The sequence below is a fragment of the Punica granatum genome, chromosome 1 (assembly GCF_007655135.1).
Source record: "Punica granatum isolate Tunisia-2019 chromosome 1, ASM765513v2, whole genome shotgun sequence".
Lineage (NCBI taxonomy): Eukaryota > Viridiplantae > Streptophyta > Magnoliopsida > Myrtales > Lythraceae > Punica > Punica granatum.
Window position 1 is genome coordinate 12,699,614 of NC_045127.1, and position 60,948 is coordinate 12,760,561.

At 37.2% G+C, this 60,948-nt stretch overlaps 3 protein-coding genes, 1 long non-coding RNA gene and 1 other non-coding gene across 5 annotated transcripts; 3 read left to right on the plus strand and 2 right to left on the minus strand.

The window, feature by feature from the left end:
- Nucleotides 1-19,214: 19,214 nt before the first annotated feature.
- Nucleotides 19,215-21,425, minus strand: LOC116203443 (receptor-like protein 7). The gene has a single exon (XM_031535176.1). The coding sequence runs from the start codon at nt 21,423-21,425 to the stop codon at nt 19,215-19,217; it is 2,211 nt and encodes a 736-aa protein (XP_031391036.1).
- Nucleotides 21,426-43,826: 22,401 nt separating this feature from the next.
- Nucleotides 43,827-45,355, minus strand: LOC116192287. Its single transcript, XM_031520795.1, has 2 exons — nt 44,727-45,355; nt 43,827-44,624 (listed from the first exon to the last, which is right to left on the minus strand). Exons 1-2 carry the CDS (start codon nt 45,210-45,212, stop codon nt 44,349-44,351), a joined length of 762 nt encoding a protein of 253 aa, XP_031376655.1. The 5' UTR covers nt 45,213-45,355; the 3' UTR covers nt 43,827-44,348.
- Nucleotides 45,356-47,547: 2,192 nt separating this feature from the next.
- LOC116193397 lies at nt 47,548-47,627 on the plus strand. Its single transcript, XR_004154303.1, has one exon. It is a non-coding gene; the product is annotated as a small nucleolar RNA Z199 (small nucleolar RNA).
- A 2,488-nt stretch (nt 47,628-50,115) lies between these two features.
- LOC116188283 (1-Cys peroxiredoxin) lies at nt 50,116-52,591 on the plus strand. The gene is made up of 4 exons (XM_031517580.1): nt 50,116-50,392; nt 51,112-51,260; nt 51,578-51,724; nt 52,106-52,591. The coding sequence occupies exons 1-4, from the start codon at nt 50,275-50,277 to the stop codon at nt 52,352-52,354; spliced, it is 663 nt and encodes a 220-aa protein (XP_031373440.1). The 5' UTR covers nt 50,116-50,274; the 3' UTR covers nt 52,355-52,591.
- A 1,895-nt stretch (nt 52,592-54,486) lies between these two features.
- On the plus strand, nt 54,487-58,794 carry LOC116188363. Its single transcript, XR_004152243.1, has 3 exons — nt 54,487-58,070; nt 58,166-58,222; nt 58,341-58,794. It is a non-coding gene; the product is annotated as an uncharacterized LOC116188363 (long non-coding RNA).
- The last annotated feature ends 2,154 nt before the right edge of the window (nt 58,795-60,948 follow it).

A 60,948-nucleotide genomic window follows, 5' to 3' on the forward strand; every position in this document is an offset into this window, starting at 1 on the left:
TGCCCCCACACACTGAGCGCACGTGACCCGAGTGCGATATGGGGTCTCACCTTGAGTCACTGTCTCGACCCGTTTAGTATCCATGCGGAGGATGACTCGGGTAAGGACACATGAAACAAGGTTAGACAAACACCCGGGAGCTCGACCGATCCCACGGCTATCTAGAGGACCATTCTGTCCTCTTTAAATTCATCGGGTCGGTCGGACCCGATCTCGGGCTCTCACGAGGTTGCTTTAATTTCATTTTTCGATTGTTCAAACCACACGGTGAACATGAGCAGAATATTGGCCAAACGTGAGTCGATTAGGATTCAATTGTTGTAATTCGTATTTATTTATTCGAAAGTCCATTGTGAGGTATTTATTTGTACATTTTATTTATGTAACGATTTCGGTCGGCAAACGTGGAGTCAGAGAGACAAAACCGATCGAGTCGATTTACAAGTCTCCGAGACGAGCGGAACCACACGAGTGGTGAAACTGGTCCACACGGTGAACCGATCATCACGGTCCGGTTAGCTGATATGCGAGGACGGTGGACCGATTCCTGACTCGAGGATCCGCTTTTCTTTTAGCCTCTTAAACCAAATCGATCACTTCTATGAATTTACGGTGTAAAATGGGCAAGATGAGCGAAACTTAAATCCAACGGTAAATGAATAAAAACGACAAACCCTAGAAAGATAAGAGTACCGATAGGGCGTGCGGGATATAGGTCCGCACGTAACAAAATCCTCTAATTCGAAACTTCGGGTTCCCCAGGACCACAAGCCTTAGCAAACTAGGTGTATCCCTTACCCCTAGACCCGGACAACTTATTGACCTTCGACTCTCGGGTCGTAAATAGGTAATGACAACTCCTTATCACGTGTGTCCGTCACACGTTCTCCGAGAAGGTGGACACTCCCAAGTTATGCGATCGGTCGCACACATGCAGACCTCAACCAGACGAAATTTGGGTTCGCATAGTTGCTACGCCTTCAAAATTTTAAAAAAATGAAACTTGCTCGTGATGCCAAGTCATTATTTATATAGTAAGGAAATTTTAATATACTTTTATCACGAAATTTTATTCATAAAAAAATATATTCTTAATATTCTTTTATAGTGGAATATATAGATTACATCCCAATTAGGAAAAGTGGAGTATACAACGAAATTAGTGGAATATAGTCTAAGAAGGACATCTAAAATACGTAGTGAAATCGTAATATTACCAAACTATAATTATAGTCCAATGTTTTAATAGATGGGAAATTTTTTAAATAATTATTAAGGAAATAATTATATATATATATTTGGTCATCTAGTATTAAGAATCAGATTTGAATGTAGATTTTGTTTGCTCATGCAGACTTGAAGGTAGGTTTTTTCTTCGTTTTCAACGAGATTCATAACATATTCATTATTTTATGGATAATTTCATTGATTGGAGCTAGAATACTATTTATTTCAAATTGGCTTATGCCTTCCCAAATGAGACGACATCCCCGAGAGTCTCACGGTGTCAGAATCCCAGAATTAATAAGTAATCTCAAATCTTTGTTGTTCTTTGCATGAATGATATGTCCCGAATTTTTACAAATGACACGTGGCAAGCTGTAGCGTCGACTGGATCCGGAATCTCAGCTGGAGGTGGTAGTCGACGCGGAGACCAATGGTAAACTAGCCACAAAGGCAAGGAGGACAAATATTGAAATTCGACCTATCTTGTGGCCGATGACTCGACTACCTCTGAATTCGAAGGCCTTAACATTCAAACCGAAGGTCTTGATTTCTAATTGAAAGACCTAAACATTCCAAGGGGAGGCCAACATGTTCTAACTAAAGGAAGAATGATAATCTTCAGCTCACACTAAAGGTCGAAGGTTCCAAAGCCGAGGATCATCAGCTAACATCATGGGCCGATAATTCTATCATCAGAGTTTCGTTCCAACACAAGGAGCCAACTTCATAATCTCGGTTTTTACCCTCACGAAATCTTACACTCGAGGGGGTCGTGACCAAGTCTATGCTCGCGAACAAGATCAATGTACTTGGAGAGGCTAGTGCTTGGGGGGTTGTGACCCCCACCATAACCATCCACGTCAAGGAAAAGCTTGAGATGTCATTAGCTTCAGCGATGCCGAGTGTTTAGCCGGGTTGATCAAAACGCAAAGTGGTTCAAGACCAAACTTTCAAGTTTGAGCAGCTTTGTTAGAAATGTCATGTCTTGCTCCTGGAAGCTCAGATTGAGATGATTCCAAATGTTGTAGAATGCCAAGGAGTTCTACAACTTTTATTGTTTGGCCTTAATCCAGTTTTATGTGGAGAAATCTTAGCTGCAACAATGAAATGCTCGCAGTAAGTTTTTCTAGATTTCGCAGTCTCAATCTGAACCTCATATCTTCCTCTATGGAGCTTATATTGAGATGATTCAAAGTTCTAAGAGAAGATAAGAGGTAAATATACGGCTCTTATATTTTGATCTCAACCTAAATCAGCTTGGAAGATATTCGAAATAGAGTGAGAAATGGAATCAGAATAGCGGTTCCTAGCATTTCCTGCGCTTGAGGGGTCGCGGCCATGTCTAAGGCCGTGACTATGATAGAGGCTCCAAAATTCACACATTCATGAGACACATCAAGGTCTGGGGTGATCCAATAAGCGCTATTCGACGATTCTTACACTTGAGGAGTCACGGTTAAGTCTAAGGTCGTGTCCATAATAGAGATTCTCGATGATTTCAATGCTCGAGGGATTGCAAGTAAGTCCATTGCCGCAACCAAAGAGATAGCATTCTAGACTCCAAATCTATGAAATGGAGTCCAAGGCAACATCCAAAAGCATCACGGCAAAGGTAGTGACAAAATTGGCCGCGCGTCGAGCTTCTGGCTGGCTAAATTTGTACAATCACACCAAAATCGTCATATCTCGCCGAGGAAAGGTCGGATTGAGGTGATTCAAAGTTCTGAAGAAAGCTGAGTGAATGAGCTATGACTTTCATGTTTTTATCTTTACCCAGTTCTGCTCATAGGATGCTCAGCTGCAGCAAAAATTGGTTGGCGGCCAAATTTTACAGTTTTGCACGGTTCGAGTCCGAGCTTCATATCTCGCTCCACAAGACATGGATCGAGGTGATTTCAAGTGCTCTGGAAAGCCAAATAATAGCCCTACAAATTTTATACGTTCACCTTGACTCAGTTCAACCTCGAAGATGCTCAAAATTACACAACAAGCAGAACTGAAGCAGAGTTTACGGAGTAGTGGCCACTGAAAATATAAGGCCACGACTTTGGTTTGATAGTTCAAGCATCCGGTGACTACCCCGAGGTATATCCATCACTCCCAGTTGAGAGGTAATTTGTTCAAGGATCTCTTGCCCTTATTTATCTTGGTGATGGATGGCATATATATTATGACGGAGCCTTGGTTGAGAGGAAGCGAACACATCGAGCATCGACTACATTTGACTATGGCCATACTTCGAGTAAGTCAAGCTCATTGACTTCTTTGGGTCATAGTTTGCTGATTACTTTCTCCATCCACATACATCCTTGGTTTGTTATAATATATGGCTGAAAGTTGTTGTGTGGCGTGACCTAGAACACGGTCTATTTATCTTTCTCGATCACTTGTGATTCTTGTTGCATATTCTTCGGCTTGCATTAATTGGCCGATTAATTTTGCGATATATGTCCTGGACTTACGCACTTGGCTAGGCGATTTATCTAGCTATGTAGAAGGCCTAGGGATGAGAAGGGAAAAACATGATCCAATACATGGGAAAAGAAAGTCCTACTCATTGCAATAAGGCCAAACGCGGCTAACATTCAAGGTTAGCTATGCTTAGGACGCCTCATAATACAACAAAGGAAGAGGACCTCAACTTGGAGGTGTTTTTCATTTCACGCCGCCTCAGCAAATACTTCAACTCAAGCCAAAGCAAGGTGAGGCCACACCAAAACGACCTTATCTTTGATTTGAATGTACTTTAACACTATGGCGAGGATTTAGAAGAGCTCCACTTGATGCATGATGAAGCTAAGGCGAAGCGACGCTATGTCAATTCCGCCACCTCTACAGTAGTATGCACCGCAGCTGTCTTGTCCACCAAGTCTACTTTGAGAGTTCCGTCCTTTCGCTCCCAACCGCTCAAGCCTCGTTCCATTGCTTCATTGTGCTACGTTGATAACGAGGCTTATTCTCTAGAGATCATCTTTAGTGTGGCACATGTGTGGCCGATCACACAGCTAATCTAACAGTCAACATAGTGGGTTAATTCTTCATCATCAAGGCTAGGGTTGGTCCTAGTCAACCTTAAGAAATGCCAGCTGCAAACTTCTAGAGGTTAGCCCACGCCTTAGCGTGAGAGACAAGGGTGGCATCTATCCACCTCTTCTTCGATCTCAAGGCTGGACTCTCCTTGGCTAGAGGGAGAAGAATCTCCATTCTCACAGCGAGGTGGCCTTAATCAAGTTGCACTTTTCCTCATTCATACTCAAGCTCTCTCTCACTATAACCAGTTTCTACTTAAGGTTGACTACCACCACCTCCTAGCTGGTTACTTCTATTTCCCAGCTGGTCCATGGAGCTCTCTTTTCCTGCAGTTAATCTCCAACTCCAACAATCTGGTCTACCTTCACGCCAGCCTCATGGATAGACCTCCGAAAGAAAGCAGCCAGGGAAAGGGTCGTAGTCATGAAGGATGTTGCTTCCACACCTTCCTCACCAGCTGGTTCTCACATCAGCTGGCTCCCAGCTAGCTGGAACCTCAACTCTTAGTTAGCTATAATCTCAGCTGATATTTCATCAGCTATTGCCTCAAATGCTAGAAGCAGCTGGTTGAGGTCCCCAAGGATGTCACGGAGATCTACTAGCTGGCTTAAGTTTCTTCAATTCTAGCTTGTGGATGGGTAGCTCATTAAAGGGAAAGGTTATAATGACTATTTAAGCGGTGAGTCCTACATCCTACAACTCGGAGTTTATCCTTACATCATTTCACGAGCCGGTGCGAAAATCTCATAATTACATATCAAGCCGTGCTCGACTCTTTCTCGCGCTGCTATACATGCGGGGGGTATTGTTTACACCCGTTTTTTGTATCTAACGGACATTACGAGATCGTGACTGTTGGAGAAAAAGTGGTGATGTCAGAGGGCACAATGTCCCACATCGGTTGAAAAGAAAAAAAATGGGAAGTTTATAAAAGACAAAAGCCCAGTAACCTATTGGTTTAAGTTTTTGGATTGGATATGGGCTCAAGTCTGAATTAAGCTCATTTTATTTGAAAATTTATCCAACTGGTATCAGAGCCCATGGTTACAATCCTGGGCGTGTAAGGCCGCCTTAGTGCGGTGTAGTGCGCGGGTCTATATGACCCGTAGGCTCGAGTGTAAGCGTAACGTGCGCCTCGAGCAGGCACCCGTTATGTCCGATGTCGGGACTTCGAAGTGAAGGCGGGCGTGATTAAGTAGTGTGTATACACGACTGGTCTCGTCGATTGGTTTAGGTCACGTGGCTCATGTAAGACGACACTATACCACGTGAGGGTGGGACGTTGGAGAAAAAGTGGTGATGTGAGAGGACACAATGTTCCACATTAGTTGAAAAGAAAAAAATGGAGAAGTTTATAAAAGACAAAGACCCAGTAATCCATTGGCTTAAGATTTCGGGTTGCATACGGGCTCAAGTTTGAATTAGGCCCATTTTATTTGAAAATTTATCCAACTGTGATGGACGTGACATTTGGATGAGCTTAGTTGGTTGAATCTTGGGATTAATTAAGGCCTACGACTCGACATTCCCATTAGATACACAAAGATGCCCATGTAAAGAGGCGGCCCATGATCAAGCACTTGATGACCTGACCCGAGGATCTGCGGAATTACCCGATCCGGACAATCGTTGGCGGGTTGGTTATTCGAGAGGAGATTATATGGTAACTTCTAGCTCTATTGATCTACTTGGATTAGCTAAGAGCTTCAACTGAACAACTCTCACAAGGAATGGATCCCGATCCTTTCCAAGACGAGATCGAAGCACGAACCTGGACATACATAAGGGAAAGATGACGATTCTACATGGCTGCTGGGATTATTTCCTTGGCAAACCAGATCAGACATGGGAATAGCCGGACACATAAAGGTAGGGAGCTCACCTAAGGAAATTGTAATGATTTCTTTCCTATGCGAGTTGATGCGTGCGTGCAAGGCAAGAGAAGCACAGCTAGTGCCCTTGCTTAGCGTCCAGAAGTGTTTCACTGAAAGAGGATTGCATTTCGTGGAGATTGCTTGGAGATTTGACAAGTAGATTGTCTTAGCTTGGCAATTTCCATATCTTAGCTAAATAGAATATTTATGTTTCTTAGTTTAGCTTGCTGCTTGGACAACACGAATTTTATTGCTTTCTTTCGTTTATTTCCATATCTTTTCTCCATTTTGATTAGTCCGCCCTATAAGAGTAGACGAAGCCATTCATTGTAAGGTTCGTCGCAACAAACACAGCACAATGCTTATCTAATTTGACTTTATATTCATCTATCCTTTACTTTATCGCACGTGCACTTCAATATCAATGTATCACACCATTTCTAATTTTGATTTTCGTCACCAACCCCGCGGAACTATTGGTTCCATTTGTCTCCTAGTTCCCCAAACCCTCAGCTCCATTCTTCTTCACCTATTCCTTGTAACATCTCGTTCCATTCTTTTTTCTCACCTTTCCTCACCGAAATCCCCGATTCCATTCTATCCCTTCTACCCAATCCAACACTTCCGGGTTAAGAATGGTTTTATCAAGTCAAGGCTTCTTGGCCTAAGGCTCTTCTTTTCGGCTATCTTGGGACCCACCAAACACGGACCTTCCGGGGACCGGGGTCCTATTTTTCCACAATCGACTTTAGGACTGTGACTTCATCTTTTGGCTGCCTCCGGCCGAGATCCACCTACAAGGAGGCGTTCCCTGAGTTACGGCTTCCTAGCCAAAGCTCATCCTTTTCGATTACTCCGAACCGAGACACCCCGATATTCTTGTATAAACTGTTCTTATGTCGATGAGAAGTCAGTCATTCAGGTAGCATCTACGGTTCGATTGGATCTTCTGCCACTTGAATATGGAGCCGTACTTGGAGAGCTTCAAACATAGTGGAGAAATCTACCAGTGAAATCCCACGAAAGCTAAAGTATCCTTTTATCTCAGTTTAGTCGAATAGCTGAGGATGGTACATGTTTTAGTTTTAACTCTCCAAGCTGCTGTTATGTTACAGGAAGTTATGGTGATTCATCAGTCAAATTCCAAGTATATGGATATCCCGAGACTTAGCCCCGTTTAACAATACGAAGCTACAAAGGTTAAGGTCTTGTCTTCTCGATCACTATTATAACTTTACATTGAATGCAAGTAGAGAGGTTGGAAATAATTCAAGTCCTTATAAATATAGAAAACCAACACTGAGAGATATTTATTTTTAGTGGACCGATCTAATTTAACTGGATTAGTCGAGTTTCAATTAGACTTCAATAGACGGGGTTAAAAAAAAAAAGAAAAAAGACCAGAGGATCTGCGGGGGAAGCACGCATTGGATGAAGAAATTAAAGCTTGGCCAAGATATACATGTTAAAAATAATTTACTTATTAAAACCACATGCTATAGATATTCAACGTCGCATTAAGCTCATATTATTTGGTTTCTGTCTCTCTGCTGACCGATCATCAAAGATTATGAACAGTTAACAGTAACAGAATTGACTGTGAAATCAAAAGGCGTATCCCAAGCGTAGGTGAAATTGAAGGTACTAAGTCCATAAACAGGACTCCCGTTGTTAATAAGACATTCGTTCCCTGATTGTGCCAAAATTGAGGGATCAACGCTCTTGACCGTTTGGAAACCCGCACACCCTAACCTCAAGTCCGAAACACTGCAAGGACAGGGGTTCCTGATTGTGGCCTTCCATTCTGGCTTCCCTTCGATCACACTATGAGTCGGGGATTGGCTGATCGTTATCTGGTCAGCTATGCACTGAGAATCGCCTGAAAGTCCCCCACTTATATTTAGATAATCTATAATTTATGGTAGATATAGTAAAGCAAATTTTTAAGGCCTTATGCATATAGCAACTACATAATTTGCATAAATATTATATGTGTATCGATTGCTTGATTGCTAATAATTCGACAAATAAGTTATTCTATTGGAAAATGGCTAATCATTTCTAGTTCTATTTTCCGGGAAAACGATTCATAGAAGAAGATCTTATAACTTTTGAAACTTGAATACTAAAGGTATTTCCATGACAAAAGTGTAGGCAGTTTTTATTATCTTTATTCGGGATATATAATAAAACAAAACTATGTTATCAGTATCTTTTACTAATTTATCAATAAGTACAGTAATTGAAGTATATATTTATATATTTGACATCGATAATATATTAATTAAGAAATTATTTTGTTCTATAATTTTATTTAATTATACGTATATAATTTACTCTAATAATTAGCCCGTACATTGGCAGTGCTACTTATCATAATCTCCGCCAAATATCTATACAATCGCTTCAAATTACAAATCCATAAATAATATATAATTATCTATACTGTGTATCTTATTAATTTTTTTAATGAAATGAATATACATGTATCACAGTTTTGAATTTTTATCTATGTTGTTGTGCAACACCAAAATCAGTTATTATGATTTCCATCCAAAAATTAATATAAAATTATGCATAGCTGTAATGGTTTAATTACAGATGCATGTTTGATGTGCAGAGAGAAAAACAATGTAGGTAATTCCTATTCACAAGAGTCCATCGGTAAAAAATCTAATCATGCTTTTTTCATAATTATGCTTTTCTATACAATAATTTTATGATATTAGATAGTACAAATAGTTTTTACCTTGTTATTACAGTTATCGGAATTTGACTATATAAAAAAAAATTGCTTCAATTAATTTTGAAAATCTTTCAAGAGTTTTTGAATAAAAATTAAATTAAAAATAAATATAACACAAGATCATAGCGGCAAAAGACTGAGACATGCGCTTAAAACACATATAAACTCGATCAGTGAGGGCAAAGAGAGAAAATAAAAGATATATTCAAACCTTTGCTGACGAGGCAAGCGAGGACCAGAATCGCGCACATTAAATATTTGATGAAAGCTTCCATTCTACAGATTTATAACCGTCGTATATGCAATGATGTTCTCTAATGAGAGCTCTCCTCCAAGAATGACTACAACACTACATGCAACACCCACACACGGATGTATATATACACACACACACGAGAGGTTATAATCTTTTCATGGTAAAAACAATGACAGTTTTAGTAAATTAGTGAAATTCCATTTTGTGTATTAGCCAAAATAAAGTAAGTGCACAATTCCATAATGATCTACTAATATAGTGGGACAGTATCTCGGATCTTATAGATACTTGCTCCAATCTCATTATCAACTTAGGATAACATTGAAAAATCCTGGTATAAAAAGGATTTTTTTTTTGCTAAGTCAGGTAAAAAGAGATATTTTCTACTTCTTTGGGATAAAGTACCTAATTGAGAAGACCAATCCGTTTAGTACATTTTCTCTTTTAGGTCATGACGTTTGATTTATATTTGATTAAGCTCTCATAACGTTTAATTTTGATTTGAATAAGGATATTGTATTTTGTAAAATTAATTTTTCATTTCAAAAATTTTAAAAACTCATTCTAAAATTAGAAGCTAAACAACTGTCTTGGAGGGAAGGTCGGTGAGGTCTCACAGGCACCCACCCGCCTGCAGCCTAAGCCATTAGCAACCTCGTACAAGGGTGGTGGGTGCCAGCGACGCTCCCACCTCCTAAAATCGAGATCCGAGAGGGTGCCACCTCTCCTGTTTTACTCGGGTTTGTGCTCCCGTCGTCCTCTTTGCCTTCCTCAGTTTTCTTGTTTTTTATTTTGATTTTTAAAATTTCAGAAATAATTTTTAAAATTAAAAACTATATCAATGAGATGAGAAATGCCTTGCTTAAATATTTTAAACAAAGTTAAAAGTCTTAAACAAAGTTGTTAGAATCACGATTCTACCTAGAATCGGTCAAAAGTCGAGGAATCGTGAATCGTAAGATTCTACCATTAAATAAAAAAACAGCATATATATACACCAAATCCCATGTCATAAATAGTAGAAGTAAACATTAAATGATAAATCTTGTTGCTTCCACTTTCATTCGTCAAAATTAGATGGTGCTTAGTTTTCACAAGAGATTTCCACTATAACAACCTCCAATGAAAATTGATATAGTACCGCTGTCATGGATCCTATAGACGAAGTTGATTTTTCTCCATAACTTCTTCTTGGCCTGTCCCTTCTTGGAATCATCTTTCTTTGCACATAAAAAAGTAGAAAAAAAATTCCAACTTAACTCATCCCAAACCAGATGGCAATCAATGTTCCAGAAACTATGGCCCGTTTGATTTCGCAATCTGATTTAAAAATTTTAACTCTAACTTTAACTCTACTCACTACAAACAAAAGTCAACAACACAATTATTACTTCTCTATTTTTCTTTAATTTTTTTAATCATTCAATTCAATTTTTAATAATAAATTCTCTCAACTATTCATTATTTTTTTCACAATTCAACAATACAATCATTACTTTTTTTCAACTATTCATTACTTTTTCACACTTTTTCTCATTATTCAACATCACAATCATTACAAATCAATTAAAATCAAAACTCAATTCAACTCAACTCTAAAACTAAACACACTCCAAGTCCCTATCACTTACAGTAAGGAGACAAGTTTCAAAACTTTTCATAAAATAAGAGAACCGATGAGCAATACTGTTGCACAACGAGAGAGATGAGGAGGGAGAGAGAGGGGCATACGACTTTGGATTGAAACCTACGATTCTACGATTTGAATTGCGATTCAGCCACGATTCTACCTTCCCGATTCATGCCATGAAATCGGAATCGCTAGCCACCCCTTGAATCGTAGAATTGTAAGATTTTACGATTCGAATCACGATTCTAATAACCATAGTCTTAAATATTCAAATAAAAATAAACGTTATAATTCAAAAGAGAGTGCCAAATGTTATAGCATTTCTGAGTCCCTATTCCTGCTTTGATTGTGATGGTGAGATTCATAAATCAGAATATGATTATGTAAAATAATTCTAGAATGATACACTAAAACTAATTGACCCCCTTCGGTAAAAGCCCAATAATGAATGTCATAGTAGTTGACACATTCAAATACCATTGAATCTTATTAATAAAGAATGTAAATTATTTGAATGATTTCACTATATTTTCTCCATTTTCTCTGATTTGCAGAAAATAATATAAATATTCTCCGCCAAAGTCCCCCCTCCACCTCAGCCTCAGGCATTCAACTTTTGATTTTTTTTCCCTGATTACAAGAGAGACCCGTGGACTCTGTGCAATGAAAACTTTCCCTTTGTTTTGTTTTCTCTGTTTTTTTTTGTTTAATATAAACTTTAAACTTATCTCTTAGTTAACTGAAATTTGAATAATGATAGGGTTTGAAAGGGAATAAGTATATGGGTTGTGGGTAAAATAGTCATTTTACCACACATGAACATCGAGCTCGGCTAGCCTGGAACATCAAGTTAAGCTAGACATCAGGTTAAACCTGAAGGACTCAACAAAGTTGGAGCTGCTTGGCAGAGTCAGAGCTAGAATGGGTTCGAACTAGAGGCAAACATCAAAGTTTCAGGGAAGCGCTCAGACGTCTGAGTTTCATTAGCACAAAGGACTTCTATTAACAATAAGAGGTAAGCATTCCCATTTCATGAATTTCTATCAACTAGTCAGTCACTACTGCTATTCTAACTTAAGCATCCAAGGATCGAATTGGACATTCGTTCCTAATTCGACTTTCCTTATATGTTTCAGGTCGGAGTTGGATCATGTCAAGGAATTGGAGGAACGACTGAGAACCGCTCTTCATTAGTCGTATTCAAGTCAGTAACCCGCCGGTCATACAAATTGGTGCTCTCGCTGAGAGGGAGGCAACGAGATAGGCAATGAGTGTGGTATGTCGATCAGTTTCCCCCTATAGCTTCTCCACCAGAGATGTTCCCATCAATCAGGTAGTCCAAATCTCATGAACATATCCCCAAAATGATTGCTCAACTTCAAGTGATGGTTCAAAAATTTATAGAACATGAAGATGGAAATAGATTGTGTCTCAAAGGAAATAATCTGATATATTAGAGTATACAATCTGATAGATCATATATATGCAAATCTATCAGATTATATACTCTAATAAGAAAGCATGTTGTTTTGGACGAGTATCTGTCACCCTTTACTCCTGTGATCATCCAGGAGCCAGTACCATCAAATTTCAACTTGAATAAGCTATATTAATACGATGGGAAGTTTGAGTCGAGGACGCATGTTAGTAGCTTCTGTGATCTGCTTCGAAGTGGAAATGTTACAGGTGAGCATATACGTAAGTTCTTCCCGACATCTCTGACCGGAGCTACATCTAACTAGTTCCATTTTTTGCTACCAAGATCTATTACTTGTTTCAGACAATTGCATCGGAAATTTCCGGAAGGGTCCGAAGAAAGCATGCAAATAAAAAGAAGGCATGGCAATCCTCTTCTTTATGCAGCCGAACAAAAAGGAACCTCTTCAAAACTGGTTAACTTAATTCATTGAGGCAGTGGCTAAGGTGTAGAATCTAAATTCGAGTAAGGCGATCGCAGCTTTCTTTCATGGAATTAAAAATTACTTTTGAGGTATAGGCTTGGAAACCTGAAGGCCTAATACCATTGGAGAACTCAAGCACATTATGGCGGAAGAACTTGGAAGAAGACAATTGATAAGAAATAAGCATATGGCAGGGTAAGATTGTCAATTTACCCCACATACTTGAACACCAGGTTAAGCTAGTCTAAACATCAAGTCAAGCTAGCTTGGATATCAGGTTAAACCTAAAAGGACTAAACAGAGTCAAAACTAGAAGATTCAGCAAAGTCAAAGTTAAACATAGAAGCTTATCCATAAATGAAAATGCAATGCAATGCAAAACAGAGTCGAATTGGGCATGTAATTTGGAAGATTGCACGTACTCTCTCTATGTCCGGAAGTTTTGGAGCTTTCACATTTTGTCCAGTTTTGCAATAGCACTTTCTTGTTCTATAAGCTAGCCTAGTTCCGGTTGCGTGATCAAGCTGGTCTAAGAGAATCTGACCCTCACATCTTCCTCGCATCATGAAATTGATTATTCGAATTTTCTGATTGCAGACATGCGACTCAATTGCTCATATGCGCTACACTGCTAGTATCGTGGCGGTCTGTATTTATTTGGAGTATACTATAGACTAAGGCAATTGACTTACAAGTTTAGTCTTTATTTCCACCTTCCATTTAAATATTGTTCTCTGATATTTAATTAAGTGAAAAATGCTGGCTAGCTTAGCTAGACGCATATTTACAGTACTCAACAACACTTGATTAATTCAAATATTAAGTAGACTAGTCGTAATTATTCCACGCGAGATTGTTTTGAGATAAGGAATGATTACCACTAAGGCTGGCAGGTATTGGTAGGTGTCCATATTCCTCCTTTACCAGATGTTGGAGTAAATGCCACCGCAGAATCACGGAAAGATTGATGATTAGCACACTTAAAGTTAGAGCAATGCCTTTCCCTAGCATTTTGACTAACTCAGTAGCTCAGAAAAGCATATCAACTAGCTAGCTAGTTCGATTTCCTTCCTGCACTTTTAACAGATTTCTGGTCGTTTTCAAGGGACTGTAATAAATCACACCACGGCTAGATAACCTCTCATCAGTTGACGGAACTAACTGAGTTGTGATCATAGATTTGATTCTATCATCGATACGTACAACGGAATCTACATCAGCCCCTATGGTTGGCCTCGATGTTTTCCTTAAATAATTATTGAAAAAGTGGGTACTTTCTCAAAACGAGCTTTTCTAAATGTCTTTGGCATGTGTCCCACGAGATTACTGCTCAAGCAAAAGAATTCTGCGCATCGATGTGTAAGGTTTTATTGGTGGTACTAAATCATATTTGGTTCCTTCTCTGCAGATCACGGGGAACCCCCTCACGCCCCGCCCCACCACACACACACACACACACACGTCCATCTTCATCATAAGTCACCCAAAGTGTCCAATTTTTTCTTTTAATTCCTTCACTTTTTATTGACTGGAAAAGGTTAGGATGGTGGATTTCCCTTTCGTCTTCATTTAACTCTCCAATTAGCTGTTAAATGAAGTTTTGTGATATGAAAATCAACTGCCAAACCGTCACATTTTTCTAGTTCTCTTGTTCGATTTCGAAAGAAGAAAAGGATGAACCACCAATAGGTGAAAAGAGACTCACCACTCTAGCCAGTCTCTATTTTTGAGTCTTCAAAGTGGGTCATACAATTTGAATTTTAAAAAATAAAAAATAAAAAAGGAGAAAAAGCTGCCACGTGGGGCCCAGGGGCTGCCACGCAGCAGCCGCCCGGTGGTCTCTCATATTCAAATGAGAGACGCGCTCCAGTGGCAGAGACGCTGCCGCGAGTCTCTTTCTCATGCCACGTGGGCATGAGAGACACAACAGAGTCGGTCGCTGGAGGTAGTCTAACTTGCAAAGTTAGAGGAATCATACAGAATGAAATTGAGGGAAACGAAGTAGGGAGAGTCGGGATATAGGTAGGACTCCTCGGAATTGAAGCCGAAACTTGCATTTGCTTAGATAATCAACACGGTTTGGTATGTCCGATCTGAAATTGTTGTCTTTGTTGTGTCTGTTGATCTTCTCTCTATTTGTTATTTGGGTTATCTTGCATGTGGGTGATTTGTATATTGGTTTTTCTTTTGACTTGTTATTTGGGTTTCTTGCATGTGGTTGATATAGAGTTGTTATTTGAGCTATATGTTTGTACCTGATTCTTTAACTCTGTGTGTGTGTTAGTACTTCTTAATAGCTCGTCAGAATGAAATTTTTAGAGCATCGTAGTTGAAGAATTAAAGGGATTAGAGCTCTTGATGTATAGTGAGCTAATACTTAGGTGATAGAATTGGTTGCGATGGCAATGGCAGTGGGGGATTTTCTTTTGCCTTGAATTATTAAGCAATTCTTTTAAATTGGCTGCTTCCCTTGACATGATTAGTGGCTTTAACTATTTATCTATAATTGGGAGCCCACGGGTTTTGATGGGTTTTCATTAAGGATGATGTGGCACCATTTGTCATATTATATATATACATATATTTGGACAATAAGAGCTTGATATAACTCAGTGATTTGTCATGTTTATGGTATATAGGGACCGAAGAAACTGAACCCTTGCATTCAGAAGACTCAACTCGCTGAGTTATCTCTTATGGGTCTGTGAGTACTTTATATATATATATATATATAATAAATTAGGAAGAATAGTGTGGCAGATTGCTAGCGAGAATTTGGTTGTTGATATATTATTTAAAAGGATGTTGTCATATATTTGAGAGTATCAGTATTATTGTTTGATTATAGTCATGAAACTGTTGCACCCGACAGATTACAAATTGGGCCTGATCGATTGCTGGACCCGGTGGAATATAAATAGGGGCCTGATCAGCCACTGGACTCAGGAATATAAATAGGGACCTGATCAGCCGCTAGACTTGGTGAAATATAAATGGGAAATTGATCGGTCACTGGACCTAGGGGAATATAAGTGGGGAATTAATCAACCGCTGGACCCCGGCTTAATATAAATGGTGGTCAACTCTTATTGCTAGAGGTTAATAGACGGCTCTCGCTTGTGAGATATGGGTTATGAGAAGAAGAGGGAAGAAGTGGATGATTTACTTGAAATATGCAGGGTCACGATACCATTACAACTCTATCGCGAGGAATGCGACTTTATAGCTATATTATTATTACAACTCTGGCATTGGACATGAGTTATTGTAGAATATGGATATATGTGATTATATATGTATACGATTGATTGCATGTGAATTTATAGTAGTACATTAGTTGATTTTGCTTTAGAATATAGTACTCACTGAAATACAATTCACCCCTACACATATATATATTTTTTCTCAAATGACTTAGAGGCTAGACTAGCAGAGGAGAAACTTTCGGACATCGGGGATCAACGTGAAAATTTTTGGCTGCTAGATCTACTCCAAGTTTAGGAAGTAAGCATATGTAGAATGATGTTAATATGTTACGACCCCGAAAATTTTATTTAGTTGTCCTATGGGTGATGCATGATGATCATGTCAGATGAACTTTTGAGATGGTTGGTTTTTTTTTTTTTTTTGCTTTTTTGAGATGTATGGCAGGTCATTGATTGGTATGGAATATTAGAAATTTTAGGGGAAATTTTGTCGGAATTTCGGGTCGTGGCAAAAAATGACTAAGCTTAATAAAAGGTTGACACATGGAAAGCTCATCATGAAACTTATCTAAAATTATATACTATTTTTATTTCACCAGGAATCAATTACCAAATTCTATTGAAATGTAAAAATTATGGAAAAATATACGGGTATAATTTTGTGAAAATTTATGGATGTTATAAAAGAGTGTTTGAATAGCGGCACCCAAGAAATGCTATGAAAGAATTTTCAGGTTATTGCACTGAAATGATCTTAAGAATACGGCCAATGTTGGTTGACTAGCTGGTACACGGTAAATGTCGGTAATTCGGGAGTAAATGGAGCGCCTTGTAACTCCTTAATCAGTTGTTGATGACAGGATCAGGGTATGAAGTTCTAACTGATTGTTTGTTTGCTCTTGATCGCAGCATATTCAGCACATTAAAAAGATGACAAAACAAAGGCTTCTCGAGCATCTGTCAGCAACACTGCCGCAGACTCAGACTATGCCGTAGAAGTGAGTATAAGGTTTTTTTCTTTTTTTTAAGGCTGTTTCTTCTACCTGTGCAGGTTATGATTTAGTTCATAGTCATTTTAGATGCCTGTATATTCACTTTGTTCTAAAATTATCATCCATTTTAGTTCACTTCTAAATTTGTTTCATAGTGTGTTTCTCTAAACTGTTTGCTTATTTGCTGCCATATATTGGTTGAGTTGCTTATGAAAAGAAAGATGATATTTTGATTGTGGGACAAAATGCTCTATGAATCAAGCTTATGCCTTAAAGAATGATATGTACTCCAGTTTTTCACCGGAATATAAAAGAAACTGTTTGGGAAGCCTTTGTACCATCTCATGTGACTTAACCTGGATTTTCCTTTATCATTCATGAGGTGGACATCATTGTGTGTCCACCTCATGCTCTTTCTGAAATTGAGATAAAGAGATTTTTTCATTCTACTCGTTGTAGACGTTAGACTGAGTGGTAATGATCTTGATATGAAAAATTATTACCATATGAAAAGTATTTGGGGTTCCCTTTCATGCCTGCCATGAAGATGGGTTTTCTAGTATTTCCACTCTCTCTTTAGTATTACTTGAACCAAAATTAAAAATTAGATTTTTTTACAAGAGATTTAGTTTTCCAAATAAATAGATTGCGGCAGTAGAGCCTGTCTCGTAACGTTTCCTCCCTCATCTTTTATTTGCAGATAGCAAAAAAACCATAGTCTGTAAATCTCTTCGAAATGTAAGAACATATGCATTTGGAAACCTCTCGAGTTAAATGGTGGTGTAGGCGAATGCAGGAACAGAGGCAGGGCAGGAGGTTATGGAGACGCTGAAGGAATCCATAGCTCATGACCATTGTAGGATTCCATAGGACAATGTGGCTCCACCCTTGTTCAATGAAAAAAAAAACAGATTGATCAGTAAGAGGTTCCATTTAATTTCGGGAGAAGAATTCTCAGCTCAAAATTTTGGGATATAAAGAGTGCATAATGAGAGTCTGACTGGCACACCAAACTTGTAATCTTTGGTTTCCATTTGATTAGCTATTCGATTTGTTAGTGCTACAATCTCTGGTCTCAATTCTTTTACAGTGGTGAGAGAGCACAGTTTTGGATATAAGTAATGAACATTAGACATGTAAATAGTCTTTGTCGTGTTGATACATAAGAATCTTCATTCTTGTAGATTTGTTTCCTCAATTTTCGATAAGTGCCACTCTACCCCAAACAGACGCTTCAAGTTGCATTGATCTCATTTAGATGCTTCATTTTATTATGAAGAAATAAAATGCACGATTACTGTCATTCACTTGAAACCGGAAAAAGAAAAAATGAAGATGCTTATGGATTGAAGAAGGTGAGCTTTCCACTTGATCTTTTGATAAATTGCCATAACCCTCGGTTGATGGAAGCCTCCACGTGCATTGTTTTTTGCTGCTCTTCAATCTTATTAGCCTCAAGTGCTCCTCCTGATTAATTTGTGTTTGTTTATGGAAAGGAGAAAAAAATATTTAGAGTAAATACTAAACGCACTTTTTCATTCTTATATAAACATGTTAATGTGAAAAATCGGTCATGAGCAAGTACCTCGCATGATTTCTCTGAGCAGCATTTTTCTTCGGCCTATTTGTCTTTTTGCGTCTCTTCCTCTCGACCATTCTCACCAGCCATTGCTCAACCTTTCTCACCAACCATCTTGGTCTCCGGGTTTCCCACATAATGAACCATGCTGATATCCCGAGTGTAAGCCCGCATCCATAGCCCATTGGCACTGCCCTCCATTCAATCCAATGTCCGGATTCAGCCTCCTCTTCTCGTTCTCCTGGAGAAGTCGAAGGAGGTAACTGTTGATTGTCAGTCCCACATGCTTTTGGCAAGGGATACCCACACAATTTAGGATTCCCGTCAAAGGGGTGGTTAAATGTGTCAAATTGCCTGCTTTGAGGAATCAGTCCCTGGAGCTGGTTATCTGAGAGATTCAACCAGGAGAGCACTATAAGATCTACCAATCCTCTAGGGATCTCCCCGTTGAGCTTGTTCGAGGAGAGGTCCAGCCACTCAAGATTCGTCAGGTTCCCCAGAGAAGAAGGGATTCTGCCGATCAAATTGTTGTGAGAAAGGTTGAGTCCCTTGAGTGCTTTTAGATCTCCGATTAACTCTGGGATCTCCCCTCCGAAGAAGTTCCTTGAGAAGTCAATGGTCGTAAACATGGTCAGAATTCTCTCAAACTCAATAGCAAACCCTTTCATGACCACCGTAACGGAATCTTGATAGCTTACCCGAGTATCATTTACCCACATGTATTGTAAACTGCTTCTTGATTCATCCTTCATGGCTATGAAGTTGGCAATGTACTAAGCTGGAAGATGACCATAAAAGCTGTTGTCAGAGAGGTCCAAAATATGCAACTTTGGGAAGGGATGATTATTCTTCCTGGAGTTGTTAATCAGACCACGAAGCTTGTTGGATCTCAGGTCGAGCAGTTGCAAATTCGGAAGAGTGTCCAACCAATAAGGGAAGCGACCCTCCAACTCATTTTCACTGAGATCCAAAACTTCCAAATTCTTGCAATTCGCCAAAGATCGTGGCAGAGTACCTTCAAGTCTATTTTGACTCAATCGAATCGTCCTCAAGTTGTTCCCCGAGAAAAATATCTCTGGTATCTGACCAACAAGCTTATTTGCTCGGAGGTCCAACACTGATGCGCTTAAATTTATGAAACAGTGAGGAATGGAACCGGTTAACCTATTATTGGAGAGGTTCACCACTTCTAGAAGAGTGGCGTTGCAGAGCTGATGAGGAATGTCTCCACTAAACTTATTGTTTGCAACGGAATAGAACCAAACATAGGGCAATGGAATCTGTAGTGGGCCGTCAAAATTGTTATTGGCTAAGTCAACCATCTCAACATTCGAATTTCGGAAGAATACTATCGGCAATTGTCCAGAAAATTGGTTGTTGGAGAGGCATAAGGATTCAATCTGCTGAGGGAGGGGAATTTCATTAAGGACCCCATGAAACATGTTTGATCGCAAATCTATATACCGTAAGCTTGTACAGTTTGCTAAAGATCGTGGCAGTGGACCTTGTAACAGATTGTGGGTCAAATCCAAATTGGAGATATTACTTAAATTTCCCAAGCATCCCGGGATGGCGCCGTTGAGTCTGTTATTTGAAAGAGACATTTGTCTTATTGAACTCATTTGGCAGATTGATGATGGAATCTCTCTGGTGAAATTATTAGATGACAGATCCAAGCGTATCAGCGTGTTGCTCCGAACTCTCCCAAACCATTCAGGAATTGGACCACTAATCATGTTTCCGGAAAGGTCCAACAATTCCAGCTCAGGTGAAGATCTCAAGAAATATGGGAATGTACTGCTCAAGTTGACGCCAAGAAGTGTGAACTCTTTGAGCCGCGGGAAGGAGCAGTTCCCACTGTTCGGAATCATTACGTTAAGGTTCCTCAAAAGCAAAAGGTGCTCAAGATTCTTTAGCTTCGCAAACATTTCAAAGTCTACGATGGTACGACTGAGGTTGAAACCACTGAGAGACAAGAAAGATAGGCGGTCAAGGTTTCCAAGTGTTAGTGGCATCGACCCAGTAAATTCGCTGTCTAAGAGGTCCAAATATTCCAAGGATGTGAGATTCCCCACTGAATCAGGAATTGGTCCATGGAACTTTGTATGTGATAGACTCAAGCGGACGAGTGGGCTACTACTCCAATTTGTTTGGGGAAGAGCACCCGTGAGATTAAAATTAGAAGAAAGAGAGAGAATGCGGAGGTTTGGGAGATGGAAGATGTTCATTGGGAATGTCCCTTGTAGAGAGCATTCACCAAGTCTCAAAGAAGTCAGAGTGGAAGAGAGATTCGTGAGGGAAGTAGGAGAAATTCTAGACATGTCTACACCACAAAGAACAAGTTCTCTCAGCTGACTGAGATTACTAATAAACTTTCTGAAACTACGATCCTCTTCTACTGTTAGGCCGAAGTTACCAGTTAGATCGAGTGAAATTAGGCTAGAAAGGTGATGAGATATCATCTCCAGAGGAATGATTCCCGAGAAGGAAGAACCAGAGAGATTGAGATGTGCCAATCCGGTAAGTATACCAAACCTTGATGAAATTTGTGAGCCAATGAAATTGTTACCGGCGAGATTGAGCCGTCGAAGATTGGGGAGCAAGAAGAGAGTGTTGTTGGAATGGAGGGTTCCCTGAAGCCAACTGCAACTGAGGTCGAGGCCGATCACGTAATCTTTTGACGTGTGGCATGTGACCCCATCCCATGAGCAGCAATTGGTGCCATTCTTCCATGAGGCTGTCTTCGGATATGAAGTGTTGTTGCAGTAATTTGCAGAGGCATCCCTTGAGATTGTAAATGATTGACTGAACTGGAGCAGGGCATCGCACTCACTGACATGGCTCGGGCGTTGGGACGAATAAGGGGATGATGTATTGCTGGTGGGAACAGCAACAGCAATAGCAACAACTATTATTATTGACTGGCGTGAGATCAGGAAAGAGAGGAAGCTGAGGAAGAGGACGTCCCAAACATCTCTCGTCATATTGTCTCGTTAGTAAGACTGAATGATAATGAAATGTTGTCTTGGGATGCAACGAATTCCATCATTTCATCCCTTAAATAGAAATAGTCTCTCGTTTCCTTTGACACGCTGCTCCTTTACCATTATTTGGATCCAAAGGAAAAGAAAATGGAGGGGAGAGGAAATTTGTATAGAAACTAGATGAAAACCCGCACGTTACGCGGACGATTACTAGGGAATTTAATGATAGAAATCTTGAAATATTAAAACTTATTTGTATTGTTAATTAAAACTTGAGCAAATATTTTATTGAAACAATCATTATCGAAAAAATTAAACTGGGGGAGTACCGTCAGCGCGGCCCCGTCTAGCGGGGGGAGTGCCGAGGTGGGTGTCAACGTCTGGACTTGCTCTAAGGTGTTGTGTCAGCTCTGCCATGTCATGAATTTTCCCTTAAAATTGAACGACATGTGCCCCATATATGAGCACGCCAGATATGTGACTGATTGAGCAAATATGTTTTATGTAGCTTAGAGATGCGATTGATAAACTTAGCTTAATTTATGGGGATCAACTTATCAGATTAGGGAACTTTAAAAAGATATATCACGACATAAAACTGGGGTTCTTTCGGGTTTTTCGCTTTACGTTATTTAAGCCTATATATATCGTTATTAACAGCCTATCTGAGCTTTTTATAAGGGACACCATTATTAATTCTTATGAACGATTTTATAGTATACTTCGTTCTAGATAAATACATATGAAGGAATGGAAGAAACAAATGAGCACATCCAGTTAAAAATTTTATATTGACTCATTAGAGATTTAATAAATCATACTGTCATATATATTCAGATTGATAAGTAAACTGTATTATGAAGTAATTTGTAGTTAAAAGTTCTTAAATTTTTATTTCGTCCTACATAAAGTAAAAAGATTCCAATTAACTTTTGCTTAATCTAAAAATCAACCTAATTTTGTTACTAAAAAAATTCCTGATTCATACCGGAAAGAAGTATCAATAAATAAAACATTGGATCATAAAATGCCGTGTAATGCACGGGACAAAAATCTAGTCAATGCTATCGTGCATGGTTTAGTGAGACCAAGTCGGGTTCATCGATTGATAAACGTCTTTTCTCGGGCACTTATCCTTTAGTCATTAAATGGTCATCTAGAGGTTGATAAAGATATCCCGCAGGCCATGCCCATGGAGATCGCACTCATCTAGTTCGCCACAGTCATGGAGGACTTTTAATAGTCAGTCAATGCTTTTGGTCTAATTAGTTCCATCCTTTCAGTTATCGAAGAAAATTCTGCATAATAAAAAGCAGAGAGAGAAGCTAATTTTCCAAGACAATGATATTTTTAATTAATCTCTTCACCATACAGAATTTTCTGCACATGCCAACTGGACATCTCTGTCTCATTTACCCTCATGAACCGTCCAACAATCCCTGCATACTGTCTCATTCTTAGAAATGGAATACAAATTTAAGTCGAGTCCCTCCTTGGCCCTCTTCTTGGTCTTGCAATTTTTCTACAACGTTCTAGTAACAAGCACCTTCTCGCTTTTCCATTCAAAGTATACAATTCATTGGTTGCAACTTGAGATTCCTGTGGAGAGTCTTGTGTCTATATCTGATAAGTACTGGCGATTTCTAACGTGAAAGTGATCTACCCAAAAAACGGGGTGCCCCCGGACAATACATGTAAGGGAAATGGACTTGTCCACGAATCATCAACTAGAAAGCCGATCGGAAATTTCTGAGCTGTATGATTGAAGTTTAATTTCCATTTCAAGTGGTCCGATGACTGAAAGCCATCATGATATGGTGTATGTTGAGTTGATAGTATATGTACCGGAAGTAAAAGTAAAAGTTCGGGACGAAAAAAAGAGAAGATGTATTACATGTTGTTTCGCCTGGAATTCGCGATCTACTCTCCAGCTACCACATGACATTTAGGTTGCCTGGCATGCGAGGGCGCAATCCCCAGGTGTGAGTGAGGGCAAAACCACTAGCCGTCCTCATCGAGTTAAAGCATTGCACCACGGCCCATAAGGTTCGTAGGAATAGCCGGCGACTGGATTTTCGTTGTTGATGTCGGTCGAGAGGTGATAAAGATGTACAGATGATGTCACGACTTCAAGGGTTAAGCTATTTAAGTTCTCCCAGATGTGCGCACGATTTATTACCCAATATTTGTATGAGACAGCTCGGAAGCCGATCTAAGTGAATATGAGTGGCCGTTAACAAATGACACGTGGAAAACGGTCACTAACGGTGATTTGAGTGGCGAGCCACATTATTATTAAAAAAAATTGACGCTTGGGCAACCGACGGTAGGGAGGAAGGCGGCGGCGGCCTCCATAATTGTCGCCCATGAAGCTTCATTGGAAAAGCCATCAAACCCTCCATGTGCTTCGATCAAAGGCTTTGAGTCTTGTTTGGATTGTAAGTTAAAAAACTTTAACTTTAACTCAACACACTACACAACAAAAATACACATTTCCCAAGTCAAAAATTTTAACTTTAACTTTAACTCAACACACTACACAACAAAAACACACGTTTCCCAAGTCAAATTTATAATCTCATCTCATTTGTCCTTTTCCACAATCAAAATCAAAATCAAAATCAAAATCAAGATTACTTTAACTCTTAAACCAAACGCACAAAGTTCTCGATTGAGACCTCTGTGCAATCGAAGCACAAAGAGGGCCGATGACTTCTCCGGCTGCCCATGCTTCAAATTTTTTAATATTTTTTGATAATGTGGCTCGTCACGTCAATCACCATTAGTGACCGTTTGCCACGCGTCATATGTTAACGGTCATGTCAGCAAAACTGATTGAAATTTGAATGAATGCTAAATGGAACGAAAAAATGAAAGTTCGCCTATTTCTTACTCAAAAAATATAGTTTGTGATAAAACGTTAAAAAAAATGAAAAGTTTGTGATTTTTTTGGACATTTTACCTTACAAAAATAGTGTTTTCGTATTTTGTGTGTGTGCACCCAAATATTTTAAAGTCAATAGGTCTCGATTAATCTAGTTTCAAACCGAGTCAGCCATTAAAGAGTAGCACTCTCCTGATCTTGGATGCTCTCCATTTAAGACTCGTTATTTCTTATTTAAGAGCTAGTGTATGAGACTCTCAATTGAATTTGGTTTGTCATCAAATTTAGTTTACCAATGATTCTTTTTTTGGTTGAAAACTATTAGCGGTGATTTTCCTCTGTCTTAGTCCAAAAATTGAAACAGGAAAAAGAAAATGAAAATAAGACCTTTTTTTTTTTGTTGGCTCGAAAGGTCATAACTTCAATCGAAACGTCAACAAAAAGTCGGAGGACGATATTACATCTTTCCTTCCCTTGCGAGAATCGATCTGGGGATGGAAGAGATGGGAATAGGGCCACTGACATTACAAAAAGGGGCCCAATGAGCAATGTTGTGGGAAATAAAGTTTTTGGCCCTGGGTATATACAAAGCTTGCCAAGAACAAAGGAGGAGTAGTGGTTGTCGAGGTAGTGGCTTTCGCGGTATTACGCAACAGAATCACGGCCGTCGAGGACAGAATTTTCAGAGATGATGAGAAAAAAAAACTCCAATGCAGCGACCGTGACAATCGTTATTTTTCCTGCTACAACCGCGATTTTCCCCACAATGAGAAAGGGCATGAGGTGTCATTGATGTGGAATCTAGCAGCAAGAACATTTGCCGGTTGGGAGGCTGTTCCAAATTAGCTTCCACAAGAGAAGCTTGTGTCTTTCGTGTACATTCAGCCTCCAAAGAGCAAGCCATTCTCTTTGATTAAGAGGAGACCTGGGAAACCCCGTGATTTTGATCCAGAAAATAGGTTGACGACGTGGAGAAAACTCCATTGGAAGAGCCAAGCCAGGTAATAGTATCATAAGCAAGGTGAGAGTTTGGTTGGATCAGGAGATAGCAGCAAACTGTGCTAGGGGAAAAGGAAGACCTTAAGAGAGGCAGGTTCCAGACTCTGAGTGCCTGGAATGAACAGGTCGCACACCCAAAGAGGTGGGTGTGAGCCGGAACGGGTGCAATCAGGTTTGAAGCCAGGAAGGGTAGGAATACAAGAATCATCGCAGATGTGCAGAGATCTGCCATTGGCCAAAAACTCAAAAACAAGAAAGATTTTCAGTGTACTTAACCATCATATATTTCTTGCGAGAGAGATGTGACAATTAACTTCTCATCGACTACAGCTATACTAAGTACATTCTTCACGCAACCATTTCGGTAATACTTGAAATACCTGATCAAGAGTACAGAGGGTGACGTGTATTATATGGGTATCAAAATTATATATTAGAGGATGACTAGCGCACGGCGTGTATAATTTGAAAATAAATTTTAAAAAATTCATCATTCCCTATATTTCAGAAAATCTCATCTATGTGATTTTATCGCTAATTTTTTTCTTTTTCTTTTTTTATCCATGGGCGTTCCTCACGTTATAACTCAATGCATCACAAGACTAATGCCCATAGCTAGATCTCCCAGACACAACACTCCCCGGCCCAACAGGATGTCATAAACTTCAAAAGAAGATAAATCCTACTTAACCCAAAAAGAAACCCAACAAAGCACGGCTCGCAGGCCAATAAAATAGGCTCGCAAGTCCAGCTGGCATAAGTTGCTTAACACGAAGTGAAGAACAGTGAGTTTTATAGCCAAACTAGTTGATAACCAAGCTTTCTGCGGGTGCAATTGCATTTTTTTTTTTTGCAACTAATCTAAATAATTTAACACATGATGCATGAAGAAAATATAGTTAAAACCGAATGAATTATGTTAATAATATCAACAAATTATCAAAAATCATTTACATCGACTAAGCAAAAATGATATCTTTACTTCAACACTAACTTGATGATACTTCGATGGAAGTGTAATTATCTTGAAATTATTAATCGTGGATAAGTTTTTCCTCAAAATAAGGCCCGAAACAAATCAATCTGAGACTTTCTTATACTTACATGCATCAATGAATCCTAATTTCACTATAAATAATAAATTAGTAATAATTTATTTTTTATTAACAAAATAATATACTTGGTCAAATACGCAAAGTCTACCTTTTTATCAAGGAAAATCATATCAAAATTGATAATTTCGTTACTTCTTCCGATCCCAGTTCTTTTAGTATATAATAAACTATTCTACCATCTCAAAATCTATTAAGGTATACATTAAAAAATAAATGATATAGAAAAAATTTCATGCAAATATAATAGTTCTAAGCAAATAATAAATGCACTAAACAAATTAAGATCCATTTAAAAGATAACATCCTAAACAAATTACTTTTATAAAAAATAGATGAATTTGACGATCATGGATTTCGAGAAAACCTAACAAAGTCTAGTGAGATATTGGTGAAGTGTTGCGAATCGATCAAATTGGTATACGATATTGGTGTTAGCATATCAAATAAACATGTACAATATATATATATATCGTGCAAAGGTCATACAGATTAATAAGAAAAATTCTTATCGAATATAAAAAATTCAATATAGTGAAATTTTTATCTTAGGAAATAATAGTCTAAATTCCACTATATGATATATACGACATATATAATCAGTAATAGCAATCTAAGTCTCAATATATGATATATACTGCAAATATATATATATTTCTAAAGTGACTATTGTATGTATATGTTCCAGTATATATATATGTTATTAGGGATATATTGATTTTCATTAAATAAGGAAACAGTATATATGCACACGTTGATATATATGCATATGTTATCTATTTTCTCTATTGTATAATATATTTAAGTTGAATGTAAGTGGCAGCAAATTGTTATATAATATATCTTATCTATTTTATATTTAAGTTTAACTTTATTATGTTGTAGATAATCTATATATTTCGTAATGTATGTATATAGTCTATTGTATATTTTGCTCCTTTGTATATATTCTATTGGGCTATATATATAATCTATATATTTTACTACATAATTAATGACAAAAGAAAGAATAAAAGATTCACATATAAGATTTTTGAACACGTTATTAGAACTCAGGTATAAACAAAACAAATAATTTTACTAATATTTTAGTATATATCTAAAAAATTGCCTTTTTGAATTAGTATGAAAAACTAATTCTAAACAAAGATGATGATGATGATGATATCAAATAGATTATCTTCTTGTATATAGTTATCTTAAAATTCTTAACAGTGTATAAACCTCCTTTACGAAGTAACGATCTGAACAAATCGATCTGAGACTTTCTTATGCTTACATGCATTAAAGAACTATGATTTCATTAGAAATAATCATAATTAAATAAATAATCAAGTTTTGTACTTCAAAATATTATAATTAGTCAAAAATACCAAAACATACCTCTTCATCAAGGAAAATTATGTCAAAACTAATGACTTCATTAGTTCTTGTGTTCTCGTCATCCCACAATCTTGTCAATCTCACTCTAATTTTTCATGTGTCTTTTTCAGGGACCCAATTCTTTTATCATGTGAAAAGATAATAAGTAAGTGAAAAGTAAAAAAAATTCAAGTATCTTACACGTGAACATGATTTTAGTATGAAAGAATGATTTCTTCAATTCGCAAAAGAAAATAGAAAAGTTTTTTATTAGGTGAGTGCAAGTTCAAAAAAAAGGATTTTTACCTTTGCTTCTCCCTTTGCTTGCCTCTTAGTTGCGCTGCTTCTCCCTTTGCAATGTTATAAACAAATAATATTATATAAACTGCAATTTGATTGTGGTTAAAATTATAAGAATATAATTGCCCATAATGAAAATGGAAACTCTATAAATATTATAAACCCTCGTTAATATTAGTTTCCAACTATATATTTTGCTACAATTTATATAAACAGTAATTTGATTGCTATAATATAAAAAATTTCCTGAATAGTAGCTAATGTAAATAGTCTACTGCATATTTGTTCTATTGTATATATTATGTTGGACTATATATGGAAATAATATATATATTACTGCATAATTAACGACAAATTTTTCTTAATATATAAGTGATGACATGGCAAAGCGAGAGAGCCCCCTTTCTTATTTTTGATGATGCGGCTGTAAGACCTGGTATTTTTACACACTCGTGCATATAGTGTGTGTATATATATATATAGTGTGTATATTGACGGCATTATAACACACACGGAAATATATATACTATATATAATTATAGTGCAGATTGTTAAGATGGGCTTGAGAAACATTTAGATCCCACATGGCCCAAATAACTTCCCTTGAGCCCATAATTTTCACCGCCTTCTTCATCTCTGCATTTTTATTTTATTTTTGGTCTAGAGGCTTCTCTGTTCGAGCGAAAAAAGAAGAAACAGAGAGAGAGAGAGAGAGAGAGAGAGAGAGAGAGAGAGGGAGGAGAGTGAACGAGCAATAGCCAGAGCCCGAGCTTGAGCTCGATGGAGAGATAGAGAAATGAAAGAGCCAAGGAGGGGAAAGTAGCAGGTCAGTGGTGGATAAACCGAACAGAGAGGGGAACAAGGCAGAGAAGATTGAGGGTAGATTGAGATTGGGAAATTGGAGAACACCGGGAGGAAGACCTTGACAGGGTGATCTTTATTGATGGGTTTTGGGTATGTATTGCTGATTAGTGCTGCTTTTGATTTGTAAGTAATATTTTAAAATCAGATTTTGATTTTGAAAAAGAGTGATATAAATGGTTTTATATGGGGTCCATCATTTGACTTTGTATGATTTTAAAAAAGAATTGTATAAATAGGGCTCACCCTTTGCCTTTGTATGAGTTATTTTGTTTTGTTGTGGGTAGAATTAAGTTAAAATGAGATTTTAAAATCTCACTTTGAATCCAAACGGAGCTCTGTTTCCCTTTTAATTACTTAGTCCTATTGTGTTTAAGCAAATTAGAAAGGAGTAGTACGTTTGGGTGCTGAGTTGATGAAGTTGCTTTTTGGATTCCTAACGGTAGTCAAATGGCTAATATAAGCTAAGCTTTGCCAAGTTTTTTAGCTTTCCTTTGCTGCTATAGAATTGGGTAATGTTAGTTATGTTATTAAGGTGGAGGTTGTTGATCCGTGGTTTAATAGCATGGAAATGATTTATTGGGCTTGGTGATAGATATAAATTTTTTTACTAACCTAGCTGCCATAGCAATTTAATCTATGTAACTACTTTTTTGAAATTGTGAAGTTGAAATGATGATACGAGGAATAAGATAAATTAGTTATTGATTGGTTCTTATTATTGCAGAGAGAATACTGATGGGAAGTAAAGAGTATGGAATTGGGAGGGGGGGTTTGGGGATGATTAGAAGAAGCTGATTGTATTAAGATCCTAAGCTTATGACTTATACTCTACTTTGTGTGAGTTTACAGGATTTCAGTATATTGAATTATAAGGCTTGTGGTGTTAAATTTATTTAGAAGAACTTGCTGCCTTAATATACCTTTTGATTGGCTGACCCTTTTATTGATTATATGATCGACCATTATAACAGCATGAGTGCCTAGGTTTGAATCTTTCTCTTCTCTTGAGAATTGCAAATGGTTAGGCATGAATATATATATATATATATATATATATATATGGATGGAATCAATATGATATATGATCTGTTTTCTTGTTATGCTTGCATTTGGTAGGACTGATGAGACCAAATCCTTGCATCCGAAGGCTTGATTCGATAGACCATATGTTGGGTGTTCTGTGACTACTCTATTCCATTGTGGAATGACGTATATAAGTAAATAAATATATGTATATATATATATATATATATAAATTTACTAAAGAATCTTAGAGATGATTTAATTAATTGGAATTGGAAGACTAGCATGATTTGGAGAGATATTGCTTGCTGTGTTATAATTTGTTTGCATGAAGGCATGTGATTTTTTTTTAAGAGGCATATGATGACTTTAAGAGCTTTATCTGGTAAATGAGTGTATGGAGTGTGTGAATTAGTTATAAGCAGATAAGGTAAGTGATGGACTTTGATGTTGTGGTATAAGCATATAATGGTTGATATAATCTGTTTGGAGTTATTGTGATATTAAAAGGTGTGTGTGGTTGTAATGAGATTGATATATTGTTGATGTTGCTTGTTTGTTTATAGCCATGGGAACGCTGGACCCAACATAATAGAAATAGAGGTATGATCGGCCGTTGATCCGGCGAAATATAAAACGGACGCCCAGACCGCTGATCTGGCGAGATATAAAAATGGACGCCTAGACTGCTGATCCAGCGGGATATAAAATGGACGTCTAAACTCCTACTACCGGAAGATAATAGGCAGCCCCCCCTTATTAGAGTTGATATTAGGAGTTGAGATTGATGAAATGCGCGGGGTCACGATACTGTCTTGACTCTGTCGTAAAGAAATGTGACCCTATGGCTATGTTATTTGATTATACTATATATTGTTTGTCTAGTTTGATTACAATAAATGTGATGATTGTTGAGGTTGCTAGAAATTGTTCTGCAAAAACCGTGTTGTTTGCTAGCTATTAGTATGGGACGTGTCTGTATGAATTTGTTATGTGGTGTTGATTTAAGGACTAGTTCTAATATTATTGTGTGGTTGTGGCTATAAAGATAATTGAATGTTTAAGAATGAATTTAGATATTTAGATATATTGTATAATGTTCTGTTAGTGAATTAAATAACGGATTTGGGAATGCTTGTATTATCTATATGAATTACTTGGTTGTTTAAAAATAGTTTTATTTGTTCAATATTAGTTCATTTTGCTATGGGATCTTGTGCTCACCGGGATGTAACTCACACTCTGCATATGTTTTCCGGATAAACTACTAGCTCCGCAAGAGAGCCACTTTGATATCGAGGATAAACTCGGAGGACTATGTAAGGAGCCTTGGTTATCTTATAGATGTTCTTTTCGTATAGAATGCGTCTGAATGGATTACGGCCAGGAATAAATCTTCTAGCTATTTGTAAATTGTCACGAGGAATATAGTAGAAATCCTTTTGGGAAGGAATTATTTTCTTAATGTATTTTAGAGTAGGTTGGCTTGATTAGTTGATGAATTGATTGAATATATATATATATATATATATATATATATATGGTTATGTCGAAGGATTGGCCTTTTCTTGACTTCGAATCATATGAATATATTAGTAGGTTATAGTTTATTATTTGTTTGGAAAAAAATGAAAATTTAGTGAAAATACAGTCGGATTTTCGGGCCGTGACGTGAGAATTATGCTCGTTTTTTGTTTATATATATATAATTTGGGATTCTAAAAAATTCAATAATTCAATTCATTTACAAGAATTCAATTGTTGTCTGATATTAAAATGACACAAAATTTGTTTTAAAAATGCAAGATTTGCATTCGAATTCAAATTGGGCCAAAATTAACAAGATTTAGAAAGAAATCAATTCATTTGAAACTCATAACTTTAATTTTTAAATTTTTTGCAAATAAATTACTCTCTTTCAAATGCATTTCAAATAAGATAATTCAATTCAGTTTAGTTTGATTTCTTAATTTTCCAAACAACATAATTCATTTATGATTGAACTGAATCAAACATTATTGAATTGAAATGAACTGATTGACATCATTCTTTCAGGAATTGATTCTCAACACAATTAGTTAAGGGGTCCAATGTTTGGTCTGCCATCTAAATGAGTCATGTATATTTAGCTTATATGGAGGAGGAACTTGTTCTTCTGTCTGAAGGTTCGCATCCCCAAAATGATAGTTACAGTGATTGATTGCCTGACAAAGCTACTGACCTAACAATTATTGACTTGCCTCTTTGGTGTTATCGGGTATCAAGACCTATATGCCTTGTCAACATCTTTGGTGATTCGAACAACGTTTGCTGCGACTTCTGCTGGCTTTTGGTCCAGAAAGCTGATGAATCCTTTCAGGTCTACAGTCCTCCACAACCTTCATTGGATTTTAGACGAGATCATTACTTGATTCGGCTTTGTCAGGACTTGATATATTACAACAAATCCGTTGCGCTGTACTAGTGGAATCACTACTGCAGAAGCTGAAAAAAATGAATACAAGAGCAGGCATTATATAGAGAACTGTAAAGTATTAAAGGGGGGTAAAAATGAAATCGTTGCAAGAGAGAGACTATTGTATATATATGTGCAAAGATGTTGCAGACTAAGAACTTTCAAGTTCTTGCAGAACAAAAAAAAAAATGATCTCTACTTGACATTTCTTGGCTTCAGTAATCATCACCAGATTAAGTGTTTAATTGGGGGTATGTAGTTGACAAGGGCTTCCATTGTCAAGGGGAAGACATTCCTTTAAAGAATTTATAAGGAATAAAAACTCATCAATGTCAATAGAGGCTTGACAAGACTGTACCTTTTAATGAAAGAAGAAGGATATGCGGAGAAGAGTCCAATCCGCTGGATCTATTTTCTCTAGTAAATTTCTCCAGCATTCCAGTATATGAAGCGGAGCCATGGAAAAATAAGCGGCGCGGTCAGGACTTGTTTACTCTAAGACAAGCCAGAGTTGAGAACTTCAATAATAATACTACAATTAATGGTTGGTCCAGAATACTCAAAAGTTATGTTAATAAGGCTGATATTAGAATCATACAGACCCCTATATAAATTCCAGTTCTCGCGGCTTATGCTTAATAGTTCTTCTGTTGACTGTTACTCGTGTTTCCAACAAACTTACCTGATCGATCCACCACTGCTCATTTACTGACTGAGGTATCGCATCCAAACTACAAAGCTCTTGGTTATTTAAAAGTTGAGCAGCTTCGAAGTAAAGGAACACATAGGTTTCTTCAACTACTTCAGATAACAGATCATTCTTGCTTAGGCGCTCACCCGTGATGAATCCATGAATACAAAGCTTGAAAGCATAACAAAGAAGAAAGAATACCAACCTATATTAAATAAGACAATTTACTGTCTGATGATGTGCCTGCCCAAGAATTCTCTGCAATCACAGACAGCAAGAACGAACTTGTAGATTATAAAAAGATGCATATATGAAACCATTTTCAACCAAGACTACTACGAAATTAAACTTGACAAGCAGTTCCATGTTAACGAACCCTTTGAGGGATACCATCTTGATACGTACATTATTCCAAAGAAAGACATGAATTGTTGTGCTTACCCACTTTGTTTATGAAGCAAAGGATTTTTATCATAATTTCAATTTACCAGTAATAAAATCGAAAAGCAGTATTTGGTAGCCTTCCTATTTATTCTTTTTGCTGAGACCTTCCAAAATTACATATGACATACCGTGATGTTGCTTCACCTCGCTCTATTTTTCGAGTTGACCGCCCTGCATGATAATTATGAAGATTATATATCACACGACAAGGGAAAAGAAAAAAAGTTATTGACAAGTACGAAAATCTTGATGAATATGCATACGGTTGCTTGAGATCACTCCAGCATTGCTGCATTAAGGTTGTGATCATGAAGAAAGGTGGCTTTCCCTGATATCTCAACTATCGCTAACATAGGCATGCTTAAGGTCCCATGGAAAAGAAGCTCCATCTTGGGGTATTCACTCAGAGACACTTGCCAAAGGGATGGGAATTTGACATTGAAATTTCCTCTGGAGAAGCTGGCGAGCTCTGATAATGAACTTAAAGTCAACTTCTGTAACTGCTCAAAAGTAATCTCATCATTTGCTTCCACATAACCTTCAGTTGCAACCACCTCCTCCATAACTCTGCAATTCTCTATGGTCGTATGAGTAAGTCGGATGAGGCTTTTTGCCATTGCGGATGCCATTAGACATAGTAATTCATGACAAGCCAATACTTTTAGAACGGTCAAGCTTTGGAACGACTGTGGCAACTGATCCAAGTTTGTTAAGCATGAACACTCTGACACTTCAAGGAATCCCAAATGTGGAAGAGCAACATTATTTGGGACTTGGTGCACAAGCTTCCTTGTTATACCTTTGACAGGAGATCCTTCATGCGACTCAATATCTTTGAAATGACATCTTCCCAGGACAAGTTTACCCAAATTTTGTAATCTATACCGGAATTGAGCTGCACCATTATTTGGGACTTGGTGCATGAGGTGACCTGTTATACCTTTGACAGTAGATCCTTCCTGCGCCTCAATATCTTTGAAATGCTATTTGCTCGGGACAAGTTTACCCAAATTCTGTAATCTATGCAGGGATTGAGCGGGGAGATCAGCTGCCAAATCCTTTGAGTTGTTTATCTTCAAATTCTTTAACTTGGGAAAAATTTCCCCACTGAACTGGTGAGGCCATATTTCTTCCTTGGCTTCAATTCTCAAGCTAAGTAAATTGGGGAACGCATCCTAGTGGCAAGCAGAATCAATAAGTCACACATCAACTCCTATTAAGAAGGATGCAGCAAATGATGCTTGTTTGGCAACTCACACGATCCATAGCTACAACCAATAAGCAAGATCAATACAGAGCTCCTAATGATGCGTTTGATTTCAAAGTTAAAGTAACTTTGATTTTGATTGTGGAAAAGAACTAATGATTGTGTAGTGTGTTGAGTTAAAGTTAAAGTTAAAATTTTTGACTTGGAAAATGTGTATTTTTGTTGTGTAGTGTGTTAAGTTAAAGTTAAAGTTAAAATCAAAGTGATTTTAATTAAATGTTTCGGGGTGCATTTATATTTTCAAACTTCTAATAATTCTTTTAGATGCATAAAATTAAGGGATTTTTACCCCATATATCCCATAGTTTCACATTTCTTTCAAATATATCCTATACTTTAAAAATGATCTAAAATATCTTATGGTTTGCATTTTTTTCCAAATCTATCCCATGGTTTTAATTTTTCTCAAATCTATCCTATAGTTTTAATTTGTTTCTCAAATCTATCCCATAGTTTTAATTTTTTTTCTCAAATCTATCCCCGGTAAAAGGGCCACAGTAGCAAGACCATTAAATATTGACGAAGATATAACGGCATGATAGATTTGGAAAAAAAAATGAAAACGATGGGATATGTTAGGTCATTTTAAAAGCATATGATATATTTGAAAGAAATGTGAAATCATGGGATATATGGGGTAATTTGTCCTAAAATTAATGAATTGCTAGCATATACGCAAAAGGAGGAAAGGTTGTCTCTCTATAAGAATCACAGGAGAACATCAAAAGAACAATAAATTCACATGTGAAGATCAAAATGGTTCCACATAATTGTACCAATGAAAATAAGAAAATTGTAACCTAAAGCGAAAGAAAGGGTGATGAAGATCAAAATGGTTCCACATTGAGGAATACCCTGCACGCCTCTTCTATATCATAGTATGTCCAGCTTACCTTGTCAACTAAGAAGAGCGGTGGCTTGGCAGCGACCTCACGACCTTTCACACTGCCCAGATGAAGGTTCCCATACCCTGAAGCAAATGCTTCTACTTTGTTGCATCCATGCACCACCAACTGTTTTAGCATAGGCCATTCAGAAGTACGTACTCGGGGATAGAAACCCCAAGCTTTGGTAACCTCCAACCCTGGAACACGAACCTTCCAATTGCTTCTTCTCCTTTGGCAACAATCCATTCTAAACCACATTCTTCCATATTCAGGCACTCAAGTCTCGTAAGACCTCTGGCTATAGTGGCTGGGAAAAGATTTACGAGTTTCGATCATTCACGCACATGTGCCTCCTTCAGGTTTTCAAAGCTTACAATTCCTTCTTTGTCAACATTCCACAAACTCCTTAGCTTTGGCAGTCGTGATATCTCCAGTTTTCCCAACGATGCAACTCTTGAGGCTTCACCTTGTTCATTGTCTTCATGAATTTCATCACCATTATCTACCACGAGATCGAATACTACTTCTAATGAACCGCAACCAGTTACGGCTAGTGTCTTCAGGCACATACATCTTTGAACAGTGATTGGTGGAAACATTTTCCGCAGCATTCCACAACTTTCAATATTGATTTCCTCCAATCCACGAAGTGAGTCCCCATAAAATTTGTTATGCCATATAGTGCTCAAACTATCCAAGCCAGAAAGTGTCAATTCCTTCAAGTCAGGGAACAAAACCTGCACATTCCGCCCCACTATTTTAGTACATGAAATTGAATGTTTCTCTTTCCGGAATTGCAGAAATCTTAGTTTATGGAATATCCTCATTGATTGATAAGCAAGGATTCCAAATAAAAGTTAATGAAATCTCAGTTTACGTCATTATAACAAGAAACAAGCTCAGCCTGCCAGTATGTGAAGCAACTATGTGGACAAATAACTCACCTTCTCATTGAAAAATGGTACAGTTTGTATATGGATGTCATCTTCACCGAGTTGATCTCTGCCTCCCTCAGCATCCATCAAAACTGGACAAGTGAATGCCCTCATCTCGGGGGCAGTTTTTTATTATTATGACTTTCAAGGATGGGCATTCCAGCGGGGAATCACCCGGGTAGAAACTAATCAACTTCTGCAAGGAGTCCACAAGTGTATAGCCTAACATGGGGAACTTCATACAATGCTCTGGACCATCCTCCTCTTCCTTCTCTTTCCCAATAATTTCTCCCAGCGTTTTACAGTCTTTGATTTCAATTCGTTCAAGCCTTGTGAAATATTGCATCAGAGTGGGTGTCAGTACATATCTCAAGCACCTGCATCTTTCAATCTTGACTTCCTTCAATTGATGAAACGACTCGCCAGAGAGTTGATCATGCTGCCACATTTCCCACCGTCTATTTATGTGAGAAAGTGTGAGTATCTCCAATTTGGGGAAGGAAACCTGCATTTTTCCATTACAGTATGTCAGCATTTTAGCGGACCCATTTTCCATCTGCTGGAGCAGAGTTGAACATGAGTATCGGAATAAGGCAGGAAAATTTGAATAAAAAACAGGATAAATTTCGACGACACCCCTATAATTTTGTGAAATAGCCAGTAGCACCCCTCCTTTTAAAGATTAGCCGCGCACCACCTCTCCTTTTGTTGACAAGGTACCAAGAGAACATTCACTTTGTCATGTGGATCTAATATCACGGAACTGCACAAACCGACCCATTACTTGATTTCTTTACCGGTACCAAATCTGACCTTATGTAGGAAAAAACAGTAGAAATAACAAAAAAATGGTGGTGTGTGGCTAATTTTGAAAGAAGAATGAGTCACTGGCCATTTTACAAACTATAGGGGGTGTCGTCGAAATTTGCCCTAAAAAATATATACAAGAAAGTCATCTGTGCATAGCACAGCAAGCGAAATATATGCATACAAAACATTTGAAATATATAAGCTTGTGTACAGAAATTTTTTTATTATGTGATTATTTATTATATAATTAATAGAATTTTCAGTTTTACAATTAAAAAAAAGAAAAAAAACTAAATAAATATAGAATACATGGATGAGGAAACGTGAGTTTTCGTAACAAGTAAGAAACTAAGAAATGATTTTTTTTTTGTTAAGTGCATAGAAACTTAGAAATGAATTGTGTTTATAATAAAGTTAAATCTTACGAAGTAAAGCGGTTTTTATTTTCTCAATCGATAATGGGGATTCTTCATAAATCGGTTCACTACAAAAATAGATACAAAAGAAACTACCCAGGTAGAAATTACAAGAGAGTGAAACATTAGTTGACCTGCCATGCAAATTATAAAGGAAAGGGAAAATAGCACCGTACAGTATGTTTTTTGTTTTTTTTTCAACCTGCAGTACAAATTCAAATCATTTTCTTATACAGTACGAATTTTTTTTTTTCACCGCATATCATTACATCCTAATTCTGTCAAAAAAATGGCGGGAATGAACGGAATGCAGACGTGGCAGCTTGTTTGGGGGAAATTTTGTAACAAATAAGAACTTAGGAGCAAAAATAAAGAAAAATAAATTTTGAAAATTTAGAGCATGCGTGGTCAGAGCACGCCAACGACCCCGATTGGGGGGTGGCTACCATTCGGGGGGGGGGACCTCGTCGGCCGACCACCCTTTTTCTCGACGTGTTATGACCACGCCGACGACCCCGATCAGGGAGTGGGCAGCCGGTGGGGCCGGCCCCACCGCCTCTTTCGATCTATACAACATTTCCCTTTTTTTCCTATTTTTTAATTTTATTTTCTTGTTTATGCCCCTAACCGCCTCCAAACAAGTTGCCGGTCAATTTTCCCGCCATTGTCTTGATGGAATATGGACGGCATGCTGCGCAGTGAAAAAAAAATATCGTGTTGTGCAGTGAAATTATTTGAATTTGTGCTACAATATGAAAAAAAAACGTGTTGTACGGTGCTATTTACCTTAAAAGAAAATAAATGTGAAAGCCTCGAGTAAGAACACTGCAAGTGTAGCAAGCCTTTCCTAAAAACCAATAATCCCGGTCGACTACCTTCTTACAACAATTCTCCATGAAAGGCAGTCAAAACTGGGAAGGAGGATCTCCACTCTAGTCCATTAATCTATGGTGAATTTCTATCTCCGTTGCAAGAGATAGAGTAGAGAAGATGCCTTCGGTCGGTATCCAAAATAAAAATGGTAGTTACAACATAATGAAATTCTCTTAATTAATAGTAAAAATCTATATATATATATAAACTCGAATACAAATGCATTAAATAGTGGCCTAATTATAAATATATACAATTAATTCACATTAAGAAAATATTCATCAAATAAATGAATAAATAATAAAATAATATATATATATATATATATATATTCTGAAAATATATATATACATATGAAAGTCTATTTTAGTAATTGTTTTAAATAATTATCGTTAGACAATTGATCATATATTTGTTCAAATATACAAAAAAAAGTTATGTTTGTTAGTTTATTTAAATTTGTTATACTACTGAAATATAATACAAATTTTCACTTTATATAATTCTACACATTGACTCTAATAATAATTAATAAATAGGTCTGTAAAAAGGTTCATTTTTAGAGTTAACTATTTTTTCTTATTATAATATAACTTATATAATCATCATAAGATTTAAAACAATTCATAAGGTATATTTCTAAGAACTAAAATATCCTCACACACATACAAAGGAAATATAATTTATTAATATTTATGTAAATGTGAAAATAGTGAATAATTTTAAATAAATTAAGTATTTTCACATCATAATAAAATTATATAGTATAAAAAGTGTTTATGTTAAATAAATTTGTAACTATAAAATTCACATTAACAAATATTATTAAATCCAATTTCTTATATATAGATAAATGAAATTTTCTATCTTAAATTTTTTTTTAACAGTTGGTGCAATGAACGAATCTAGAAACCGAGTATAGGATAGGCAGTGTAAGATATTTATAGAATAAAATCGACTTTTTTTGTCCTCATCCTAGTTACTTTTTCACATTTATCCATCTTTTTAAAATTGTTTTATCATTACACACATGGGTCTCTTTGCTCCTACCATCTACTTTTTCGTCCAAAAATTAATCTAAAAATAATGTTCAAAATTTTTATAAGAAAACTAAGATTTAACCCAAAAAGAATCTTAAGATTAAAGTGGAGAATGGGGTGACGATGGGAGCCAAGCCGACAACGCATCAACCAAGCAAGGTCGCTTGCAACAGCATAGCGCCTGCCAACAACCACTATCCTTGGTGACTCCGCTAGCCCGGATGGACCCAAAATTTCGACCTACTTCCAAGTTAATGGGCCAACTGATGCCGTAGGCAACCAATGTGGTTCTCGATTTCGGCATAGCAGAGGCCGCTAGCGATGGCGCTCCTTACCATCCCCTCTCCCTTGCTCTTCGTTCTTTTTTGTTCTTCGTGTTTATATTTCTTATGTTTGAAAATATTTTTTACTGTTGGACCAAAGAATAAATTTTCGAACAATAGATAAAGTACAATTAAAAAAATGTGCAAGACGAAAGTGAAAAGACAAGTTAAGATTGACGACTAAAATGTCTTTTTGTCCCTATGTTTATTGAAGCAAACTCCTTTTTAACGAGAAAGCCGCCACCCATCAGCAGACATTTCTCTTAGAAATCCTTAGGACCTCAAAGAAAGAATTTTCATATAGCAACCAATATATCCCTATACAATCTACAAAAGGAGCTTTAATGGTGTTAAGTTGGATTTTGAGCTGCGACTGCAATAGCGTTTCCTTCTTCTCTTGCAAATTTCATATATTTTGAAAATCTACTCAAATTTCTTATATCTATTCATCTACACTACCAGAAAATCATCCGTGCATAGCACGCCACATTTATAAAATATATGCCTGCAAGACGTTTGAAATGTATGAGTACTTCTATAGTAATTTTACAGTTGGGAAAATGATATTTTTAATCCTATAAATATAAAATATTCACTGGACTTATAAGCGATTTGGCTCATCTCCAACTCAAAAACTCGAGCCGGTAGGTTGTGGTACCTAATTTTTTATAAACCCGTCAATTTCTCTTTGAGTTTTTCATGACAACCACTCTCAACAATAAGTTTGACATTCAATCAATTTTGGTCTATGAGATTTAAGACTACCGAATCAGTTCTATACATTTGCTCCATATAAGACTATTTGCGGTCCTAAAAGTTTTGAAAAAGACATTTTTTTTCCTATAAGTTGGCTTTCAATTAAAATGCAGTCATATAGGTTTTGAAAAAGAAAGACATTTTTTTATTTTATATACCACGAAATTGACCAAAATTGCCTTACGAAACAAACGTTTAGGACTAATTTGTCACTTTTAAAACTTAGAGGATCAAAATTGACCAGAGGCTAAACTTATAGGAGCAAAAAAAAATTTTCCCCTTTTCCCCTTTATAATTTTATGATTCTTTTTTTATACAATTAATAGAATTTACAATTTTTATAATTAAAAATAAATAAATAAATAAGAGAAAACGTGAATGAAAAGCCAAGTGGAAGTGGGTGCTTTCTTTCCTTCTTTTTTTAATTTAAAATTTTTCCTCTAAAAAATAGGAAAAGGATAATTGAATACATATAATAATCTCAAATTTTAGAAAATAAAAAAGATAGTTACAAAATCAAGAATTCTCTTAAATAATAGTATGATAGTATAAGATTATATAAAGAGAGAGGTGACCCCTTTGATCTCACTTGTCCTTCCCCAAAATGCCCTTATCAAATATATTTTAATTAATCAGAGTTATTAATTTAACATTAAAATGATAAAATTTTACTTCAAAAAATACCGACATTCTTTCTCCCCATCCTCTCCCGTCTCTCCCTCACCTCTTCAATTGCATTCCAATTTTCTTTCTCAAATATGTGATGAGCAATTTCTTATTTTCTATTAATTTGTTTAATTATTTATCTCATGTTTTAATATAATTAATTCTTTTAATTAAATGCTAATTAAAGTGGCCAATTAGCTAAGGTATTACTTTTCTCAATTATCATTTCATTTATTACAAAATAATTAATTATTATTATTATTACGTACTGCGAGTATAGCTCTAGTATGTATCAATAAGGAAAAAGCCTCCCCTAAAGTGAATTTATAAAAATACCCTCAATGAATTTTTTTAAAAAAAACCTTTAATATATGTGGAACAATACAATAAAAAAAAACATTTTTGGTGAGATTTCTCGAATCCTTTTGCACTATACTCTCTTAAGGCTTTTAGTTGCGTTACCCACTATCTGATATGACTTTTATACTTCTTTAAAAGCTTTCCGAAGATATAATTATTCATAATTTTTTAACATAAATAAATCACTAATCATACCAAATAATATAATTATTAAAAATGGTGAGGGGATAGAGAATAGAGAGGGAACGTGGGGAAGAAATGAAAGAGAGAAAAGGGAAGAAGTAGAGAAAAATTTAGAGAGAAGTGGCGAAGTTGGTAGTTGCTAATTATAGGAATTAACAAAGTTAACCTCTAACTTTCCTTAATTTAGCCGTAATTAATTAATCGTAATATTTTCATAGGGGTATTTTTGGAAGAAGAAAAGTTAGATAAACTATTTTCCTTGTCCTTTTGTAATAGTATTGATATTGATAAAAAGAGAGGACACGAGTGTATGAATTTACAAGAAATCCTCGAGTAATTTGAAGAAACTAATTAGAAAGAATAAAAAATGTATGAATTTCTCTCAATTATTCATTACTTTTTTATATTTTTCTCATAATTCAACAACATAATCATTACAAACCAATTAAAATTAAAACTCAACTCTAAAATCAAATACAACATAATGTTTTGAGAAAGTAACTTCGTCTCCCTTCCAAATATTGAATAGCTCGGGACATCGGACCAGCTTCAATCTCCTTAGTGGTACGGCAACAACATTCCCAGAGCTGTCCTTATTAGCAAGAGCTGAAGGAGCAACTTCACATGAGAATAGAACTTCCAGTGAAGCATCAACAAGTATGAGCTCCTCAAGTTTCCTCAGTTTAAAGAGGAGACTAAATGCATTAAAGATAGCAGACGGGACAGCAAACCTTTCCACCGCCAGAACTCATAGTCCATGCAAACCTTTAGGATGAGATTGACGAACACTCAATATGTGCTCTATCAGCTCATCGTTCCAATCCGTAGACTCCAGAATTGGCAAGTTGGGAATTGTACCCTGAGAATATGTCACTAGTAAATATTCAATTCCTTCGCAATAACTCAAAAGCACTTATTTATCGGTCACAGACTGTGTAAACACACGTGTGTATATATATATATATATATATATATATGTATGTATGTATGTATTCTCTTGGTGCTTTCAAATAGGGAAAATTTCAAGATGACTCAGTGTTACGATGACTGGTTTTGCATTTTAGTTCAAATATTTAGTATTTTTGTTCAATACTAAATAATTGAATTAAAATACTAAATCGTTGTTAAAATATACTAAATAATTAAAAAAATTAAATATTTGAACTAAAATGCTAAATTATTGTTAAAAAAATACTAAATAATTAAACTAAAATATTAAATGATGTCACCGTCACACCATGTCATGCTAGAAAGAATGTTGGAACAGAAAAGGTGGAAACAGAAAATGAAATGATTGGGCATTGGACTTCCTAATACCGGACTTCCCCACGCCCTATATCAACTCGGGGAACAAAACCAGAACTTTCCACACCATTATTTTCTTTTTAAAATTTGAAAATTATTTTTAGTTGAAAATACATTTTCTGACAGAAAATGTAATGACTGTTGGACAAACGAGAATAAATTGTTGAACTTTGAAGATAAAATTCAATTAAAAAAGGGGTTAAAGTTGAGGATTTAATGTTAGTTGAAGCAAACTTCTTTCAAATGAGAAGCCGCCTTCAGACATATCATTAACCAACCAATCTATACATCTGTATACCATTATGAAAGGTCCACCAACTGGTGTCGCGTACATATGACGGCACAGTGAATGGGATCGAAAAGGCACTGTCCAGCAGAATATGTGAGCTGCAGTACGTATACATCCTTATCTTCTTTGCAAGTTTCATATTTTGAACATTTGTTACTTAATCCAAAACAAGAATTAGTACCTGTCAATATATTTGTCATCCAAACAGGCTTAAATTGACTTTTGACATTAATTGCCTGCATTGATGTTTTACAGCCTTGCAAGTTGCAAGCTTCATAATTTGGGTTGGGAAGCTAGAAAACATAGAAAAAGAGCAAGCTAGGATAAGAATTTCAACCCAGAAAGGCGGTCTCTTTTGCTGAATGGCGATATCAATTTGGTCGTCTAAATCTTGTTGTAGTATATCTATAGCATCACTAACAGCTTCCTCTAGACCTCCACACTCTCGGACAGACAACTTATTCAAGGATGGCAACTCTAAAGTGTATAAGTTCCCCTGCCAAAACTTACAAAGTGCTGGCAATTTCTCGAGTTCAAGAGTTGTCGACCTGGGAAGTACTACGATTCAGGGAGCCGCATGTCTGCACTTTCCATCTATGCTCCCAATTAGATATCGTATCTGCGGACAATTAAATACATGCAGTTCTTGGAGTTTCTCCACACACTCTTCATCTTCAGGTTATGTCTGACGGTTCATCCCGGCTGATGTGCTGCTATCTCCAGCATCCAATCCCTCATATGTACACTCTGATGAAGAGCAATCATCTACTTTGAGGCACTCCAGGTTCCGTAGCCTCTTCCGCATAAAAGATGGAACAATGCTGAGGAGCTTAGTGCATCCCTCCACCTTAAGAAGTTTTAATTTGCAGAAGGTCCCCGGAGAAAGTTGATTCTTCCATAGAGCTCTCAATTCGATAGTGCTAATCTGTAATTCCTCCAAATTTGGAAGAAAGAGCTGTGCAGAACAATTAATTATTTCAGATCAGCAATGGCAAAGTAAAGAACAACAAACCTTTTGCAGCATCTGCAGCTCATACACATACGTAGCACACCGTACCTTCTCATTGAAAAGTCTCTGGGAGGCAACATCATCATCTTGAAGTTGAGGTCTCCCATTTGGAGGCTCAGCAATGAACCCCTTCACCTTATAACAACCAGTTATTACTAGATCTTCCAAGGAGGGAAATAGAAATAGAGGAGAACTACCATAGAAGAAACACTCCAGGCTTTCAAGAGAAGAAAGCCACAATGACCACAAACGGGGAATGATGATTTCATCCATCTGGTCTGCTTCGCCGTCCCCTCGGGAAACAACCTCTCGCATGTCCTCGCATCTCTCTATTTGTAGCGTCTCCAGTTTCAGAAGAGTTGTCGCTGTTGTGAGCGAGACGAGATCTGTTAAACATTCGCACTCCTCCACAGTGAGTTCTGTGAGATTCGGAAAACCCACCACAGTTTTGGTTTTGGACACCTTCTCATCATAGACAACGCATTTTGGTTTCGGAAGCTTAGCCAAATTCAATTTTTGCAATTCAAGGAGCATTATTGCTGTTGTGCGCTTCACTTTCTTATCTGAGTACTCCCGCCCATTGCCATCAACTTCAAATACAGATTCCAAAAAATTACAAAGAAATATATAGACCTCTTTAAGATTCTGCCACCTCTTCTCTGTTGAAGTTAATGGAAAGACTGTGAGAAGCTTATTGCATCCCTCAACTCTGACAGTCCCCAGTTTGCTGAAATTAGATGATGTTTCAGTTTCAGAAAGTTCATTATTGTCCCATATCTTCTCGAAATCTCCTACTTCGTGAAGCGACATCTCCATCAACCTCAGGAGGAGAACCTTAAAGGAACAGCAAATTTATGGATCGGACGCCCACCAAATTTAAGAATACTTTTGTTGGCTATGGACAAATATCTTAAAAAAATAATATCTTACACATGATAATTTTTTAATCAAGTCACATATGTAGTATCACAATCTAACTTGGCTTTATCATTCAAAATAAAGCATCATGAATGTGCAACTCATTGCTTTTATAGTTATCAATATATAAAAGTGTTCGCATTTGAAGGGACAAATCAACAATCAATTTGGCAATGAACGTTAATTTGCAAAAATAAATGATCGATTCATTATGTTTAGCATACTCATACTTGTAAAGTATATTCACTATATAATTGTAGATAACAACAAAACCTTCAAACGATCTTGGCGATCATGAACTAATAATAAATAAATTTAAAACTAAAAGAAAAAGTATATACAACCTTTGATAACCTCTAGAATAAAAGATACGAGAAAATCATTATTAAATGAAATTATAAATTCAATTTATAATTAAAAAAGTAAGTAGACAAGCAAAATCATAAATTAGAAAAATAGAAAAGGAAGTATTTGGATAATGAAAAACTGGAGATTTAAAAAAAAATCCTTTCTAATCGATATACAATTTGAATAGTGGAGAAGCAAATATTTTTAGAAAAACAATTTCATTTCTATTTAAGTGAACATATAAATATATATTTGCAGTCTTTTACTATACAAATTTTTTTTTAGGAAAATTAAAAAATTTCTCCACAGAACCAAGTTTCTCTGGTGCCATTTTTAAATTGAAAATGTTTTTTCTTTAGAAAGATACCAGGGACTCTAGATCTTATGACTTCTCTCTTTGAGCCTTAACGTTTCTTTTTTTAGGATGCAGCCGTATGTTTGCTTTAAAATTATGATGAAAAAAATGCAAAGCTACTCTGATGCTCAAAGAGGAGAGGTGGAGCTGTCGTTGGAGGTCATCACCCAAAGCCCAGGGTCACCAACGACTCTGAGGTAGCCACAACCTTGGGCGTGGGTGTGGTTGTGGTTGTCGCCTTCACTGGCCACACCCAGTAGAATCGAGATTTGAAGGAATGCAACTTCTAGGATATGATTTTAGGGGGTGGGATCATCGACAGTCGCCACCAGCCCTATGCTTATGGTCACCGGTGGCTTCCGAGGTCGCTAGAGATCTGGATCTTGGGTGGTGGTGTAACGAAAATCCTGAAATGAAAGCCCGAAAAAACCAAACCTATCCTAACAGAAAATGTGGAGTAAATTGTACTGGTGGTTCAAAAGTTTTACAAATGTTTCAATATGATACAAAAAGTTTTTTTTACTACTTGATGGTACAAAATATTTCAAAGTTATTTCAATATAAAACAAATCGTCATCTCGCCATTGATGCCGTCAAACCGAAGCTGATGATGCAAAACCGGTTTTTGTGGGACGTTACATGATGGTGCAAAATGTTTTGAAATTGTAACTTAATAGTACAAAATATTTTACGTAAGTTATATGATGATGTAAAATTTACATATCTTGTAAAGGACAGTTTGACGACGTCAATAGCGAGAGGACGGTTTGTACTATACTGAAACAATTTTTAAACATTTTGTACTATCAAATAGCAAAAAAAACTTTTTATACCATATTAAAACATTTGTAAAACTTTTTGAACCACCAATGCAATTTACATTTTTTTATTACACCATGCATAATACATAGATACTTATACATGCTATATATATATTTATAATTTGCCGGAGCATGGCATGGGCTCCACGTGTGATTTCTTTTCTTTTCTTCCTTGTTTCTGTTTTGCCTTATTCCTTTGCTTTGTTTTTGGTTGAGGAAAACGAAAAAGAAAACAGAGAGAGGGGGAGAGAGAGAGAGAGAGAAAGAGCCGCCATTGATAATGTTCTCGAGCTTCGTTGAGCTCATACGTGCTTCTCCTTTTCTATCTCATGAGCTTCTAATTGATTCCCTAGCTTATGGCCATTGCCGATTTGATGTTTCTTTTGCTTGTTCTTGCTGGTTTGGCTTTGTTCTGATGTCGAGGAACAAGCAGGTGATGAAAAAAAATTGCAATAATATGATAGAACTTGGTTTCATGATTCCTTTGTATTTAAGTTTCTGATGATTTCTCATCTCAATTTTTCTCCTTTAGCCTTCTTTGAACTCCTTTAATATCAAACAATCAAAGACTGCTGCTTTTTGAAACTATTTCTATGAGAAGTGATGAGGAAATTCTGATTTACAATTTTAAGGTCATGGAGATGTCTAGAATGGGAACTTCGATTTAAAAAGTTGGTTTGTTGCCTTGCACTAATCTTGATTGGATTGAGATTTTCTATTTTGGCGTGAATTATCTTTGTTAAGTTGAATTTCATCACAAGAATCCATGGACAAATTAAGTTGAAAACAATAAGCATTTATATATATGTACTGGATATTCTAACTATATTTATAATTTATAGGAGTCGATGAGACCGAGACTATACACCCGGGAGGCTCGACTCATTGAGTTATCATTTTTGGGATCTTTATGAGTATTTGTGTTTCACTATAGAATGAAACCAAATCTTAAATTAATTATATCAATGTTTGTTTGAAGGAGATAAGTTGAATGAAGTAGTATGGGGATTTTGAGGATTTCCTATAAATGAATTCGGTTAATTGCGGTGTGGTGATATTATTGTTTATAGCTATGAGACCGTTGATTCGGCGGTATATAAAAAGGGACGCTTAGACCGCCGATCAAGCGGGATACAAAAAAGGACGCCTAGACCGCTGATCCGGTGGAATATAAAAATGGACACCTAGACCGCTAATCCGACGAGATATAAAATGGACACCTAGACTCCTACTGCTGGAGGATAACGGGCAGTCCCCGCTTAGGAGAAATCAAATGAGAAGCTCGTGGATATGAGTGCAGGGTCACGGTGTCATCGAAACTCTGTCGCGAGAATAGCGACCCTATGTGTATTACTATTATTTGTTCCTTAAGAATAACTGCTTGAGTTATGTAATATTGAATTGGTTAATAAGAAGGTTCAAGGCTGAAAAGTAGGTGTATATATCATTAAAAATTTTGCAGTAAATGATATGACTGTAATTGTTCATGTGAATGCATAAACAAGTATGATATTTCATTTTATTGTGGAATTTAATATTCATTGAGATACAGCTCACCCTATGCATATATTTTTTCAGATAAGTTAGGAGTTAGACTAGCAGCACGGGAAATCTTTTGGGACATCAGGGATTAGCGTGAAGAATTTTGCAGTTAGACCCACTCATAGCATAGGTAGTAAGTTCATGTAGAGTGCTATAAATATGTTACAATCTGAAACTTTTGTTTAGTTGGTTTACTGAGATTGGTGAGAAAGAGTACTCTCTTGAAATGTAAATAGATATTAGAGCTTGTTGGATTGGTGACATATATTTGGGAGTTTATGGAAAGTATGTTTTTGTATGAATAGTGCATATGGTAATGAATATCGAGGAAATTTAAGGGAAATTATGCTGAAATTTCGGGTCGTGACATTTTTTGTATCAAAGCTTTGGTTATAGGATTCTGTAGACTTAGTGTGCCTGATCCCCGTTCTTTTTTATTAGTTGTGGTCCCAAGGCAGGATATATCTTATAATTGTGTTTGTTAAAGGCTCAGCTAACTTGTGTTTTGCTTAGGAAATTAGTAATGGGACCTAAGTGTGCCGGTCGAGGTCGGCTTAGGTATCGTGTAGTAGAGGAATTAGCTTATCCCGATGCACCTCAACCTTTGGTAGAAGATCAAGTTTCTCAAGTTCCTCAAGAAGCCGCTGCAGCTCCCATTGAACAAGATCCACCAATCCACCAGACGCTAGTAGCAATGACCTGCCTGGTTGAACAACAAACACGGTTGATTGAGCAACAGACTGCTTTCTTTCAGCGGCATTCAACTCAACTGAGTCCATCTACACCTCAGATGGAGCCACAAATGATGCCTTATGAAAGGTTCAAAAAATATAATCCATCTCCTTTCTTGGGAAGCGCTGATCCTATAGAAGTAGAGAATTTGATAGGTGGAGTGGAGAGAATTTTCTCAATTATGGAAGTTCCGGACAATCAACGAGTGGCACTTGCATCCTTTATGTTGGAAGGTGATGCTCAATATTGGTGGGAAGCTACCTAGAGGTGACTGGACCCAAACGCCTCGCATACTATCACTTGGATGCAATTCATGCAATTTTTCCCCTTTTTGCAGGATATTTGAGAGCATGAGAATCGCACATGGATTAAACCCGAATTATACTTCCGCAACAATGACAAAGGACGAAAGACTGAGTTACATGCATACGACAACCATGACCAGCCGTCCGACTGCCCGCTATCCGTCTCCTCCAGATATATATATTATTTTTTTAAATGGATCGAATGAAGCTCAAAGAAAAAAAAGAGAAAAAAAAAAAAGACTGCTCCCACATTGCACCATACGTGGAAGCAATGCACGAAGCCTAAAGTGAATTAGTCCGTGCCGATACGTTTGACGGAGCTGCTGAGTCAATGCTGGTTATCACCGTCCGACACGTTCCACACATGCACGCCCCCTCCCCTCTCCTTCCCTCCTTCCCCCATATATCCTCCCTCTAGCTTAGCTCTCTGTGCATTCATAGGAGCTGATCACCCATATTGCCACTGTTGATTTCTCTTCAGTTCAAAAGTTCTCTCCTCTTCGCGGTGGTTACTGGTTCAAAGTGTTTTGTTTCAATTAATTAGAAGAAAGAAAGGGAAAATTAAGGAGGAGAAGATGCCGGGGCTGACGCTCGGAGACACTGTGCCGAACCTCGAAGTCGAGACGACCCACGGCAAAATGTGGCTCCACAACTACTTGGGCAACTCCTTCACCATCCTCTTCTCCCATCCTGGTATGTAAATGTCGCACACATATTGCATACAACATATAACACGGTGTACATATCAATATCATTCGCATCAACCGATGATGAGCTTCTGCTCGTGATCGGTGATGCCGGGTCCCCCCTGAATTGAGTCGAGAGATAGATAGACTCGCATGCATGTTCGTGGCTCCACGTTCAAGTTTAAAATGAAGTGACTTGATCCAACTACGAGGTGCACTGTAATATATCGGTAAAACTTTCTTCCATTTTGGCGAGATTTATCGTGCTATTGAAGCCACTGAATTAAAGCCAGTCTCGTGGGCAATCTAAATCGAGGTCGTCCAACCTAAGTTGAGGTCCGATCGATCATGGATTAGTACCATGAGCTAATAGTCCAAAGACAATCATGTATCTCATGGGGAAAACAAAAATGAATTGACAGTTGACACGACTCACGTAATGCTATAGATAATCGACCTGTTGTACATATCGATCTGTTTGATGCTATATGGGCTTCACAATATACACAAAGATCGTTTTGGTTTGATCCTGGACAGGCTTCAAATATGTGCGAAGATCATATTACTCAGATCCTTGACGGGCTTCAAAATATACACATAATCAGATCATATGATTAGTTTTTCCCCAGTGTGTTGAATTTATATCCTCCTCTAGTCAAATCCAACGTGTATTTACAGCATGTAATTCGTGTTCTCGGTTTGTTGGTCTTCGTTTGTTGATTTCAGGGGATTTCACCCCCGTATGCACAACAGAGTTGGGGAAGATGGCGGCATATGAGAGACAGTTTGCCGAGAAGGGTGTAAAGCTCATGGGTCTCTCCTGCAATGATCTGCAGTCCCACAATGAGTGGATCAAAGACATCGAGGCCTACACCGTATGTGATCCATATGTTCTTCTCTCCGTTCGGTTGTTGCCCACATACACATGACTGAAGGTTGATCCATTAGTCTTAGGTGATTGCAGGCATGGTAGGTGGCTGCTAGGCGTAGGTCGTGCAGTTTGGATCATAAGATATACACGCATTACTTCATGTGTCCGCACTAATTGATTTTTGCAAAGAGGTTCATATATAGAACTGGCATATAGGTTCTCACGACTGTCCAGTTATTTATTTATTTTTTCATTCTAAATTTCAAGACATGGTTTGAACTATTTTACTCGTCCTAATTAATTTATTATACTATAATGCAGCCCGGAAGTGTCGTGAGATACCCAATCATCGCTGACCCGAACCGGGAGATTATCAAGCAACTCAACATGGCGGAACCCGAGGAGAAAGACCCCTCCGGAAATCAGGTCCCTTCCCGGGCCCTCCACATTGTTGGCCCTGATAAGAAGGTGCGCACACATATATTATATATTTTTGGAATAACAAGGGAGGCCCATGGCATAGTGAAGAGAGATTAAAAATAAATAAATAAAGGTAGAGGAATATGGGACGTAGTTTTACTTGACGTAATTGAACACTAAACTTAATTGAAACCGGTTGAATTTTAGGCGAGAGCATGAATCATATTCACAGCATTAATTTTTTCCTTTCTCATATGCACACATAATTAAATATGTACTCTTTAACCTTTTCATTAAGTAGGGATGGAATGCATGCTTCCATAATCCAATGAATAGGAAACTTGACAAACTTGGGGAACTTAGTGAAAGTGACAACAAAATGATGAGTTTCTCATATGACTGTATTATATGCATACTCATATATAACAGATAAAGTTGAGCTTTCTCTATCCGGCGAGCACGGGAAGGAACATGGACGAGGTGTTGAGGGTGGTGGAATCACTAAAGAAGGCTTCAGAGCACAAGGTGGCGACACCCGTGGACTGGAAGCCCGGGGAACCAGTGGTGATATCGCCAAGCGTGAGCGACCAGGAGGCCAAGAAGATGTTCCCTCAGGGCTTCGAGACCGTTGATCTCCCTTCCAAGAAGGGCTACCTCAGGTTCACTCAGGTTGACTAGAGATTTGGAGACTTTAATCGCTCACCTATATATATATATATATATATATATCTTCTATGTTAGATATCCCTAGTAATCAATAATTGCAGTGACGAATCTCTTATGTGGCAATGATGACTGATCATATAATGAATAATATATGTACACATATGCGGAAGTATATGTGTGTGTATTGCAGTGACGAATCTCTTATGTGGCGATGATGACTGATCATATATATATATCTTCTATGTTAGATATCCCTAGTAATCAATAATTGCAGTGACGAATCTCTTATGTGGCGATTATGACTGATCATATAATGAATAATATATGTACACATATGCGGAAGTATATGTGTGTGTGTGTGTTTATGTAAATGTACTTTTTGAATATTATGAATCTCAAGATTGACTGCTTCCTTAATGCCTTTTTTTTTTTGTATGAAACCTAGTATCCAGACTAGAGGGCTTGATTAATCGAGTCAGTTCACTAAGGTCAGTTCACTAAGGAGGAAAGTTTTTTCAGCATTGATTTTCTGTATTTATAAGAATTCAAATTCGAGATTTTATTAAAAATTTTATTTAAACGGAATAAGTGTTAAAAGCAGAACAAGTGTCGAATCATTTGAATCAATTCACTTTATCTTAAGTATTCTGGTCTTCTGTCGAATCATTTGAATCAATTCACTTTATCTTTAAGTATTCTGGTCTTCTGGCCGTCACAATCAGTCAATGAAACGGCAAGAGTGCAGGAATATGTTCAACTTGATTATTACGATCATACTTGATCATGTAACTACCTAGGCTAGGAGGGAGGGCTTTGGCGCCTTTTGGACGAAGTGGTTGGTCACTTTTATTTAGTTATTCAATTATTTTTTATAATAAGGCTGACGATTTTGAGTCAAAATTGTGGAAGATATTGTTTTCATAATTTCATTGAGAGATATTATTTTCATAATTTTTGAGAGATATTGTTTTTATAATTTCAAGAGAGATATTGTTTTTGTAATTTTGAGAGATAAAATAAGTGCATTTTTTATTGCACGAACTCGTTTTTTTCTTTTTTCTTTTTCATGGGGTTGGAACTGTTTGTTACTTAATTAATATCTCGTTGGTAGATTTTTGTTTAGAAAATTCTATCTTTATTTGTCTGATTGGATTTGAGTAGGAATGATAAATTCGCAATAAATCTTTTAGTAGGCTCATCGGATTGGAGTTTATAGGATACTAGGATTTATTAAATACTCGAATATTAGGAAGACTTCAGATTAGTTAAAGTTTATGGGATATACTTCCTAGGATTTATTAAATACTCGAATATTAGGAAACCCACTGTCGGAAATGTTAGCTTTTAGTATTAGGCTAATCGGCTCGAACTTGGATTGGTAGAAGTTTATTGGATAGTTAAGTACTATTGAATTTTCGGATTCTTCCAGAGATGCACACTGAAGAAGAATAAATGATGCCTTTGGCAGAGCTCTGCATTAAAAGTATGATTTGGTGAAGTTACAAATATGATTATGGATCTTAATGCCACGATAAAAGTTAACAGGGCAAAATATTAATTGTAGAACTTGTTTTAACAATTGCTCACTTGCTCCAGCTACGAATCATGACTCCAAAATCTTGCTGCTGATTTCAAAATCTTGATATGACGTTTAATTTTCCGTGGTCTAGGCTGGTACCTTTTCTCAATGAGTAAATTGTCCAAAATGCCATCAAGAGATAGATGTTGTCTCAATTGCACATCGATCCATTTTTTACATCAAGTTGAACCTTGACAATTGAAAGTTACATCAGCGCAGCCCTTCCGTCTAGGTTCCATGAAATTTCAGACGGAATCGTTTGAAGTGGCTTTTTATATTGTTTCTCCGTCTGACATGCCTTTCTAACATGTGTCTCTGCCTCCCTTAAGCTTCTTAAGATCGAAAGTAGGAAATGAAGGGATGCTTGGGCTGGATTTTCTGATGTCAAAGCAATCACCCAAGTGAGAGCCACCAGGCAGTCCAATTTCTCTATTCAGTGAAGTTTTTTTTTAAAAAGGTTTAAAACAAGAAGATCGAAGCGGAGTTTCGTGTTTTCTGGTGGTATAAGCTGATTGTGGTCCTCGGGGAGGTTTCGAAAAGTTGGATTGCAGCTAGGTAACGGTTATTTACTACTCCCACAGCTGGTTTTGTGGTCCTTTACTTGTCTCCTTCATGCATTATTTAATGTTGTCCGAAGTTGCTTGTCTTTTGTTTTTTTGGTAGTTAATGTGGTAGAGAATCTAATAAAGTTTGAATTTTTATATGTTTTTTGATCTTTACGTGATGGTTCCTTTTAGGTTAGTTTGTGGTCTCAAAATGGAATGGCATTACATGGATCTGATTTTACATCATGGAGGAAAGTTTGATGATAACAAACAGAATTATGTTGGTGGGGAGATAGACGTTTTGGAACATGTGGATGCAGATACCTTGTCTGCAATTGTGATCATGAACGTGTTTGATAATTATCACAGGAGCAAATCCTTCCAGCTGCTGGTATGTCATCCCTGGGATGAGGATGGAGTTTGGGCTTGAAGAGTTAACAAATGATAATGATTCAACAAACTTGATAGCTGCTGTAAAAGGATATGATGAGGTGCACTTATACTTTGAACATCCAGTAGAGACTCTTGAGGAACTTATTGGCAAGGAAGCATTGGAATTCTTGGCAAATGTTGAAAGAGAAGGAAGAGAAAGAGAAGTCAGAGAAAGATGGAAGCAACAAAAAGAGAAGTAACATAAACAAGAGAAAGAGAAGCAAGGGAGGTACTTGTACAAGCAACTGATCAATATGAAGAGGATGAAGATGAACAGGGGAATGACTCCACTAGTGGTGATGACTGATCAATGTGATAGTGGGGATGAAGATTGGGATGAAGATGATGATAAATTTTATTGAAGCAACTGAGCCTAGTTTGGAAGAATATGATATGAACAATGCATCTGCAGGATGTGGAACTTCTACAATACATGGTGATGAAGCTGAAGCTGGAACTTCTACAATGCATGCTGGCACCATTGTTGGTCCTGAAGTGCAATAGAAGCAGAATCCTAAAAAGAAGAATACAAAGACTAGGTTCAAAGAAATAACAGTAGAAGAAAGGGCGAGAGTGTTTGTATAAGAACATTCAAGCTGAGGTGGAGGAACTTTTAGAATCAGATGGTTATCACACTGAGGAGTTAAAGTCCGTTAATGGTGATGAATCTGGCAACGAAGAAAAGGGTGTATAGTACCCAATGTTCAATGAGGGAAATCAGTTTGGTTTGGTCACCATTGAACTTGGGATGGTATTTTCATCCTTAAAGGTCTTCAAGAATGTCGGGAGGGACTACAATATCAGCATTGAAAGGGTAGTAAATTTTAAGAAAAGTGAAAAAGGCAGAGTGAGGGCTCTGTGTGCTGATAAAGGGTGTGATTGGAAGATACTTTGCTCAATAAATAGGAAGACCAACTGTTATCAAGTGAAAATGTTTAAAGATGAAAACAAATGATATAAAAGAGTGCAAAACTGGTTGGCTACAATGGAGTGGGTGGCAAGTAAGTTGGTCTCACAGTTAAGTACACATCCAGAGATGAATGGTCAAAATGCTTATGATTTCATGATGCACACCTATAGAGTTAAAGTGTTTAATGTTACTCTATATAGAGTCATCAAGAAAGCTCATAAGATATGTGAAGGTTAAGAGAAAGAATAATATGCGAAGCTCAGGGATTACTACAATTAACTTGTGAAAAGCAACCTGGAGTCAACTGTGGGACTGAATGTTGCGCTTGTGACTCATGAGCTTAAGGGAATGTATGTGTGCTTGGAAGCTTACAAGACTGTTTTCTTGGTTGCTTGTAGGCCACTCATTGGTCTAGATGGTTGTTTCCCAAAAGGGTATTACGGGGGACAACTTCTTTCTATTGTTGCTTAGGATGGCAATAATGCATTCTATGTGATTGCATACGCAGTAGTGGATGTAGAAAATAGGGATAATTGGATTTGGTTTTTGAGGAATCTTGTGGATGACTTAGGAAATCTTGAGTTGAATCGTTATAGCTTCATATCTAATAGGTAGAAGGTATGTCTCGTAACACTTAGAGTGATTATTTATTGAACTTATTATATATTTTTCAGTTGCTAATTAAATAATATTGACTTTATAGGGTCTAGATGCTGCACTGGCAGCAGTTTGCCCAAGAGCACCACACAGGTATTGTGCTAGGCATATCTGGGCCAATTTGAGCAGGAATTGGAATGGAAAGGCCCTGAGGGATACATTCTAGATAGATGCTAAAGCAACAACTGAGCAACAATGTACACAACACATGGACACCATTAAGGGACTGAGTGAAGCCGCATGGCATTGGCCAAAGAAGATACCAGTTGAAAGATGGAGCAGATTAGCTTTTGATATCCATACAAAGAATCCCTTAGTGACAAACAACATGTGTGAGCAATTCAATGGTCAGCTATTGAAAGTGAGGAGCAAGCCCATCATCACCATGACTGAAGGAGTAAGAGTATACATAATGAAGAAGTTGACAAGGAATGCAAAGCTAGTGGCAAACTAGACGAGTCCATTAAGCCCCATAATTTAGTCAAAGTTGGAAATGAATAAACATAAATCTTCTACTTGGACACCACATTGGTCAAGGGATGCTTCTATTTTAAACTTTGAGGTAACTTGTCCACTTAGGTCTAAGTGTGCAGTTGATATGGAAAAGCGTACATGTTCTTGCAAGGAATGGGATACCACAAGGATTCTTTGCATGCATGTTGTTGCTTGCATTTCCTACAATAACCAAGCACCTGAAAATACTGTGCATCCATGGTATACAAGGACCACACAATAGAAACGTTATGCTTCCTTCATTAAACCTATTGCTGGTGATGAGTACTAGACTAAATCAGGTATGGACCCTGTCCTACCCCCAAAGCTGAAGAGGCAACTAGGGCGTCCCAAAAAGCAAAGGGAAAAGACCCCGGAGGAAAGAAAAGATCCATATAATCTTAAAAGAAGCCTAGTCACTAACTTGTTCAAAATGCGGAGAAAGTGGTCATAATAGGGTGTCATGCAAGGGTCCTAGTGTAGCTAACAAGAAGATAAAGGAAACAAATGCGTCAAGAACAGAACAAGGTGCTGTGCCGGGGACGAGGGTAGGTCAGTTGGTCTAGGGAAGGGGAGCAGCAGCCGAAACCTTCTCTTACCTTCGAAAGGGGGAGACCGTTGACCCCTAAATTAGACCTAGTACTGTAAATGTTGAAGGTGGGGCAAATAGTGGATCTAATTCAGTCCAAGCAAAGGAAATTCTAGTGTCTCAAAACTTTGCCCCACGATTGACACCACGACCATCATTGCGTTATCATATGACAAATTTTCTTAGACAGATACAATTTCTTTAACTGTCAACATTAATTTATTCTAAGTGATTGTGATTGCTGAATGTGGAATAGGTGCAAATGAAAGTGATGAATGCCTTAGGTCCAGACATGACACCATCAAGTCCAATAATGGCACGATCAGCTTCAATGATGGCACCCTTAGATCCAGTCATGCCACCTCAAGTGTCAAACATTCCAAGACAGGTATATATTAAAAAAAAATTGAATTTCAGTTTAGTTTGCATGCTTGTGATTGCTAACTGTGCAGTAAGTGCCAATGGAGAGGGACAATGCCTCAGATCTAGTCATGGCAACTAAAATAACAGCTCCATCAGTACAGGTATACATATAAACTTATATTGATCTTCCATAATACAACTACAAGGGTTCACCAAGGTTGTGTTGGCTTAATGGTAAAGCTTCAACTGTTTGTAGATGAGGAATGTTGCAAGTCCATCACTGCCTACTAAAACGACAAATGCATCATCACAGGTATGTATCTCAAGTTTGAATCAATGAATAGGTAGGTGTTGTATAATGTATTGATTTAACTAGGTGAACATACTGTGGATGTTTGGATATGGAGTAACTCCAACCATGGCACCTCTAGGTGGACTTGCCACAGGGAGCCAAGCACCCCATGCATTTAGGCCCCCTGCATTTACAGCAGATACTACACTCCCTAACCAATAAGTACTGCCATGATAAGGAGGGGACAACAAGCAATGTCATCACAAACCATGCAAGTTGTCAGCCTTGGGACTGCTAAGAGATTTGGTGCATTTTTTAACATGAACCAGGACCAATTGTCTCCGTCACAGTAAAGGAGTGTATGTGATGCTCATTTTGTATATTTTTGTGAACATACCTGGACATTAGGATAAATTTGCAGTTATTGGGTTTGTTTTTGTAAAGGGTTTCTGTTGATTGTAAAGGGGTTTCTTTTTGTAAAAGGTTTATGTTGATTGTAAAAGGGGTTTCCTTTTGTCAAGATGGCTCTATGTTGGGAAGGGTACAAGTTGCTTGTAAAAGGGATTTGTTGTATGTTATGTCTATGAATGTCATGAATATGTTCTTCTGGGAAATGAATATTTGCTCTTTAATTAATGAATATTTTCTATCTTATATTGCTTTTTTAGTAAGGTACATAAATTTGATGAAACTCAATTAGTGATGAAGATTGACCAAAATACACTATCATTCTTCATTGCCAACAGTTTGGATAAATAAAACTTCTAAAACATCATCGAATATATAAGCACATTTTGGATAAATACAACTTCTAACTCGTCAGATACAACAAAGAAATCCCTATTTGTTCATATCATCTTTAATCAACACTAATGCTAGTAAAATTACCAATACAATGCAGACAATCTCCAGCATCTTCACTCTATCTCGATACATCAAATTCTTTCTCTTTAGCTTGGCAACAACCAACCTCTGAGCTGCTATTTCAGTAGCCTCTTCATTAGTATGAATAACCTATGTCCCCTCTGCATTTTGATTGCCATCCACTGCCATGTTAGAGGCCTCACCCAACCACTTGAAATATCCACAAGTCATTAACTTGTTCTTCATCGATCAAATCCATCAAAAAATTAAGGATCACAAACGTCAGTAACTTATATTGATTTCTCAATATTGCGATGCTAACAAACTCGTGTATTCGGAAAATCACCTAAAAAAATGGGCAGCGAAGGAATTTCCTCCCAAAATTCTTAGAAGTCTTCAATGTCAGAATGGAAACCTGTCGCCCACAACCACAAATCCACTCTTCTCTTTTCCTTCCATTCGCCATACTCGAGCCACACCAACTTGAATCTTCATCGTCAGTATATCTATGTGGTCTCTTCCTTCCATTCGCCATGCTCGACCCACACCAACTTGAATTGACATCTTTAGTATGCCTATGCAGTCGATCTTCTTTGCAACAGGTACCCCTATTGCATTCACCACATTCCGTCTTCACAATTGTAACCTTGTTCAACTATTTAATTTGGAGGTTATGGATTTTGGCTCTTCAATTTGGGGATTATGGATTTCAATGCCACGACTTCTGTTAATATAAAGGGAAGAGAGGGAAAGCCACAAAGAAACAATGAAAAGTCAAGCCAGACGATTCTGTCTGAGATTTTGTAGAATCTAAACGGAAGGATTGCGCTGATGTAACTTTTAACTGTCATGATTCACTTTGATGTAAAAATGAGTCGACGTGCAATTGAAACAATGTCCATCTCTCGAGGAAATTTTAGGTAATTTACTTTTTTTCTCAATCTCTCGCTAGCAGCTCTTCTAATTTGTCGTTTACAGTATCCTATAATCATTAGATTATCTCTTATGTCCTGCGGATAATAATTGAAATCGGTAAAATATATATATATATATATATATCAACAGTGCTCAAAATGGATTTAAGTGGTTTTTTTTTCTGAAACGTATTAATAAAGTAGACCCATGCTTTGAGTTGATTCATACTATAAATGAACTTATAAACGCTCAAAAAATTCAATCAGGTAGATGGATCCACATCTCTTACAATCCGCACCGTCTTTTGTTCTCGCGGGCACCATCTTCTATTCCTGCAGGTGAGAAGATGCGCAAACCCAAGGGGTTCGGCCTAATAGTTAATATGCATCCAAGTTTGCACCGAGACTTGGGTTCGAATCCCCTTGGGGCCACTGGAGCACCTTTGGCGTAATTACCCACTCCGTGCGCCGCCGGGGTTCACGGAGCCTCGGGATTAGTCGGGCGAAGTCTGGACATCCCAAATTAGTAAAAAAAAAAAAAAGGTGAGAAGATGCGCCTGGACCCATCTTCTATTTTTTCCAAGTGAGAAGATGGGTCTGGACCCGCTCTTGATCAAGGTAATTTCCGTGCGCCGCCAGGGTTCACGGAGCCTTGGGATTAGTCGGGCGAAACCTGAACACCCCGAATTAGTAAAACAAAAAAAAAGGTGAGGAGATGCTCCTGGACCCCATCTTCTATTTTTTCCAGGTGAGAAGATGGGTCAGGACCCGCTCCTGATCAAGGTAATTTTTCATAAAGAGATATTACGTATAACGAATATATTACGTGACATTATATCACCATGTACATACAAAGCCTATTCCTGTTAACAGTAAAAATTTTCTGATATTTCTAAATATTTAATAAATATAATTTTTTTTAATTAATTTGTAATATTATTACGTGATACATCTCATGTAATACATCAT

Bases quoted from the DNA above. Each gene is read 5' to 3' on its own strand.
- LOC116203443 (XM_031535176.1), bottom strand. From the start codon at position 21,425: ATGACGAGAGATGTTTGGGACGTCCTCTTCCTCAGCTTCCTCTCTTTC.
- LOC116192287 (XM_031520795.1), bottom strand. From the start codon at position 45,212: ATGCTCCTTGAATTGCAAAAATTGAATTTGGCTAAGCTTCCGAAACCA. The intron at 44,625-44,726 runs GTACGGTGTGCT...TGTTCTGCACAG, and splicing joins AGAGACTTTTCAATGAGAAG to CTCTTTCTTCCAAATTTGGA.
- LOC116188283 (XM_031517580.1), top strand. From the start codon at position 50,275: ATGCCGGGGCTGACGCTCGGAGACACTGTGCCGAACCTCGAAGTCGAG. The intron at 51,261-51,577 runs GTATGTGATCCA...ACTATAATGCAG, and splicing joins AAGACATCGAGGCCTACACC to CCCGGAAGTGTCGTGAGATA. The intron at 51,725-52,105 runs GTGCGCACACAT...CATATATAACAG, and splicing joins TTGTTGGCCCTGATAAGAAG to ATAAAGTTGAGCTTTCTCTA.